Source organism: Sarcophilus harrisii, chromosome 4, assembly GCF_902635505.1.
Source record: "Sarcophilus harrisii chromosome 4, mSarHar1.11, whole genome shotgun sequence".
In the NCBI taxonomy this organism is placed as follows: Eukaryota; Metazoa; Chordata; class Mammalia; order Dasyuromorphia; family Dasyuridae; genus Sarcophilus; species Sarcophilus harrisii.
The window spans coordinates 38,693,857-38,744,479 of record NC_045429.1 but is presented as its reverse complement, the minus strand read 5'-3'; the positions used below and the strand labels follow the sequence as shown (position 1 = coordinate 38,744,479).

Below are 50,623 nucleotides of genomic sequence, written 5' to 3'. Positions count from 1 at the left end.
CTAAAAATATATCACTCCTTGTGCCTTAGTCTCCTCATCTGTAAAATGGGATTATGTTATGGCCCAGAACTCTGAACTTGAAACAAAGGATTCTTACAAGGCACTAAGTCATGGAATTGATAGAGACAATAGTTATCTAATTTAGCATGATTCAGTATGATTGATTTGATGCTACAAGGAGATGTTACGGGCCAGAACTTGAAACAAGGTACTAAGTGGAATTGAGGAGACAATGGTTAAATCTAGTTTAGCATTGATTTAATCCTCCAACAAATAATGATTTCCTAGTGATATAATGATTGGTTTGTACTCAGTGTGGGGCATATAAGCTAGGAGCCTCAGCCAGGAGACAGTTGGGGAGATTCAGAAGCCAGAGAAGTCAAGCAGGAGCGCAAGCTCTTAGAACCAAGGAGAGAGGAAGACCTCCAGAAAACTAGCCGAGCCCCAAGTGAAGGAGATAAGACTTTGAAGGAGACAATAAAGGATTTGGACTTTAACCCCTGACTACTCATGTAGTGATTACTGAACTGAAATGAAGGCTGCTCCCAGAGACCCCAAGAAAATCTCAACAGAGAACATTACATTTTAGAGAGGATATTATAGGATTACAGGACTTGTACCATCTGTCTTCCCCAGGGACATCATAGCATTTTGCAAACTTGAAAACATTATGTAATAATAATAATAATATCTAATATGTATATATTTGTGTGTATATATATATGTGTGTGTGTGTGTGTGTGTGTGTGTGTGTGTGTGTGGATGTATATGTAGATGGATGTATACTGTTTACTATGTGCCAGAAAATTTCTGTGCTGAAATTTCATTTTTTTTGTTGTTATTTTGCTTTGTTTTGTTTTCATATGTTGACTTTATAGCTTTAATGCCAAATTACATTTATAGAAGCTTGAAGCTGTATTTTGCTAAAAAGTTCCAAGGAAATTAGGAAAGAGAGTTTAGCAAAGAGGCAGAAGCAAGAAGAAATTATGCTACTTGAAAGTGGGTGAATTTCAGGGCAACCTAGCAAACAAAGAGGCAGAATTAAGGAGATAATTTTGTAGGAAAGAGAAACAAAGATTAAGTTGATGTGCTAATATTGAATCAATATTGATTTACTGATATTGGCCAACATCTCCTGTGGCACCCCCAAGACCAGGTACCCTTAGGATTTGATGGGGGTAGTTCCCATCTTTGAGTTCTACTGCTTACTCATCAACAGAATCAATATTGAAATACTGCTATTGACCTGCACTGTTTGTGTTACTCTCAAGTCTTGGTTCTCAGGGAGAGCGTTAAGAGTTTCTCAGGAAGAGCCTTAGGGTTTCTCAGGAATTGCTACTTTTCTCACATCTCTTCTAGGGCACTGGCCAGTTTTCTGAGAGTATGAGTTACTGATAAACTGTCAATAAACAAAGGTAATTCAGAACCCAAAACAGCAGTCTTAACATAACTATGGGAAAGTGTATTTGAAGTTGCATCTTGGGGAAGACTTTACTGTTGGCTGCTAATGATGGTGATGATAACTGCCTGATAAATTAATGACCTCCAGAAGCATCTACTACCTGTGAGAAATGACCTTCAATGAAATTTTCTGATCGTTGTCTCAGACTCTGGACTTTTGATTCTGATACTCATTGTCCCACACATACCTTATAGTAAATCTATTTAAAATCAAGTCAACAAGCACTTATTATATGCCAGATATTATGTGATTAGCATTGATTAGCATACAAAGAAAGACAAAGACAGTTCCTGCCCTTGTGGAGTTTATGACCTAATTCGGAGACAACCTAATTTGGAGATGTATTCAGGACAGATGGGAGTTAGTCTTGGAGAGAATGTGTGAGAAATGGATTTATTTGTGTGTGGAATTAACTGAGTGAAGACCTCTCTTGGGAATATAGCCTTAAACTATACTTTAAATGTGACTGGAGACTATAGTAACTAGTAGAGTTATCGTTAAAAAGTTGCAGATATTTGATCGTTTCGAATGAATATTACCCTCCTGTTTCCCACCACCTCTTAATTACATTTAAGTACTTCTTTTAAAGATGATGGCTTTGAATTCTTTTATCTGAGGATATCTGCTTGTATAGCAAGCAGTTCTCTGGTGAAATTTAAATTGAGTTTATTATTATTATTGACTTGTACTTTTTTCTTTCTGGGATAGAGTTCTGGGTTTAAGTTATAAGCCTGGAGTCCCCCAAACAATTTAAGAAAAGGTCAAGGCTGGGGGAGCCCTTGTGTTCCATTCAAGCTGATGTTTTGCAGTTTATGCTTTGCACTCCTTGTCAGATGGGAGATGCTTTTTCTCACTAGATTGTAATAAAGCTCTCTTTGCTTTTTTTTCTTACCCCGAGAGTCTCTGGTTGTTTTTGTGGTTGATACCATCCCACACAGTTTGGGAACTTGTTCTGGGATATTTCCTGTTCATGAGGAGGAGTCTCTCCTGTTATTAAATTCTTGGGCAGGCATTCTCCAGAGAGTTCTGTAATGGTCCTTGGACTTGGCTCAGGAATTCCCATTCTGATTCGGTGAACTCCCGAAGTGAGACACTCGGAAATAGCAAAAACAGAAGTAGGCTAACAAAAATAGAGGATTAATTTGGCTCAGAAGATAAACCAGCTGAGAAAAATTTGAAATCAGTCAGGTAAGTTGTTCAGCGCAGCGCAGCAGGCAAGGAGTGGTGACGAGAGGACACTCTATCTGTATTGAGAACTCTCCTTTGCCAAGTAACTGGTGAACCATCTGGATAACAGGAAAATTCTAGGAGTTTGAGTCTGTAAGGATTCTTCTATTTTCCTTTGGTAAGATCTGGTGATACTCCATTAAAAGAGGATAAGATACCATGAAACTTAGGAAAGGAAAGTAGCTGGCTCTAAACCTATCTGGTATCCCAGGAAGATAGCTCTTTAGGAAGAATTGGGATGAAGTACCAAAATATATAAGGACTAAATAATCTTGTTTTGTTTGGGCAAGGGTGCTGCTCACTCTGAGAAACTGTCTATCCTCTGAATATTGGATATAAATTCAAAGGAGTCTTCAATATAAGTTCACCCCGGTTCCTAAGGCTTCAACTCCAGAATTTCCTTCTTCAATTCCACTCCAAGATGGGGCTGATTAATTTAGAAAAGCAGTTTGTGTTGTGTGTATAGCCCATGTTTGTCTTCTGTGTTTCTCTCAGTCCGCCAAATTACAGAGGAAAAGATCTGGTTATTTGGAATTTTTAAAGTTCTTGTTTTGTACATAATTGGACTTATGCAAATAGTTTTTAGCTAGAAAGACTAATTCTGAAATAGGGAACATTTTTAACAGCTACACAAAAAAGAAAAAAAACACTGATACTACTATGAACCTAGAACTTTGGATTTGCAGAAATATTTACAAAACTGTTAAACATTTTAGCAGATTCTGGGTTTCTGAGACTATGTCTTAAGTTGCTCAGAACTATCAGCTAAGTTGAGTTGATCTATTGTATTTTTAATTAAGGCCTAATTTACATGATTAAAAACATTCTGAGAGCCAGAATTTATAGGAAAAAAAAAACTACTTTTTCTGGGATTTTCCAAGCTTCTCAGGTTTATGGAATCTTATCTTGGCTAGGGTGGTGTCCCTGGCTGGCCTGAATTCTTCTGGAGTTTGCACTGGTGCCCCAACATCTTTGACGTGGGCCCCCACCCTCCCCTGGCATTTCTGGCAGAGAGGGTGGTGTAGTCACTGGTATATAGACTTGCAGCTGGACATCTGGGTGCAAATTTTCCAAACCTCAGGGTCCTAAAGTCTACCAAGGCTTTAAGAAGCCCCGACAGACTTAAAAGGGAAGATTTCTGCCACCTTAAATTTTGAGGCTATGTATGTTTAAATTGGAATTCTGATTCTGAAATTGTATGACATAATTATTATTAGCTAGTACATGGTAAAATTGTAAATTTGTTTATTCTGGTATAAGATTTTAGAAATATGTGTGGATTGATATTGAAGTATTGTTACTAGAAATTTAAATCTGTATTTGATTTGATTTGAAGTTAAAAATTTTGGTTCTCTGGTAACTAACCTAAAGAGGTCACATATTTGTATCTCTTAATTAGATGAAATATATTTAAGCTACTATGTTGCTTGCTAAATTATATACTGAGCAATTTGTGAAATTTCATGTTCTGAGATTTAACATTTTGTCGATCCAGCTGGACATGTGGTATAAATTTTGTGAAATTTTCCAAAGCTATTTAGAATATTAATCTTAAGGTTTGTCTTGCTTTCTCCCTTTAACGAAGAAGTAAAAACACGAAAATCGGAAGTATGGGGATGTGTGTAATTGCAGAGCAAATTGTGTCTGAAGGGTGTTTAATATGTCTAGCAAAAGATGGGAAGGTATTGAGGAAGTGTCCCTCCAGAGGGAGAGAGTCTGGCTCCAGAATATTTAGATTAGGTTTTGGTGAAATGGAACCAGTGGGAAAACAGATGTAGGGGATGGATGGAAGCTTTCCCCTTAAAGCAGACTGCTTCAAATATAAAGGGTTAGTGGAATGACATTGGAACAAATTGTATCTAAATGTGGATTGGTAGAGGCTATTGATTCTGATAATGGAACAGACTTAACTTCTAAAGTCTTATAAGAAATAATGCCAAAGGGATTGCAAATTAGGTGGCAATTCCATATACCTGGGCATCTGCCCTCATCTGGGAAAGTGAAAAGAATGAGTAAGATTCTTAAGAAACAGATTATTAAATTGATGTTAGAGACTAAATTGTCTTGGACCAAATGTTTGCCTATTACTCTATTAAGGAATTAGAACTGTTCCCAGAAATGATCTGGGACTTTCCTCATATGAGATGTTGTTTGGCTTATTTTTATTTTGGGGGGAAAAAAAGGAAATATCCTCTTTTGAAACAAAGGATAAGTTTTTAAGGAATTATATACAGACCGTATCCTCATCCCTTTTTAGCCCCAAGGAAGCAAGGATTACTTGTTATGTTACAGTCACCTTGAGGTCCCCCCAACTCAGTCCCAGAACCCCAGGCTATAATCATTCCCTCTTAAGCATGTGAAGAGATGAGGGTCTTATACCTTTACAAGACAAAGGTCTGTTATTAGAATATCAGCAACCTCTCCAGCACCTCCCTTCATCACGGGTCTGTTATTAGAATATCAGTAACTTCTGGAGCATCTTCCTTCATCACGCTATTCTAGGCACCTCCCCAATTAGAGTATCCCCATCCAGGTACCTCCTCCCACTATGTGATTGCTATAAAAGATCTTCATGGAAGGGCACTGGAGGGGAAGAATACTTAAGATGAGAATCCTACTTAATTGATTGATTTGCTCTCCAATAAATTAATAATCAAATTGTACTCCAATCTCTATTCTGTCTCAGTTTCTTTTGACATTACATACTGACCCAGACAACATCTTTGAAGTTTGCAGTTGCAGGAGTCCTGGAAGAAGCAGAGTGGGAAGGACATCACATATGAATAAGACTGCAGTCCAGAGGCTGAGAACATCAGGCTTCAAGGACCTGTAGAGGAACCACAAGAATGGACTATTAAGAACAATTTATAACCCCTAAAATTGACTTTGCAATTAGGAATATTTTGATGGGAGATTGGAAACGAGAAACAAAATGGTTGAGGAAATGTATCAAGAATGGTGTGAGAGGTCTTCAAATGATAATAAATAAAAAAAGAGGGAATGTAAGGGATAAATTGAGTGAAGACTCTCTCATGGGAATATAGCCTTAAAGTATACCTTAATTGTGATGTGAGACTTTATAATTACAAGTAGAGCAATAGCTTAAAAAAAAAGTTGCAAGTGTTCCTCCCACCTGTCTTCCACCATCTCTTAATTAGCTTTTAAGTACCTCTTTTAAAAGCAATTTATTCTTTTGTTTCTGAGTCAGATTTCTGATTAGAATATAAACTCAGCTCCCACAAACCATGGGGGAGAAGGTCAGCCTCTGCATTCAGGCTATTTAATCATGTGTTTTGTAATTTACTTTGCACTCTTTTTACTGACAAACACCTTGTCAGATAGGATATGCCCTTTCTCTGAGATTGTAAAAAATCCCTTTTTGCTTTTTTTTACTCTGAGAATCTCTGTTTTTGTGGTCAGACCTTTCCCAGACTAAGGAACAATTTAGCTGTTACTCTGAGGATCCCACTAGATATTTTGAGGGCTTTAAACCCATCTCCCTCCAATTCGATTTCATCTGGGGAAATGTTAACATCATTATCTCCTTTTGCTGTATCACAGAGAAGAAAAAGATAATCTGGGATCTAGCCCAAAAATTTGGGGAATGACATCTTTTTTTCCTCTGGTAGATATCGCCCAGGGTATTGCTGTCTCAATTTGAGACTCTGGGTGGAACTATCAGGAGGGAAGTAGATTCAGAGAGAAGAAGAGATCGTTTTCAAATCTGTCTTATTGAAGTCAAGAAGAAAGGAATGAAGAAGCAAGTTAATTATGAAAAACTTAATGAAGTTATCCAAAGAAGCTGAGGAAAATACTGCTCACTTTCAGAGGCTCCTTGTAGAAACTCTAAAGAAATACACTAACCTGGACCCCATTTCTTCAAAGGGGACACTGTCCTCAGCATGCATTTCATTAGTCAATTTGCCCCAGACAGCCAATGGAAGCTGCAGACTCCAGACCATGAACTTCCCAATCTGAATACTAGCGGCTACCTAATCCTATGACTCAACACCCCCTGGATGCTGCTGCTGCCATCTTCAAGTCTCTCCTCTCAGTCTGGACTCAGCGAGGCAGGGCCAGCTGTATGCCCCTTGTCAGCCTGAAGCTACCCCAGAGGAGACCTTCGCCCCTTTGCCCCAAATGAATTTGGGTTTTGATTGCTTGAGGGGGGAATGACTGAGGGGTGAGAAAGTTGCAATCTCTGATAAACTAAGGCTGCTTAGCCTTGGGAGTGCCACAAACAATGCTGGCCAATCCGTTGGTCAATAAACTGTAGAACTCAATGATGGGAACTACCCCAGGCCTACTACTCCTCAGTGGAACCTCTAATCTGTATTAGCAAATCAACCTAATCTTTGTTTCTTTTTCCTATGAAATTATCTCCTTGATTCTCATTCTCTGCTAAATTCCCTTGGAAGTTTGCCTGCTGTCAAGCAGCATGATATCTTCATGTTTCTGACTCTTTGCTAGATTCCCTTGGAATTAGCCCACTGTCAAGAAGTATAATAAATCTTTGCCCATTAACTTGGAGACTGTGTAAATTCTTTTGCCAAATCCATGACACTAATATTGTTGGGGTACCTTGTGCCTCAACCTAGTGAGAGATGGCCCACTAATTAGTGAGTCCTGGTACTGGAGTCAGGAAAACCGAGTTTAAAAATAGCTTCAGACATTTACTAGCTGTGTGACCCTGGACAAATCACTTAATTTCTGCTTGCCTCAGTTTCTTCCTTCATCTGTAAAATGAGGATGCTAGAAGCTCCTCCCTCCCAGGGTGGTTTTGGGCATTAAGTGAGATCACTGATTAGCACAGTTGCTGGCACATAGTAAGTGTTATGTAAATGTTAGCTCTCTCCTTTGTACCTTATCACCGATGGCTTCACACCCAGCTGTCTTTGAATGCCCAAAGCACATTGATCAATAATGCAATCATTGGTTCCTTCTTTTTTAAATCTTATATCAACCAGTCTTAAAATAGAAAAACAGACTATAAAAGAAACACATATCAGGGATGGAGGCTGAATCTTCAGCTGGGAGAGCATAAGAGTATGATTCAAGGACCCAGAAGTAGTAATTGGTTCTGTTCCCAACAGGAAGAGTGGCTCTGGTCACTCTGTCTCCTTATTCTATATTGCTCACATATACCTGGACTCTAGGTTTGGTTCCAGCATTCTCTGTTCTGCCAGATTGTGGTGGGAGTGGTAGCAATGGCAGCAGGATGAAACAACAGAGCAGAGATATCCATCTAATATCCTTGGAATCTCTCTTGATTTTTCCTCACCTCAAAAGGATACCAGTAGGACATTCAAGACAACCACCTGTTTTATCCCTTCTCACCATTTGACCACCAATCTTTTATGAACATATGTTAATGACTGATAGTTTTTACACATTCTTTTTTGAACTTTCTTATTTGTTATGTGACTTGAAGCCCAGAAGGATCCTTAAAATATTCATAGAGTACATATGCATTTTGGGAACAGTCTGAATTTAGAAAGAAAGCATCAAGCTACTACTCTCCTTTTCTTGCCTCATTATACATCCTCTCAGCTCCACATATATACAAGATAGTTCTCTGGGGAAAAACTCTAAACGAAGTTTAAATATTGTTTTTGTCTAGGGATTTCCTCCATAACTCAAAGAAATGCTCCTTAAGAACAAGGATTTTCTTTTGTATTTCTCCGTATTCTCAATACAGACTCCTCTTAGAACAGTGTCTGGCACATATAAATATTAAATAAATATTTGTTGACTTCATTACCAATTTTTCATCATCCATAATTTGTATAAATAGGTAAGGATTCTGTAGTCTTCATCGCATGCCACATATCTTTCTCATTATTAGTCTTCTATCTTTATACTAATTTGGATCTTTCCTTTAACAAAGTGATGATCAAGTAGAGACAAGCTGATTCAAGACTGACTCTTGGATCAATAAATCGTCTCTTTCTGTTTGTTTGTTTTTGTTTATTTGTTTTTGGAGAGGCAATTAGGTTTAAGTGACTTGCTCAGGATCACACAGCTAGTGACTGTTAAGTGTCTGAGGTTGGATTTGAACTCCTGACTTCAGGGCCAGTGATCTATGCACTAGGTGATCCATTGTCCCTTCTCTTTCTATCTGTAAAAATACATTATGTTCATTTTTTGTAACATGTTCTATCTTTGCTATATCCAGTGCCTACCAATTCTTTTCCCATGATATATAGTAATAAAACTCTCATGTCATATCTTTGATTTCTTTCATTGCTTATTTCTGTCCTATGTTGTCTAGTAGACTTTCTAACACCATCAACTACTTCCACCTTCATATTGAAGTTTCTGAGTATCAAAGTCTCATTTAATTTGGAGGATCTTATTACGTTCTTGGAAAAATTATTCTCCTTATGATATTGGTATAGACCTATTTAAGCCACAAAAAATCTTCTGGCAGTCTTTTTGTAAATATTTATCATGAGCATCACAACATAAGATTACCAAATAGCCCATGAAATTATATTTCTTGTTGCCTTCAGGCATATGGTGTTTGTCCATGCTTAAAGAGGACCATGACATCAGGGATGTAATCAATGACATGTAAGTGAATTGGAGTAAGGAAAAGCTCTGCCAAGTCACCAGCCTCACTTTCTCCTCCAGAACCGCCTGGGTCCAGAGGCAAGAATACAGACCAGTATGACCAGAAATGGACCTGGATACAATGGGAGACCTTGGCCTTTTTTAGCTAAAGTCTTTAACAAGACTCAATTTGGCTGAAACAACTACCCATTCAGTAATTAAGGCTGGGCAAGAAATGAGTCAGAGAATGGCCTTTTTACTTAGTCAAAAAAAAAAATCAACCTGGGTGGAGAGTATGGTAAAAAACCAACAAAACCAACTCCTTTCCTCACCTCTCCAAGGAAGTCTCCAATGAGACTTCTTAATATTTAACTGAAACTTTCCCAGAGAAAATAAAATAAGATCTCTCTGTTGACAATTATCATCCCACATGTTCTAAGGATAGGTCCTTTTCATTTCTTTTTCAAAATATAGCAAAATAAATCCTTTTTTGTTGCCCTTATATCTCTACTCTAGCCTCAATCATTACCCATAAAGCAGTACTCCAAGTGTTTGTCTTCATATTCTATTACCTGTTCTTATTGATAGTGAAGTTCTTCAAAAGCCCATATGCACATGAACAAATTATATTCTGTTAATTACATCAACTCTCAAAATACTATAAAGATTTCTCAGCACATGAAAGAGATCTATAATAGACAAAGTGGATGAAAACTTCTTATGTCCCAGACATACAGCTAGATTGACTGAAATTCCATTAGTGGAATTACTCCACCAACATATATATCTAAGGTAAGTTTGAGGTCTTTCCAGAATTGAGGAATAGAAGACCAAGCTGAAGCTCATTTGGAAAACTGTTCAATTTTTAGTGATCACCAATTGTTTGCTATAGCAAAAAGTCACTTATTTAAATACTAACTTCTCTTAGTTACTATAAGTCATAAAGCACAATGATATCAGGATATTTAAGAATAGAAATGTCCCAAATGGCACATAATAATAATAATAATCAACATTTATAGGGCATCTATTATGTTTCAGGCACTGTACTATGACCCTTATAATATCACTTTATTTCATCTTCACAAGAATCCTGGGAGGTAGGTGCTATTACTATCTCCATTTTACAGATGAAGAAACTTTGGAAAATACAATTAAATGACTCCAGGTTTGCCACTTTATATCCAGTGTGCCATATAAACATGTAATAAGAATACATACACAGAAGCATATTTTCAACATTGACTTCCAATCAAGAAAAGCTCTAAAAGACATTATGGAAAACTTGGGTGACTAGAACCAAATATAGCTTCATTATGTTACAAGAATGATTAACAAAAGACAAGCAGTTCAAGTGGTCCAGTGGTACCTCTGAGGGAGAGGAACCCAACACTAAATCTGTCATTTCATTGGTATGAAGAACTCCCAGATGAGGAAACTCTTTCAACCTATGCAGGTGGGGAACCACAACTTAAAGTTTTAGAGAATTGCCTAGAGCTAGAGCCTAGAGGCAATGATTTAGCCAGTGTCCCATAATCAGGATGTGTCAGAGGCAGGATTGTAATTTAGGTCTCTTTGGTTCTAAAACCAGTTTTCTTTCATCTACACCATTTTGCATGTTGTAAGATGTGAATTAATTAAAAGGAAGTTTCTAATATGTTGACTAGACATTTATTGGGAATTTATGGAAGAACTAGGAAAAGAGCAACATAAAACAGGGAGATATTAAGATTATATCTACATCAAAAGGAATACTCACATACAACCAGCTCTCCAATCCCCAAATTCTAAACTAATAATAATTTTAAAAAATAATTGCCCATATAGTAAATCATATACCTTCATGTGTCAATTAAACTGTGGTTTTACCTTTCCTTGGATGACCAATATCGCTTATATTCTTTGCTCTTTGTTGGCACTTTAATTTTTATACTTTGGACTCATTTATTCTATGTCTTCCAATCCTAAGAGATCTTTAGCTCCCGAAAACAGATAAATCATCCTTGATAAATCTACCTCACTACATGCACAAACCATCCTTACATGTTGACCTTGACAACTCTTCCATTAAATATCTTACCATGATCCTCTATTTGGGGTTGTATAACATTGTTCTGAATAAAAAATCATCAAGTGCTTTTTGAGTCCATCCATGCCATGAAAGGTCCTATAGAAACCGTGCATAGGAAACAATATGGTGGGGAGGGAAGGAGCAATTAACTTGCACCTTGATAGATATTTGTTATGGCCCTGTATCAGGTTGGATCGTTGTTTATCAGGCAAAATCCAGGAAGCAAATATTAGAACTAGTCACTATAACACCTAAGAAGTAAATGTTTTGAATATGCCCATAAATTATTAATTACTATTACTTTCAGGATCTTTGCTCAAAACATTCTAACCCATGAGCTGTATCATTATCATCATCATCACCATTAGCATTTATGAAGCACTTTAAGGTTTGCAAAGACAGTTTACTTGTATTATCTCACTTCATTTGTTGGTAATGTTGCAAAGGCCACTAGATTTGGAGTCTTTTTGTCACTGTGGCTTCCTTCAGTTCACTTCATCTGGGTAAGCAAGACTGCTGAGCTTCAGAGTATAGTTTCCAACTTCTATCAGATAGAGCCTCCAAGACTGTTGACAATTAGACAATAAAATGCCAAGACTAAACTAATCCCCCAAATAAAACATTTGTTGGTTTCCTTATGAGGAAAAAGTTTTTGAGCAATGAGACAGAAAAAGAAAGTTTATGTTTGGGACCATAGTTTCTTCATCTATGTAATGAGGGGATTGAGATAGACAGCATCTGAAAGAAGTCTAGGGGCAACATGCAATACGGATAAGAGAAGGGATAGAATTGTACATTTTGGGGGGAACAAAAAAGAGTAATAACAAGGAAGGGATGGTAAATAGAAGTTTGGAATGTTCTAATCAAATAGAATTGCCAGATCAAAGAACGTTAGGATTTAGAACTTAACTGGCCAGTAGAGATCCCAGGTACCATTAAGCACTTTACTTTGCAGATGTGGAAACAGAGGCATGCAGTGATAGATTAAACAGATAACAACAACAATAATAGCTAGTATATCTATACATCCCCAGCATAACTTTTAAAGTTTACATAGTATTTTGCTGATGTTAGCGCATTTGATCTTTACAAGAGTGGGAGGTAAGTGCAATTATTATCCCCACTTTACAGTTGAGAAAACTGAGGAAGACAGAGGTTAGGATCCCACACAGACTAAGTGTCTTTGGTAAGATATGAATTCAGATTTCCTTGTACTCTATTCACTGTGTCACTAAGTGCCTAATTTGATGATAGATAAATATATATATAGATAGATAGATAGATAGACAGACAGAAGAATCAGTGTCCCAGACAGGGCAGACAACTGTAAGCATAATATCAACCTTGGCTAACCAGCTGTTCTATAGTGTATAAGTGTGTGTCCATTCTGATGAACTGGGGTGTAGAACTCCCACACCCTCAATCTCAATAAATGGCTAGGTTGATTGCCCCACAATGCAAATATTTGAGTGCGCACAAAATTTGTGGCCACATTATTCTCTGGAATAAGGACAAGAATAATCATGATAAAAATGTAGAATAATAGCTGGAAGAGTGTTTAAAGAGCAATAATAAATCAACATTGATAACTTGAAAAATTTTGTGCTTTCTATATATATATATATATATATATAAAGACAGAGTGAGAGAAGAACACAGAAAGAGAGAGACCTTCAAGACCAACATTCTGACATGCAATGATGGGGTCCTTTAAGAATTTTATCTTCACCTTGACCCTGTACCTACTACGGGGGGCAACTGCTTCCCTCATTCAGCTGAATAACAATGGCTATGAAAATATTATCATTGCAATTGACCAAAATCTGCCAGAGGATGATAAACTTATTCAACACATAAAGGTAAGAAAGCTTCTCTCAGTGGGGGAGGTTTTGTTCAATTAAAGAATGGTTGGGGAGAGGTAGTTGAGCATAAAAGAAGAGGCAGAAAATCTGGATTTTCCCTCTACTGTTTATTAACTTCTCAAGGCATCATCAGTTGTCTCATCTAGAAATTGGGGATCATATTGCTTGGTGTGCCTTTGGACAGAGATACAACTTCCTTGGTTGGAAATGGCAAAGCTTCAGGATCTCCACAGAAAAATTTGTGCCTATTTAGGAGCTCTATAGGAATCAATATATTTAAAAACAAAAACAAATTTGCAGATCCTAAGAGAAGAACCCCTGATGAACCACTACAGATTAACAACTGCTTTCTAATGGACTTAAAAAGTTGCTAGGGACATTTACAGGTGCAATGATTTGTCAAAGGTCACACAGGCAAGTGTCATTTCCTCCATGAATCCCCTTAACTGGAAGAGAGCAGGGCTCATATTGTTCAAAATACATTGAGTATCTTCTTACATTTATCATATTTCCCTTTGTATTATAACTATTTGCATATATGGCTCTCCCCCACCCCACTTCCCATTAAGTTATAAATTCCTAAATAGCAAGATCTTCCTCATAGCCATCTTTCTATCTATTTTGCAAATGTTAGGTACTTAAAAGCTGTTTGTTAAACTGAGTTTAGGATAGTAGGCTCAACCCTCAAACACAGAATACCTTCTTCCTACTCTAATATAAGCTCATCCACATTTTTCTATTTTCTATTTTCACTTGATTAAAATGCTGTAGTCGTTTAATATTAGCTATCTACATTGTAAAGTTAAATAATTTGTTGCTTATCCCTCTGTCAGCAGTCAGGTTTCCTTATTATTTCTTCTTTCCACATAGGACATGGTGTCAGAGGCTTCAAATTACCTGTATGAGGCCACAGAAAAAAGATTTTATTTCAAAGGAGTCTCCATCTTAATTCCTAAGACGTGGCAGACAAAACCAGACTATGAGAAACCAAAACTTGAGACATACAATAATGTAAGATCATCTAGCTCTTATCTTTATTAAATATTAATTTGATTTGTATTAAACATTAGGTTTAAATTTTTTTAATTTTAAAATTTTTAAAATATAATTTTCTAATAACTAATTATTTTTTCAGAATCTTTGAATCTAAATTTTATTTATCATGTTCTTTGTAATTAAAAAAATAATACATTTCTAGGCAGATATCTTCATTGAAGTCCCTAATCCTCCAGGCAATGACGGTCCACGAACTCAGCAAAATGGGCTGTGTGGAGAGATGGGAGAGAGAATTTATTTAACTCCTGACGTCATATTGGGGAAAAAGTTGAATGAATATGGACCACCAGGTACAGTTACTGATGAAAGTCTAAGATTACATCATGTATGCAACATATTTCATAACTTGGGTTTCACTATATATAGACTATGATTCTCTTGATATGAAAATGCAAATTAGTAAAAAAGATTGGCAGAGCATTCCTTCTTTTCATATAGTATTTTACTTCTCCTTTAGATATGTAATTGTTTTAAATCAGTGCCCTCTAAAGCTTTTTTGATTGCTCTCCTCAACAGTTAAAAAACTCAGGACAATCACTTTAGTGACTGAATGGAGGTTGGATTGGACTAGGGAGAGATTTAAGGCAGACAGATCTACCAAGAGGCTATTGCAACAATCTAGATATGAGGTGATGAGGGCCTGCACCTTGAGTGCTGACAGCATCAAAGGAGAGAAGGAGCCATATTCAAGAGATGCTGAAAAGGCAAAATCAATGGGTCTTGGAAACAGATGGGATGTTGGGAGTGAGATAAAATGAAGAATCCTAGAGGATTTCTAAATTCTGAGCATGAGGAACTAGGATTATGGTGTTGCCCTCTATACTAGGAGAGGAAAGGTGAGGAGGGGATTAAGATAAAAGAATAAATTCAGTTTTGAACATACTGAGTTTAAGATCTCTACTGGAAATGAGTTTAAGATGTCTGAAAGGCAGGTGGAGATGAGAGACTAGAGGTCAACAAAGTCAGTGGAAGTAGATCGATGTGAGAATCGGCACCAAAAAGATGATAATTAAATCTAGGGGATCTGATGGATTATGAGTAAAATAGTATAATAGGAGAAGAGGATCCACCTTAGAAACCTCTGGGACACTTCTTATGTTATTATTATCATTATTATTATTATATTAATGCCTTGGCTTCCCAGGGGTCTGGGGCACTATTTTAGAGACTACTTTTCTAGGGTACATATTCACTTCAAATATTTATCTTATCAAAAACTTTATGAATTGATATAATATCCAATAGGAACATAAAAATCTATATTTTCTCCATAAGAATTCAGGCATCTAAATATAATAGGTTATCAAAATGATAGGCATCAAATAGAACTAATTTTAACGAATTTGACAAACATTACTAAGTATTTATTATATATAAAGTACTATGTAAAGTGCAGAAGATACAGAAATAAAAATGAAACATTCTTTACCTTCGTATATCCCACAACCTACTGGAAAAATATAAAATGGATATAGAGAATTAGAAAACAGAGCAAGGAGTAAAGAGAAGAGAAGATCACCCAATAAGTTCTAGGAATGTTTAAAAAGAGACTGGGTATGGCTAGTAGGTAGTGGGATCGAGGATGACTTCACAGAAGAGGTGGTATGAAAATTTAATTCTGAATGAAGATAAGGATTTTGAAAAACACATGATAAGAAGGGAGGGCATACTAGGAATGGGAAATATAAAGAGGAGAATGAAGTTGAACTCTGTGAACAGTAAATTATTTAATTCAAGTGGACCATGAAGAAGAATAAGTTGAAGTCAGAATCTGAAGGACCTAAAGATCAGATTCAGGGGTCTGTATTATATCCTAGTGTAATAGGGAGTTAACAAAGTTTTTCAGCAGGGGAGTAACATGGTCAGATGGAAGATCATTAGGCTCACAAGTTTTAAACTAGAAGGGTTTGGTCCATGATGAAAATGAAGCCCAGTGGTATGTCCAAGATTCCATAAACAGCTGGGCTTGAGTCAATATCCATTCTACTACAACACATGGCCAGTCAGTATGTTCCTATAAAAGAGTAATACATAATAATGTGAGGGGGAAAGGATTGGCAACCAGGGAGAGAGAATAGAGAAGACATCATGGTAGAGACAGTGCTTGAGCTGAACCTTAAAGGAAGACAAAGATTTTGAAAAGCAGAGATAAGGAAGAAGTACATTCTAGGTATAGACGATTGCTAATGTTAAATGGATAAATGTACCAAGAGCCAATACAAAATACCCACGGGATAGAAAATGAGACATCATGTACACATACTGAGTGCAGGAAAACTGAAGGTTAGTCCATTATTATCTATACGAAGTCAAGAAATCTGTACAAAGATTTACTTATCCCCAGAATGCTGGTTAGATGCTCTCTGATAGATTCGCGTTGGGGGGGTCAGGGAGGGAAGAGGGTATGGAGTAGGATCACATGAGATAGGCTGATATGGATGATCTGTATTACTGATGACTATAATTAAATCAGTGAGATCACAGATCTATCCCATTACCCGAGAGCAAAAGATAATAAGGAAGGGAGGAAGGGAGGAAGGGAAAGAAGAAGGGAGGGAAGGAGGGAGGGAGGAATAATTTCATAAGAGAAGAAAGTATAACCAGGATACGATCTGCAGGGATCAGTGAAATACTCACATAGATCTGAGGGAATATCAACAACTCTGCTGAATTGTAAAAGTAATTGTATTTTTGCATTTCAAATATATTTCTACAGGAAAAATCTTAGTTCATGAATGGGCCCATTTGCGGTGGGGAGTGTTTGAGGAATACAATGAAGCGGAACCTTTCTACAAGCTTAATGGAAAAAATGTACCAGTAAAGTATGACAATCTTCTTTTAACTTTTTGAAATCCACATTAGACTGAAAGCATCTTCTCAAGATAATTTTTAAAATATTTCAGTTATCAGGATTGTTTTTCTTTTTATCTATAAACTACACCAATAGTGTGCAAATCATCAATTTCATTATTATCTTCTTTAGATAATATTTGGCAGGCTCCTATCCCAACATCCTTCAAAGCAGAGGTAGTTATATCAAAGCATAGAAATTTTCCTGAATCTGAGGCACAAAATTATCACAGACCAACTCTTTGGTGTTGCTACATATGTCTGGAACACAGAGACGTGCAAACATGGCCTCAGGGACAAGCCAGCTCTAGAGAGATAAGACAGTACATGTCCTTTGCCTCCTCTGGATATCAGCAGTACACTCTGACAGGCAAAGACAGAAAAATTCTTCCAAATGTGGAATGCTACACTCTCACTATACCAAAGGACCTACCTGGTCCTTTTCCTCTTTCTCCTCATATACAATAATTCCATTCCTCAGGGTATTGTATGATTTGGGGAAGAAGCACAAGGAACATTTTATTACTTCTCAGTGCTTAAATACAGTGGGTAATTACAACTCTCAAGGAGAGAAAATGCTGGCACCCTTGCTAGTGTAGGTTATACCTGCTCTCCAGTTCTTGCAGGAAATCTACCTTGTTCTTCCTGTTGGATTAACTAAAGGTCTAACATCAATCAATCCACAACTTTTGCAGAAACACCTGCTCACTCTGGGTGCTGTCCTAGGTGCTAGGGACATAAAGAAAAAAATGAAACAATCTTGGCTCTCAAGGACCTTAGGGGAAACAACAAGCACTCGTGTAAATATAAACACAAGTATTTGTGAAGTAAATGCCAGGTAATTGGGAGGGACATGAGAGTTCATGGTGCCCTTATTTCTTCCATATACATAATTGGGCCAGAAATCCCTGAGGCAGGGTGCTCTTTTGAACACTTTTCCTCTAATGAATGAATAAAACCTTATGAAAAAGGTCAATAGAAAATTAGATTTTTAGGAATACAGATAAGGAACTTCAATTGCCCCACATATTAGTGATGATAACAACACTGAGTACTTAATAATTGTTGAGAACGAGGAATTATTTTAAAATAGCATTTTATTTTTCCAAATACATATAAAGATAGTTTTCAATACACACCTTTGCAAAACCTTGTGTTCCAAACTTTTCTCCCTTTCTTCTACCCTCCCCCACCCCCAAAAGCAGGCAATTTAATATAGGTTATTTATGTATAATCCTTATAAATATATTTCCATATTTGTCATGCTGTCAAAAAATTAGCTCAAAATGAAAAAAAAATGCATAAGGAGAAAATCGAGCAAACGAACAACAAAAAAGAGGTGAAAATATTATGCTTTTATCCACATTCAGTCTCCATAGTTCTCTCTTTAGATGTGGGTGGCACTCTCCACCACAAATTTATTGGAGTTGCCTTGGGTCAGGATGAGTACTTCTTCATTCCCATGAAGATGATAATAAGGAGCCTGGAACTCATTCCTGTGATGTCAGGGACATCAATTAATCAGACATGGTACCAATTCCCTACAGCCCACCCGAAATTCCTTGTAGGATTTTTCTGCCAAATACCCGAGACTTTACTACCCAAATGGGATTCTTGATACACACTTTTGGTGATGAAGAAATAAATGTTATAACATTGGAGATACACATGGGTTAGAGTGGTTTTAAGTGAATTGATGTTCTTAAAATCTAATTCTAATATGTTTTCAGATGTTCTGAAGCCATCACTGGTACAAATAAGGTAACCTTGTGTTCTGGAGGGAGCTGTTCCACCAGATCATGCAGGACAGATCCAAAAACAGGAAAGTTTCAAACAGGCTGTGTATTCATACCTGACAGAATTCAGACTGAGAAATCCTCCATCATGTTCATGCAAAGCATTGATTCTGTAAGTATTTGGATCATTGGTTCTTAAGTTTGTAAACAGAAGACAAAGGGTTCATTCTAACCCAAGAGCAGCATTTATTCAGAGTGAAGGTTTACAAGATGCTTTACCCCTACCTTCTTAGCTGATGCTTACAATGACTTCATTTACCACAACCTTAATTCCTATTTCACACATGAGGATATGGAGAGTAGGAGAAATGAAATGGGTAGTGTATAGTCCCACTCTTTCCTCACTTCAGTCTCTTTCTAGCAGAACATCTGTTCAGATAATGTGATGTAGACTGCCTGGGCTAGGCAGTCTCTCAATGAGCCATTATCTCTTTAAAATGGAAGGTTTAGGATACAAAATTAGGGTTACAAAAGGGAACTTTACCATCATCACTCCAGTCCTCTTATTTTCCCCTCCCCTTCTCTGCAAGTCTACCACCAGACTAGCAATTGCTAGAGATTGTCCATATGCAATCTTGCAAAACACATTTTCATATTAGTCATGTTCAGATGTGATTTGACTAGGCCAGTAGACAAGGGAACTGTCATTCTCCTTTGAGTTTGGAAGCTCTATATCCAGAGCTTAATGCAGACTAAGATGCATCTAATATGGGGGCTGACATCAAACTATGCATAAGATCATAGATTTAGGGTTGGCATTATTTCAGAAGCCTTGTAGTCTAACCCCTTCACTTTGCAAATGAGATAAGTGAGAGTCACTAAAGTAAGTAACCCAAGTCACATAAGATCAAGTGGCAGAACCAGAATTCAAACTCAGCACTCTCTCTACTGCAGAGGGCTGCTTCTCTTCTCGACTTCTCATGCTGAGTATGCAGTTTACTCTAAAAAAAACTGGGTTTTTTTTTTTTTTCCACTGAGGCAACAAGGTTGTATAATAGATAAAGTACTGGACCCAAAAAATGTGAGTTCCTATCAAGCATCAGATACTTATTATCTCTGTGCCTTACATATGTAAAATGGGGATAATGATTAAAAAATTCCTATCTCCCAGGAATTTGATTGTGAAGATCAAATGAGATAATAATTGTAAAAATACTTAGTATTATGTCTGAAACCTAATAGATGTCTCATAAAAATGACTTTCCCCCTTATTCTCTTTGTGAACTTCTTTCTAGACACATCTTCCCATTTAATACTTGTGGGTATTGAACCCAAGGGAAGGACTCCATTTCTTGGCACATTATATGCTTTACCTCACCCTTGTTCCAGACTTTTGAGGTTTTGGGGGATCTTGATACAACCACCCAATATATTACCTATCCAATCCAGTTTTGAGATATCTGAATATCAGACACAGATATTCTTTATGTTTTCATTTGAGTCATTTATTTTAGAAAAAGAACAAAACAGGATCACAGAAATATCTCTGTGGCATTTCACTAAACATAGCCTACCATACTGATAGCTTTGTATTATTATATTAATCACCACATATAGAATCAGTCAACCAGAGATGAACCCAATTGCTTATGTGATTATTCTTTCTTCATTTCTTCAACATGCTCACAAAGAAATTTAGTCAGAGATTTTTCTGAAAACAAATTGCCTGAGATGTTTCCATGATCTGTCTAGTGAGATGGTAACAAATGGAACTAAACACAATCTGAGATGACTGAATTGGGAAATCACCTAGTCCAGTACTCAAACCATGAACTAGGAAACAATGTAGACAAGAATATTCTGGTAAATGTTTAACAATTGGCACACTAAGGAAAACACATTTTTAAGTGTTAACTACATTGTTAAAATTGTCTCCATCACTTTGGGAAGCCTAGGTCAGTGGTATCAAACTGAAACAGAAATGAACCAATGATCCACACAGAAGGATCAAGAAGCTGAATACAATTTAGTTTGAAAATGTGATTTTATCTATATTTTATTGGTTTTTTATTTATTCATTAAATATTTCACAATCTGGTTTCCAAGCACATAGGCTATCTATTTGTTGCCCCTAGGGTTTCACTGAAACAATAAACCTAGCTCTGACTTGTAGTATTTGTTGATTGTAAATTATCATGATGAAAATTCAACAATTGGCTCTTGACAGGCCCTTAGAATTGATTCCAGCACATTTGACCTGCAGTCCTAGAGACCTTTCTGGGGGTTCCTCCAAGTCAAAACTATTTCATAATAATACTAAGGCATTTTGATTTTTAATATAGTAATTATAAAAGGGGAAAACTGTTATAAACAAAAGCCCTAAGGGAGAAGTGTCCTCAATTTTTATGTGTAAATGAATCACAAGACCTACTTATCTATTCCAACTTTTTCACTTTGCCAGTAAGAACATTCAGGTTAAATGCCTTGATCAAGACAGTGAAAGGGGAAGGACTAGAATCCCAGGAATCATAAAAAGTTTTTCAAATGAGTTAGTTTTCCTCCCTAAATCATTATTGAGTTGTTAGTTGGATTTATCATATATATGGTTTAAAGAAAGGATTCTTCCCCCTTTTTGTGTTATGGATCCTTTAGTACTCTGGTAAAGTTTTTGGAATCCTTCCAATAATCAAGTTTTAAATGTACAAAATGAAATGCCCAGGATGACAAGCAAAACAAATCACAATTAAAATTATATAAAATATCTTTTCAAATCTAGTTCACAGACCCAGCTTAAGAATCCCTTGTTTATAATTTCTTTATTTATCATGAAATTGGTTTTTTTCAGGTGGTTGAATTTTGTAGAAAAGAGAACCATAACAAAGATGCTCCAAATGCTCAAAACCAAAAGTGCAACCTCCGGAGCACATGGGAAGTAATCCAAGATTCAGAAGACTACAAGACATCCACTCCTATGACAGCAGCACAACCACCAAAACCCAGCTTCTCATTAAAGCAGATCAGAGAAAGAATCTTGTGCTTAGTTCTGGATAAATCTGGAAGCATGGCGGTAAGCCAAAAGGACTCCATTCTCCTGGAGGTTGGAGGGCTAAGTTTACAACATATAAGGGACCCATAGAATCTTGGGCTTATTGGAAATCCCACTGATCTCATGGTTTTAAAAGGAACTAGGAAGCAGGGAATCATTTGTCCTTCACCAAGTTTCCCTTTAAGCCCTCATACTCTTACTCCCTCCACTCCTCTTTCTCCATAGATCTTTATTTATAGTGAATTATGCCCTGAATCAACATGACATTTTAATTGCCAGAGTAACTAAATGAAGAATTTGTTCTATGGTTAGTTTCTCATCCATGAACATCTGTAGACCCTGTTAATCAAACTGTCCAATCAACTTTGTATGACTTCACATTTTCCTCCTTTGTTGATGATTGTACACAGACATCAAACATCCTACCTAAAAATGTAGCTCAGATTACATACTTTAAAATAGTTGCAACTTCATTAATATGGGCATTCGCTATTCTACTCCACCATTCCCCACTCAACAAAATAGCCTAGTAGTCCTAGCAAAAATTCCATTAGTTTCCTTACTGAACAATGATTCATTAAGAGAAAATATGGTAAAGTGGATGGAAAATTGATCTCTGAGTCAGGAAGATCTGCTCTTAGTTCCCATATCTGGCATGTACTGCATAGACAATTCTTTAAAAGTATAAGTTGCAGAGAACATGTCAGTCTGCCTTATAGAAAGAGTTAATTCATTTGGGATTACCCTGTACCAATAAAATTGCAGATCTAGGTCCTCTTTTACATGGTAGCCCATTTCTGGTGATGTGGCTCAAAGTGAAAGGCAAAAAAATATACAAAGAAGTTCTTTCATCTACTAAGCCAAACATTAATCCATTTACAACCATGATCCCACTCAAAATCCCATGTTTCAAAGAATTGAGAATCTGCTAGTTTGTTAATGAGAGCCCATCAATGCAGAGACAAACACTTCCACCACTTAAGCTTTGAGCATTATGGGGACTGAAACTGGCCCCATTATCACCTTGTGCTGTGCTTCTCCAAATAAAGGTGGCCTTGTTCTCATATAGGAAATATGGCCTCTCCTGAAGTACATCCCCAACTTCTTTCTAGCCTAGAAGAATAATCTAGAGCTTGTGTTCTACTGGTCTAGCTCTTGAGAATTCAGAGTTTTCACCCAGAGTCTCTAGAGTTCCATATGTGGGCTGAGTCCATTCTATTATAGCTTGCTTGGAGATAACCACTTGTCAATTTGATTTGTGTTTTCATTCAGAGTGGGGACCGGCTAAACCGATTGAAACAAGCCTCAAAACTCTTCTTGCTTCAAATTGTTGAAAAAGGATCCTGGGTTGGAATGATCACATTTGACAGTGCAGCCACTATTCAAAGTGACCTGGTTCAGATAGAGACCGATGCTCAGAGGAACACACTCATTACAAAGTTACCTGGTGTTGCTTCCGGAGGAACATCCATCTGTTCTGGACTCAGAGCAGCATTTACGGTGAAATAATCTCCCCTCTCCTGTCTCTATTGTAGTGGATATTTTAAAAGTGAATTTCTATTTTGAATGGCCCTTACATGCCTACTGTCTGGTATACAATTGATGTCTCTAAAAAAGTGAAGGTATGTCCAGGGACAGGGAAAGAATATCAACAAATGATGATATGAAAAAATCTTAATTAAATTCAGCCCAACACATATTAAGCAGTTAATGAGAAGGAAGAAAGTCAGCCTCACAGGCAGGAAGACCTGAATTCAAGTGACTCATACAAGGTAACAAAGTAGAGTGAATAAAACAAGCAATTTGGAATGAGAGTCAAGTTCAAATTCTTCTTCAGGAACTTTCTAAATGTATGACTCTGGGCAGAACACAATTTTTGTAGACTTCAGCTTCCTCAGAATCAGAGGAGTGGAATTGATGACATTTGAAGTTTCTTTTAGTTCTAAACTAATAATACTCTAAGCTATATTGGCTGTGCACTTCTAAAACCAATGACAAAATTACTGGGTATGATATAGAATGAGGTACATTGAATACATCAAAAACATCTAAAACAACCAGGAGCAATGATGTTCAATCTTGGCTCCATTCTGGTTCTGTTGATTAGGAAACACATTGAGACAAAGAGCTGTCAGTCATCCTTTGGGAGCCAAAGAGTGATGAATTAGTTTTACTATGGAAGGATACTATCCACATTTTGATGCCCTAATGCTGTCTAAAGACTGATTGTCTTGATAAGAAATAAAATCATACAACTATCCTAATGATCCATGTAATCCAACTTCCTTATTTTATGAATGAGGAAGCTAAAAAATAAATGATAAGTTAGTTGGAGTTGGGGATTGTATAAGTATTTGTGTGACTAATTTTGATATAAAAAGAATGAGATAAAGGTCAACAAGCATGAGGACTAAGAGGACATGGATAATTTTGTAGCTACATGCTTCAATAGAGAACATATAGAACTCAGTAAGGACTTAAATGGTATATAAGTGAAAGGCATGAAGTTTAAGAGAAAAGAGGAAAAAGAGAGAGTTTGAGCCTGTACTCAGGGTTAAGTTTATTTACATGGTATAGGATACCTAATTATGTTTATAGGAATGGAGGAAGAAATTTGTAGAGAGGGAGACTAAGGATATGGAAGAGGGAAACCAAGGAAGGTCAATGGAACAAGGTCTTGGAGTAAAGGAAAAGGAAGGGTCAATGTGAAGAAGCTGACTTTGACATGACAGCACTGCTGTTTCCTTTCATATAGGAGGAAGGAAATGGATGAAAAACCAGAGGATGCATCAGATAGTTTCAGTTTTTCAGCGAAGTAAAAGATGATGTCATGTGTTAGGATCTAAGAGATATGGAAGAGAATCTGGCATCGGAAAGAGTTAAGAAAATTGTTGGAATAGATATTGTGAGGGACATGCTAGAAAATTAAGAAAAAAATAAATGCAAGCAGCATAGCAAAGGACGGGTTGGAGTGCATGTGATAGATATTCTTAGAGGAATTATAAGGAAACCATTGCCTCTGGGCTTCTTGTATCAGTTCTCCATTGCTCAGGAGCATGGGCACTAATGTTGAGATTTAGTGAGTGTTGGAAAGGAACAGAAAGGCAAAAGTGGAAGGGCAAGGAGGCCAGAGATTGCTGAGCACTGGACAGGGACATCTGAGAGGCCTTAAGACTAAGAGGGCACAGTACCAAAAAACCAGGGTCAGGAAGAGTCACTCTTCCTGAGTGACCTATATGAAGTTGTGGAAGTATATAAGACTGTGGTCAGACAAAAATCATCAAGTCTGAGGTGTTTGCTTTTTTTTTTTTTTTTAACAATTTCAAAAACTGTCAATGTATAGAGTAGCGCTCCTTTTGCAGAAAATATATGTCTTTGAGCAATTAATATATTGCTTTCTATTGCATAACATTCCTCATTAGAGACAATGAGGCATAATGAATAGATCTTAGTATGGAAAAAACAGATGGTTACATCCTGCTTCTGACACCATAGGAGTCTAGCCAAGTCATTCAACCACAATCTGCTTCAGTTTCCTAACTTATAAATGGAAATAATAGTTCCTACTGTAAAAGTTCTTACTTTGTGGTATTAATGGGAAGTTCAAATTAGATCTTAAACATAAAGTGCTTTGAAAACTTGAAAATACTATCTAAATGCCATTCATCATTATGATCAAATACCCTGGTCACACAATCACAGAAAGGTATAGAGCCCTTGTGCTCCACTGATATCATGCCAGTGTTCCAAGAACTCAAGAAAGATCTCTAGTTCATTGAATGTGTACTTGTGGTAAACAAGGAGAACAACATAAAGTTGATAACAGAAGGTAAGGTAATAAGTGTTTCTTAAGTGCCTTCTACATGCTAGGTTCTGTGCTAAATATTTTGCATACATTATTTCATTTGAACCTCATAATAACTCCGAGAAGTAGGTAATATTATTATCCACATCACTCAGTTTCCCCAGAACAGCTCTGGTTCCAAATGACAGTGGCAGCTGTGATAAATTATCCTGCATTAAAGAAAGAGAAAAATGGCTTGGGCTGAGTTTCTGAAAGTTGACCTTTTCATATTTGAAAATTTCAAGAGGGGATGATGTTCCTGGGTTCTTGGATTTTGTCCCTTATTCCTTCTTTCTGTCCTGGTCAGTTACATGCATTTGAGGTTATCTGGCAACACTGAATCTGTTTATCAATGTCTGGCATGAATTTCTGCTTTCAGTCAATCAGAAAGAAATTCTCAACTGATGGTGCAGAGATTGTCCTTCTGACTGATGGGGAAGACAATACTATCAGAACATGTTTTGATGAAGTAAGACAAAGTGGAGCCATTATCCACACGGTTGCTTTGGGACCTTCTGCAGACAAAGCCCTGGAGGAGCTGTCAAAGATGACAGGTAAAAGATAACCTGCAGGAATTGTTTCTTTAGTAGGCAGAACAGATTATTTCTATGGGAACTTCCCCTTGAGTTCTCCTCTAAGGCTATAGGTGACTGGGGGTTTCTGAAGACTATAGATGTGGGGAATAAGCTCTGGAAGATAAGTCCATAAACATTCAAGTGTCTACCTGGGTTCTGAGCTAAGTGCTGGAGACACAAAGAAAGGCAGAAGAAAGTATGCCTTCAAGTAACTCACATCTAATGGAGAGGGGGGAAATACCCAAAAAGAAGCTGAAATGGGGAAGGGGAGAGATAGATGCTCAGAACAAGGATGATGAAGTTCAGAAGAATGAACGTTGGTGGGAAATGAATAGATGACTGGCTTGAGCATCTTGTTGAAATGGAAGCTTGCAAAGGAGCTCTCTGCTCTCCACCTTCTGCCCTCCATTCTCCACTCGCTCCAATCAGATAGTGGGAGGAGTGACTGGGGCCAGTAAGACTGATGAAATATGAGGTCCAGGACTGAAGTGAATTGGAGGAAGATGAAGTTCCTGGGGATAGGATGGAGACATTCCGAAAAGGGTAACTCAGTGGGAAATTAAACAAATGACTGGTCTTCCCAAATTGGAGAGACTTTAAATAAAATCCAACAACAGCCTTACTGTATGTCATCTGAGATCATGCTGAGCTGCACATTCAGAGAAAGAGATTTGTCCTTATGTTAGTTCTGTGATGATTTTTCCCCTAAAATAAGTCTCAAAGGCTATCTATCCAATGATAGAATTACAGCATCTCAAAACTGATCTTTGACATCCATCAATGATAATCAAGTCCAACCCACATCCATACAAATGGTCATTCATGCCTTTACAATCTCCCAGATTTTTCAAAGACCATGATAGAGTTAATTCAAGTGAACAAAGTCAGCAACCACTTTTTCAGAGCCCATTCCATTTAAGGCATTGTGCTAGGTGAAAAATGGCACAGTCACTGTCAACAATAACTTAACAGTTTACTTGGGGGTGAGGAAGAAAATGAAACAGGAGCACAAAGATGTCAACAAGATCTGATGAGTTATTCCTAAACTAAGGGCCAAATCATAGCCCTGATGAGGAGAAATAAGCAATGGATACCAAATAAAGTAGGATTTGATTCTCTTGGGTCAATCAATGCCTGTCACCATCCCTGGGGAATGAGTGAACTTTCCAGACAGAATGAAATATGTGAACTGGTTTAAATCATGGATTCTGTGACACTCATGTGGCTCCTCATTGGTCTTTCTTATCTCTTCCCAAAGTTGTGGTTGTTTTCCAGATAAATGAGATATTAATTATTGTATAATATACAGTTTATACAACACAAAACTGAAAATTTTACACTGCTCTCCTAGAATGAGGCTGTATACTAACTAGCTGTAGGCTGCCTGAAGTTTATAAAGCAATATAAAACTTTATGAAAAAAAATAACATTTTAATTAAGACTGTTAAATTCTCTTTAATGATGGCTGGTTATTTAACTTCTGATGATGTAATGCTGCTTCAGGTGGTTTACAGACTGCTGCTACGGACAATGCCCAAAACAATGGGCTCATTGATGCCTTCAGTGCCCTCTCATCAGGAAATGGAATGATCACCCAAAGATCCATCCAGGTAAGTTTCAATTTCTCATTTCCCATGATTATGTTTTATAGAAGAGCACAGCATTCTACTATGAGAGATTTAGAGCTTAGAAGAACTTTAAGGTTCATAACATCAAACATCATAGATATTTAATAGGAAGGGACCCCAGAATCATCCAGCCCAAACCACACATTTTATAGGTGGGGAAACTGAGGTAAATGGACCTGCCCAAGGTCAAGCATGTCATGGGGGCCATGATGAGATATGAACTTTTGTTCTCTGACTCAACATCCAGCATTCTTCCACTGTACCATACTCATTGGAACATTATAATCAACAGGAAATGATGTATAAATAAAAGGTGTTCTTTATATACATATGTATGTGTGTATACATACTTACATATATATACATGTGTACATACATATATATAGTTCAAGTTTCATTAAGTATCTACTATGTGCCAGGCACAATTTTGCAAATATTGTCTCATTTAATCTTTACAACAACCTTATGAAGTAGGTACTATTATTACCTCCATTTTATAGATTAGGAAACTGAGGCAGGCAGAGGATCACATAGCTAATAAGTGCTGGAGAGCAAATTTGAATTCAGGTCTCTCTTTCTGACTTCAAGACTAGGATTATATTGACTATGACACCCAGCTGCCTCTAGATAGTGAGCATTTCCACTGGCTATCCACTCTTATTTAAGTTTTTGAAAGGAAAAAGAACGCAGCAATCATCACATTGCCGATTCACCCGATGCTCTAACTGCCCTACTGATATATGAAACAAGCTCTTCACCCAGCCTGCTTTGAGAAAGTTGTCTAGTCCTCATGAACCTTTCTAGAGGATACAGACATTGATTTTATGTATCTTATTATCAGTAGTGGCCTCTCTTTGCATATTTCCATGTGGTACTCCCCTCACCATGCTCTGACCATTAAAGACTACCTCATTGGTTCCCTCTATGGATCTCCAGTGATCTCATGATTTCTCTACAAATCCATAATGTTTTAATACCTTGAGGGTCATCTGAATCTAAGCCTGAGGCTTTTTCAAAGATCCCTAACAGGGTACTAGGTGGCACAGTGACTGAAATGCCAGCTCTGAAGTCAAAAAGATTCTTCTTTGTGGGTTCCAATCAGATATTAGCTGTGTGATCTTGAGCAAGTCTCCTGATCATGTTTGCTTTAGTTCCTCATCTGTAAAATGAGCTGGAGCCTACCATGAGCCAAAGATGTTATAAAAGAAAACCGATAAAAGATTGGCTATGAAAGATGAAAGAGAATAAGGAATTGAGAATGACACTAAAGGTGCAAGCCTGGGTGACTGGGAGGATGGTGTAATCCTCTACAGTAATATGGAAGTTACAAAGTAGGGAGACTGGGGGAAAAGATAATGAGTTCAATTTTAGATATATTTGAATTTAAGCTCTCAATGGCATGTCCAACTTGAAATATCAAATAAGCAGCCAACAATACAAGTCTGGAGGCCTGCAGAGAGATTAGGGATGGACAAATTGAGTTGAAAATCATTAGCTTAGAGATAATAGTTGAATTCATGGAATCCAATGAGATCATTAAGTTAAATGGTATAAAGAGAAGAGAAGATGACCCAGGATATAACCTTATAAATGCACAATTAGCAGGTAACACCTGTATGAAAATTCAGCAAAGACGGCTAGGAAGAATCAGTCAGACATGTAGGAGGTGATCAGGAAGAAATCATTATCATGAAATATCAAATATGATGGATCAACAGTGTCAATGGCTATAAAGAGACCTTGAAGGCTGTGGATTGAGAGGTCATTAGATGTGGCAGCAAGAGAGCATCAGGATCATGATGGCCACTTTGGAGAGAGAAGTTTCAGTTGAATGCTGTTGTTGATTTGGAGAGTTTTAAGAAGAGAATGAGACGAAAGGAAGCAGAAGCAGCTCTTGTAGCCAGCCTTCTCAAGGAGCTTAGCTGAAAAAATGAGCGGTATGGAGTGATAGTTACTGGAGAGAGCAAATCAAATGAAAGGTGTCTTGAGGCTAGTGAGGACCTGGATATTTTTATAATATAGAAACAGGCAGTTAACAAGACAAAGAGCTCAGCAGACAAGGGGACTGAAGATAAATGAGACTGTGAAAATGATGGAGAAGATAAACTGCTCGAGAAGGCATAATGGAATTGCATTTCTTGTCCATAGAGCGGGCTTTGCCCAGGCAAGAAGAAAGGCCACCTCTTCATGTGGGGCATGGGTGAAGGAGACAATGGTAGAAAGCATATGGGAGACATGAAATGAAGGGGGAATCAAAGGGAGCTCTCAACAAATGGCCTTAATTTTTTTCAGTGAAATATGAGGCAAGATTTTCAAATAAGTGAGGGAGGGAGAGGGAGTCATGTGAGGCTTAAGGAAAGATGGAAAGACTTCAACGAGTGGAATCTCTGTGGTGAGTATGAGAGTGATTCAGTCAGGAGGAATAAAAGTATGACAGAATCAGGGCATACAAGGCTATGCCCATGAGGCAGGGTGGTTCAGTAGAAAGAAATCTGAATTTGGAAGCTGCTGATTCCTTTCTTCTGAGGCTATCTTCCACTTATACTGTGTATATCTTATATGTACAGGTTTTTTCAATTTGAATGTTATTCCTACTCAATCAGAATGTGAGCTCTTTCTAGTAAAAGAGTGCTCTAAATCTTTGTCCTTTTTGTTCGGTTTTCCTTCTACCCACCCAAACACTGACTGTTTTCACTGCTGAGAAGCTGACTCAAAATCAATGAGTTGTACTAAAGATCCTACTTTAGATGACAGTTTTATTCTCTCCCTACTCATAATGAAAGGAATTTGGTTTAGAAGAGAAGTTGAGTGGAAAAAAGAAGGGAGTAAGAGAGCATGAATGAGTGAAACTTGCATATTACCTTAAAATAAAAATAAAGAATCTCATTCTAGCTCTCCTTTTTCATGTCCTTTTGGGCTAGAAATATTATTCTTGCACATTTATATAATCATGACACTTATCTCCTTTCCCAACTATCCTATGTTCTAAGGGATGGTAACTACAGGGATAGGGAAGACACTTCTCATTTTATTATTACAAGGAACTTTCAAGTAAAGAAACTCATTCTACAAATGCATATTTGTTCCTTCTCTGAAATTCATAATCTTTTGCTCTTTGGCATGTCCTCAGATTAACTATGATATGATTTGCTGATGAGTTATTCCTTTGCCCAGAAACTGAATGTTTTGTTCTATTTTCTTAACAGCTTGAGAGTAAGGGAGCCACTCTGAAGGATGGGGAGTGGATGAATGGCACAATTATTGTTGACAGCACAATAGGCAATGACACTCTATTTCTTGTCACATGGACAACAAAACAACCCCAAATGTTTGTCTCTGATCCCAGTGGGAAAGCATACACCACTTTTTCAGTGGATACAAACTCCAAAATGGCACACCTACAAATACCAGACACTGCCAAGGTAAGAAATCAACCTTTTCTCTTTTGTTTTCTTAAAATATTTAGAAAATGGAGTCAATAATTTAATATCTGTATTATAATTTTGTAACTTATTCCTATTCCAGCTGTTCTCTTAGAAATGTGATGAATTGGCCATGAAAAACAAAAAAAAAATAAATGTAATTACACTGTAGCAAGAAATATGTCTTATAAGAATTATCAAAAGGGTAGAAACTGGGCTAGAACACAAGGAAGATCAGGAGAGCAGGCCAGGAAATTAGAATCATATTTCCCCATTCAGAGTTTTAGAACCCATGTGTTTGGATGGCCAAAATCTTTGCCGGAAGAGAAAGGACTATGGCAGGGGCAAACCATTCAGGTCACATTTTTCATAGCAAAGTTTTCAGTAGTAATTAGCATTATGTATACTCCAGGGAAAGTCCTATTCTAGATGCTATATTCTAAGGGAAGAATGGTTTGAAAAGACTGTCACAGTTAACAGAGAAATAGCCATACAAATGTTCTAACAAATAGTTTTCTTAAAGTTCAGTTATATAAATCATATAAGGGATTAACATAGATAATGGATAACAGAGCAAGGAAGTAAAGTAGGTCTTAACACTATTTTACTTTAATGAATTTTTATTGATATTTTTAGGTTGGAATTTGGACTTACAATCTTAAGTCAAGTGCACAGACACTAACTCTGACAGTCACATCTCGTGCTGCAAATCCTACTATACCCCCCATTACAGTGGATTCTAAAATGAATAAAGACACCAGTAACTTCCCTAATCCAATGGTTGTTTATGCAGAAGTGCGCCAAGGATCCCTGCCTATTATAGGAGCCACTGTAACAGCTCTCATTGAATCAGCTGATGGGACAACAGTGACTCTGGAGCTTCTGGATAATGGTGCAGGTAACTTCTTCCCCAGAAAAACCTCAAGGTTCTTTCTCTTTTAAGAAATGTTTCGGGGAGAAGGGGCTCCTTTTTTAATAGTATTTTATTTTTTCCAACTATTTGTAAAAATAATTTTTAACATTTTTTATAAAATGTTGCGTTCCAAACTTCCTTTCTCCTGCCTTCAACTTTCCAATGATAATAAATTATTTAATATAAATTATATGTATGTAATTATGTAAAACCTATTTCCATATTAGTCATGTTGTGAAAGAAGAAACAGTTTGCAAAAAAAATGTATATTGCAAACGGAGAAAAAACACATATACAAAAAAATGTGAAATTGTGTACTTTGATCTACATTCAGACTCCATCAGTTCTTCATTTCCATGTGGCCAGCATTAAGGAACTTTTGAAATTGTCTTGGAACATTGTATTGCTGAGAAGAGCTATATCTTCCATAATTGATCATCATACAATGTTGCTTCACACATGTTCTCCTGTTTCTGCTCATTTTACTTTGTATCAGTTCATATAACTCTTTCCAGGTTTTTCTGAAATCTGCCCCTCATGATTTTTTTAATAGCACAATAGTATTGCATTACATTCATACATCAGGACTTGCTTTGTCTTCCCCAATTAATGGACATCCCCTCAATGTTCAATTGTTTGTCACCACAAAAAAGAGCTGTTCCAAATATTTTGTACATATAAGTCATTTCCCTCTTTTTTAATGATCTGTTTGGGATTCAGATCCTCATTTGAAATCCAACACTCCTAGTAGTATTGTTGGATCAAAGCATATACAGTTTGAGTATTCTTTGATCATAATTCCAAAGTGCTCTCCAGAATGGTTCATCAGTTCATTACTTCATCAACAATGCATTAATGTTCCAACTTTCCCATATCTCTTTCAACACGTATCATGTTACTTTTCTATCATATTAGCCAATCTGATCAGTGTGACATGATATCTCAAAGTTGTTTTAATTTGCATTTGTCTAATGAATAGTGATTTAGAACATTTTCATATAACTGGAGATAACTTAAATTTCTTCATCTGAAAACTGCCTATTCATCTTTGGACCACTGATCATTGGAAGAATAACTTTAATTTTATACATTTGACTTGGTTCTCTATATATCTGAGAAGTGAGATCTTTATCAGAGATATTTGGCATGAAGAAATTTTTTCCCCAATTTTCTATTTTTCTTCTAATTTAAACTGCATTTTTATGCAAAAACTTTTAAATTTTATTTTTAATCAAAATTATTCATTTTAATTCTCTTGATCCTCTCTATTCATTGTTTAACCATTAATTCTTCCCTTATCTATACATCTGACAGGTAACATTTTCCATGCCTCCCTTAATTTGTTTATGATATCACCATTTATGTGTAAATCATGAACCCATTTTGAACTTATCTTGGTATATGTTATAAGATGCTTTCCAATTTTCCCTGGCAATTTTTGTCAAATATTGAGTTCTTGCCCCAGAAACTGGGGTCTTTGAATTAATGAAACATTGACTAGATTTCTCTAGTCATTTACCATTTTGTCTTGTGTACCTAATCTATTCCACTGGTCTTTCACTTTATTTCTTACTTAGTACCACATTGTTTTGATGATAACCATTTCATAATATGGTTGGAGATCTAATAGAGTAAAGTCATCTTCCTTCACATTTTTTATGGAATTCCTTGATATTCTTGTCCTTTTGTTCTTTCAGATAAATTCTGTTATTATTTTTTCTAAGTTTCTACAATAGTTTTTGGTAGTTTGATTGATATAAATTGGTTTAGGTAGAATTGTCATTTATTATATTGACTTAATGTATCCATAAACAATTAATATTTTTCTAAAAGTTTAGATCTGACTTTATTTAATTGTGTAAAAAGCATTTTGTAATTGTATTCATATAGTTCCTGGGACTGTCTTGACAAACTACCAACTACTTTATATTATCTATAGTTATTTTAAATGGAATTTCTCTTTCTATCTTTTGCTGCTTTGGATAATATATAGAAATACATAGAAAAATTGATGATTTCTTTGGGTTTATTTAATATCCTGAAACTTGCTGCATTTGTTAATTATTTCAACAAGTTTTTAATTAATTTTCTAGGATTCTTTATCATATCAATTATAAAGTATGATTATGTTTTTTCTTCACTTGCTATTCTCATTTCTTTTTCTTTTCTTATTGCTTCAGCTAGCATTTCTAGTACAATATTGAATAATAGTGTTCTTGAGGGTTATTCTTTCTTCACCCCTTACCTTATTGGGAAGGCTACTAGCTTATCCCTATTATAGATAATTACTTACTTTGGATTTTATACCAATATTACTTATAATTTTAAATAAAGTTCCATTTATTCCTTTCTTTTTCAGCATTTTTATTAGGAATAAGTGTTTTTTTTTCTAAAATCCTTCCTGCATCTATTGAGAAAGTCATATGATTTTTATTTGGTTTTTTCCTTCTGATATGATCAGTTATATTCACAGCCTTTCTAATATTGAACCAGCCCTATGTTCCTATAAATTCCAGCTGATCATAGCATATTGTCTTTGTGATACAATTCTGCAATCTCCTTACTAATATTTCCTTGAAAATGTTTCCATCCATGTTCATTAACCTTCTTGGCAGGAAGTCACTAACACCTTTACATGCTGAAAGGGAAGACTCAGGCTCACAACTTTTATATTTGAGAAACCTTAACAAAATAAAATGAAAAATAGCATGATATAGTGCAAAGAACCTGGGTACTCACTTTCAAACATATTTTCTGTGTGATCTGGGGAAGTCACAGTTTGGCTGAATGGAAACCTTGGATGGAAACCAAAGAAATGGACTCGATATCAAAGATCCCTTCCAGCTCATGATCCCTGGAATTCTGGGCCTGTACAAAAGTTTTCCTCCCTAATCCCTTTTATGAATAAGTAACCTATTCCTTACTCACCTCTGATTGGTGAAATCCTTAGCTCCCTTTAAAACACAAATCTGGTCCCATATCTTACATAAGATTTCCCCTGATTTCCCCTAATAGCTATTTTCTTCTATAATCTCCTCCCTACTCACCTGCTTAGCATTTGCCTTGCACACACTTTCTATTGGCCTTTTCACGACTTAGTTCTTTTGAGTCGAGTCTGCCAAATTAGATGCAATCTCTTTGAGGGCAAGGTCTATTTTCTTCTTGTTAACTTCTCTCTAGCTTATAGAATTCAATTGACTGAATGTTAGCATCGGGCTTAATGAATGGAGAAAAGCAGACTGATGCAAGAGATGATATAGAGGTGAAATTGACAAATTGGCAAATGATTAGATATGGAGATTGAGAGAGAGGGAAGAGGCATGGGTTCAAACCCTGCCTCTTACGCTTACTTGTCACTTAATTGATCTAAGTTTCAGTATTCTCATTTGTATGGGCACAATAATATCTTTCATCTGCAATGTGCTGGTAAATTTTTAAGAATTGACTCTGGAGAAAAAGAGAATATGTAATACTGCTAAATTTAATCTCTATTGTGTTCTTGAATATAGGTATTCAAAAAAATGCATCAAGCCCCAATTTGTACATATTTCCACATTGAAAATGGTCACATTGAAAAATTTGAACAAAAAGCTATCTCTAGTACAATTTGACTCTAGCTCACAAACTGAGCTTACCTTATAAGAATTCTTGGGAGATTCTAGAGATCATGTTTGTTATACTTGGAGAATCTGTGTGTAGAAGTGAAATGTATGTTTGAATTTACTATCTTCATAATATTCCAATATTTTTGAGAATTTACATATTCATTTAACATGGCAATGTTTATTAATTTTTTTATTTCTATACAAAGGTGCTGATGCTTCCAAGAATGATGGTGTCTACTCAAGGTATTTCACAGCCTATAAAACAAATGGTCGATACAGCTTAAAAGTGAGAGCCTTGGGAGGAACAAACACCCAAAGGTCAAGACCTCAAGTGAATGGAGCATTATATATACCAGGATGGGTAGAGAATGGTAAGGAATCATAACAAAACTGTGGTGCAGTCTTAAATAAGGGCAAGAGAGAATCTAACTTAACTTGGATCTCAAAGTAAAGATTATTCATACATTATGGAATTGGTTGAGGGAGTCATGACTATTTAGCTCAGAGCAGAGAAGACTGATCTGTTAAGTAGCTGAAAGAAGAGAGAGTGGATTTATTAACTTCAGAGGGCAGAGCCAAGCTCAATGGGTGCAAGTTTCAAAAAGAAAGGCTTGATAGAAGGAAAAAAAGCTCCTAACACTTAGAGTTCTCCCCTCAGTGAAATGAGCTGCCTCAGCAAGGATAGTTTCCTCTCATCAGATGGGCTTCCCATCATTAAAGAGCTTCAAGTCCAGTCTGGTTGACTACTCAGATTTGTTGTGGAGGGAAACTCTTTTTCACATAATATGGACTAAATGGCCATTCGATTGCAACTCTGAGCTTCTGCAAGTGTATCTTATCAAGTGTATCTTATTGTAAGTTCATTTTATCTGTCCTACATAGAAAATTCAATAGGCCAGTATAATAGAAGAAAGCAGTCCCAGCGTATATGCAATTGGCAGGAAAATTGGGTTTTAAGTCAGAATTATTCCAGTACTGCCTATAGATGCAAATATTTAGATAAAAATAGAAAGGTTATGCTAAGTGTTACAGCATTTCAGAACTAGAAAGGCTCTCTACCATCTTTTGGTACCCATTCCTAGAGCAAGACTCTCTTTTAAAATATACTGTTTCCATTCTCCATTTTAAGCTTTCTGTGATGGAGCTGAAGAAATCTTTTTTAATGTCAGAATAGCTCTAATTGCTATGTTTGCCCCTTTCAGGTGTCTAACAATGGCTCCTGGCTCTCTCCACTAAGGAAAAGCTATAGAAATCAACTCTCTCCAATTTCTCAGTGAGTCAGGCAGTATGTTTGATGCTTCTGGCATAGGCAGTAAATACTACAGGCCTTAGAGGCAAGAGAAATTAGTTCACTTGTACCTGAGACAATCAGAGAAAACTACTAGGTGGAGGGTAGACTATGAAATAGGATGTGAAAGATGCAGAGGATTTAATTAGATGGGCAGAGGATGTTGTATAGATTTTCCAAATGAATGATTTTCACACACCTTTTAAGAAGTGTCTGTGGGAAAAAAACAGCTAAGATATTTCTTTTCTTTAATTTCCTCTTTGCCAATTTGACTCATGGTCTCTAAATTTGTCAAAAGATGACACTATTAATGAGAAGAGAAAAAAATGAAAGAGGAGAGTATATTGGGGGCATTATTATCATAAATAATGAAAATATGCAGCAAGCATGTGATATCATACCTAAAGACCTGAGGGACTTCTTCCATGCAGGAGAAGTAAAAATGAATCCACCCAGACCAGAATTTAATGTCAATGATCTTCAAGGCAAGCAAGTGTGTTTCAGCAGAACATCCTCAGGAGGTTCATTTGTAGCAACCAATATTCCAAGTGGATCCATTCAAGATGTCTTCCCACCATGTCAAATCACTGACCTCAAGGCCCAGATGGAAGGAGATCGCATTAATCTGACATGGACAGCTCCTGGAGATGACTATGATTATGGACGAGGTAAGTCTGAAGTTTGATTATGATTTAGAAGAAAAGGGAGAAGTCATTTCCAAAGTGCCTGCTCTGTGCATGGCAATCTAGTAGGCACTGGGGAAAGACAGAGAATCTGCCCTCAAAAAGTTTGTTTTTTGGTAGGGAGGTGGAACATGAACACAATTAAGTAAACATAATTAATACACAAAAGAATTCAAAAGAAAATCAAGAGGGAGAGAACGCTCACAAGAACCATAGACTATTAGCGTGGGAAGAGAACTCCAAGTACATCTAATCCAACTCATATCTAACCAAACATCCTCCCTGCAACCTACCCAACAAGTGGTCATCTAGCTATTCTAGAACACTTTCTATTTAAGAGGAATTTAAACCTATTTCCTCCCATGGACTCTGTTGAGAGTGCAGTTGAAAAAAGGTGATTTTTAAAAGAAAATCACTTCTTAGAATTCATGCTTTTATATTATGAGATATTTTACTAAAGTATCTGTAATAAACTTCATAGAAAGCCTTCTTGGGGTTTGTCTCAGAGAAGATAGAAGACTGAAAGGTAGTTGGAGGGGCAGGTTTAGGAATAATAGAAGTGTTCTATAGAACTAAGTTGCTCCCTTTGCAAATAACTTCAAAACCTCGCTAGAACTCAGTTCTAAGGAATTTAGAAGTATCATTTCCCTTTCTAAGGCAGAATTGTCTCTGTGGAAATCTACTATGTAGGTACCTGCTTGACATTTACCATTTTATCAAGGTTGCACATACAAGACCTTAAATGGGAAATGAGACAGGACTATAAATATGGCGTGATCTCTCAGATGGGGAAAACACATTTTTCTGATCTCTGATTTTTAATTTTTCTGCTTTATTAAATCTATTCAAATATTCTAAGTAGTTTCATGTCCTTTTAGCTCAACAGTATATCATACGAATAAGTGAAAGTATCCTTGATCTACGTGATAAATTTGATGATGCTCTCCAAGTGAACACTACTGACCTGATACCCGAGGAAGCCAACTCCCAGGAATTCTTTATGTTTGAGCCAAAAGACATCAATCTGGTAAATGGTACCAACATCTATATTGCCATTCAGGCTGTTGATAAAGCAAATCTGAAGTCCAAATTATCCAATATTGCACAAGTATCTGTATTTATACCTCCAGAGGAGACCCCTTGTACTGGCAGTCATATCTTTAAAATAGTGTTGAAGTGGCTGGGTGAGCTGCAGTTGACAATACCCAAGTAAAAGGCTTTATTTATCAAGATCTGAAGCTCAATTTTATGCAATAAACACAAAATACAGGGTGTTTTTTTCTCAATTTGTCTCACCTCATTCATTTTATTCTTTATTATAAATGTTTATCAGATTTTTCATGATTTCTGAATAAGAAGGATACACTGATGTGTGGATAATAAAACACAAAACATCTGGCTATGCATGTGAAAGAACTATTTAACCAAGTGGATAATTATCATTTTTAAATTCACTATTCCATATATTGACAAATAAAGGCAACTGATTTAATATTTTTAAAAAAAATTTTGTTTTGATTATTTGGATGAGAACTAAGATACTGTTGAATGGAAGTCAACATTTTCCCTAAAGAAGAGATGGGAAAGCATTCTTCCCTACTGTATGGCAGAGGATACTATGGGAATAGAATATTGCATCTCTAATAAATAAGATGTAGTCCATTTGTTGATTAGTTTTGCTGAATTTCTTTTACCTCTAAAAAAAAAAAAACTTCATCAAAAAGAATGGATTGCGGGTTAGGGGCAGAGGGAGAGATACTTTCAAGCACAAACACTATAAAAACCAAAAGACTACAATAAAAATAAAATAAGCAATTAAAATGTAGAAAGAGCAAAAAATATTAATTGGTCACTGTTGGCAGAAAGATTAAACTTTTAACTTCTCACTTTGTTTACCCAACAACAGTTGTGCTCAGAAATTAGTCTACCCCTACAGGACAGAATCTCAGAGTAGGAAGGGAAGCAATACTTACTTGAGCAGAAATATCCTCAATATAACATGAGTTATTCATTAATTCAGTGAATGCCAAAAAACTTATATGACATGGAAGACTCAGTGGTTGGAAAAGAGCCTCCACTTGAAAAGCTCTAGATTTGGAAAACCCGAGCTCCCAAAGTGGGCCATGTCACTTTTGGACAGTTCTGATTAATAGAAAAGTTCTCTTTCTGTAGAGCTGAAGCCTCTCACCTGTTATTTCTAGAACTGCCCTCTTGGGCAAAATGAACCAAGTTTGATTCTCCTTCCATGATAGATCCTCACAGACTTGAAGGTCATGCATGGCTCAGTGGGAGAAGTGTTGGGTCTAGAGTCAGAGAACTGTGTGTCCTTTAACCTATCATTCTAATCTTTCTGTTCCCATTTCCTCATCTACAAAATAAAGTTGTATTCTAAGGTCCCTCTCAGTCCTAGGCCTATAGTCTTGTAGACCCCCAAAAGTTTTCTTCTCCATGCTAAATATTACCATTTCTTTCAAATGAGCTTTAAATAGCAGAGTTTCAGTCCTCAAACCTTTCTCCAATATACCAGTGTTCTTCCTTATGTAGTCTTAAGACCTGAGGACAATTTAATACATATATTTGAAAGAAACATATAGAACCAGAAATAACAGTAACTATAAAACAATTGCCAGTTTTGATGGCATCAAACACTTACAGAAACTCCTACATGTTTTGAGCCAATGACACTATGACCAGGGCCAAACGTAATTTAGTCATTTATTTTTCAGAATCCAAAGTCTGAAGCAAATTATTTCACTAATCATGAACTGTGTTGAGGGTTTTTTGGGGTTTTTCGAAGGATAAATTTGTGAGTTAACTTTTATTAGCTCAGTAAATTCACCCAGGAGGATATTTACCCCTCTAAGCAGATGCCTCCTGAATTTCTATGGGATTCTACACTTTCATTTCCATCTGCCTAGTCAACATATATCCATCTGTGTGTTCTATCTGCATATCAAGTTCAAATTATGTCTAAAATTGAATTCTTCTCCCACCATTCCCCCACTCTTCACCTACATGATACTTCTTCAGATTTTATTGTTTCTGTGTATGGTATCCCTAATCTTCTAGTTACCCGTGCTTATAACTTATCATCTGGCCCCAGGTCCTGTCCATTTGATCTCTGCCATGTTCTTGGCATTAATTAGTTCTCATTTACCTGGACTATTGCAAAAGCATCCTATTTTTTTCCCACCTCTAGTCTTTCCCTCTTTCAACATATTGTAGGCAGAAGAAGCAACAAGAACACTCTCAAAGTCTCTCTTAAAAACTTTGAAAATCCAGCAGCAAGAGATAGAAAGAGAAATCCCATTTAAAATTACTATAGGTAATATAAAATATTTGAGTCTCCACCTGTCAAAACAAAGTCAAGAACTATAGGAACAAGATTACAAAACACTTTTCACACAAATAAAGTTAGATCTAAACAATTGGAAGAATATCAAGTGCTCTTGTAGGCCAAGCTAATATAAAAAATAGCAATTCTACTTAAACTAATCTATTTAATTCAGAACCTTACCAGTCAAACTACCAAGAAATCATAGAGCTAGGAAAAAATAATAACAGTTCATCTGGAAGAGCAAAAAGATAAGAGTTTCAAGGAAATGAATGAAAAAATGCAAAGGAAGGTGGCCTAGCTATACCAGACCTAAAACTATATTATAAAGAAGTGGTCATCAAAACCATTTGGTACAGGCTAAGAAATAGAATAATGGATCAGTGAATTATGTTATGTTCACAAGATACAATAGTCAACAACTATAGTAATCTAGTGCTTGATAAACCCTAAAACTCCAGCTTCTGGGATAACTCACTATGTGACAAAAATTGCTGGGAAAAATGGAATATCATATGGCAGAAACTAGGTATTGACCAACACCTAACCTCCTATACTAAGATAAAGTCAAAATGAGTTCATGATTTAGACATAAATAGTGGTACTATAAACAAATCAGGAGAACAAGAGATAATCCACCTCTTAGATCTATGAAGAAGGAAGGAATTCATGACCAAAGAAGTACTAATATTATGAAATGCAAAATGGATTTTGATTATATTAAACATAAAAGTTTAAAAGTACAAATAAAACTAATGCAACCAGATTAGAAAAGTACTAGAAAACTGGGGGAGCGGGGAGTTATACACCCAGTGTTTCTAATAAAAGTCTCATTTCTAAAATATATAAAGAATTGACTCAAATTTATAATACAAGCCAAAGGATATTAACAATTTTCAGGTGATGAAATCAAAACCATTTCTAGTTTATATTTAAATCACTCTAACTTGACTGTAAAGCACACCAGGCCAAAACTTTATGCTGGCCTAGGCATCTGGGGAACGAGGGATGAGAGAACAAGAATCCATAGCTCAGATTGGTTAGGTCTTACCTTACCCTGACAGTATGGTAGGTCACAAATCTGGAGGCCTAAAAGCAAATGGTGTTTCACAAATCCCCCAGAGACTTAAAACTAGTCATGAGATACATCTTGTCAAACACATTCAGGCTCACAGACATATACAGCCCTTATTGTCCCCTCTACCTGCACAAAAGAGGCAAAATAAAATTCACTGAAGTTTAAAAAATAAATAAATAACAATGCTCTTTAGTTTTCCAGTTTTTCTAAATTCCACATTACTCATGAAAACTAGTAAAGATGAGAAGCAGCTGGAAAAATAATTCTGTGATGATTTCACAGGGGAATTTGGGAGGAGCACCTGTCCTAGAGGTGGTTTATAGTAAGAATGATATGATAGGAATCACACTTTCTCAAAGATTCAAGCTAATGGTTCAAACAAAGAAGCTTTGTTCTACCTCATGTCTAGACTACTAAAGAAATTTAAGGATTTATAAATGTTCTGTGTTGAAGATTGGTAGCAATTTAGTCTTTTCTATCTCCCTATCATGCTTTTCCTTGCCTGCTGATGGGGCAGAGTGAGCCATATGTACCCTGACTCACTGCTAACTCACTGCATCTTCACCATTTTCATGCCAAGTTACATCCTTCACCTGACTCTGAGTTTAGTTCCTGCTCACACTCTGGCCCGCTGAGAGTTCATCATAGTTCTCATCACCCAGACTTTCCACCCAGTTCTCTAGTTCAGGCTAGGTTATAATACCTTTTACTGTCATCCCATTTCATTTATAATTTTAGGAATAGTAAACAAATCAACATCAACATTTCTAGAAACAAAATATGACTAAGAACCTTGTGACATCATTCCTGTGTCTTCCCAGAAGGACAAATACACCTCTCTTGGCCACCATTCCCCTTTATTTGTTGTCTTTCCCTATTAGAAAGAAAGCCTCTAGCTTTTTGTACTGGCATCCTTAACTCTTAGAAAAGTATCTGACATGCAGTAAATTATTTATTTATTATTTATTTACTTATTAAATGATTTTTCATTCAGTCCAATGTGAGGTAAATGCTATCATCTTCATCTTCACCATTTTACAGATATAGAATAAAAGACTTGAATAATTAATCTCTTGGACATCTCCCAGCTCTAATGACTTCCTCAATTTTAGAATCTTGTAATCTGTGAATTTTTAAGTGTAATCTGAGTATTGATTGGTACCCTTTCTTCTTCTACCTCCAACCATATCCTTATTCAAATATAAAAAATAATCTCTGCTCCTTTTCTACCCTTCCTGGTGATGAATCATCTACTAATTTTGATACCACTTGACTTTAGTAGCAAACCAACTCCCCTCTCTTATCTGTGATAAATTACTTAGTCTAGAAGAGTCACTGTTCTTATGGTTTATTACACAGTACTGTTATAAGAATTTAGGAGATTGATGAGGTCCGGAGTAACTAGATGGGGTTGACAAGGAAAGAATGAAGTACTGATAAGATTACTCTCTGTGGGAAGCAGATCTATGATCCTATGAAAGCAGAGAACTCAAATTGTATATAAATGTATATATATATATATGTATATACATATATAATTTTATAATTTTGAACAAGCAATTAAATAGTTCAATAAATATGTTGACATTTCATATGCAGGTATTACTGTTGATGTGATTGTTATAGACACCAATTGATGTGGTTCTGGCACCAAATGATGTGCACTAAGTTTTGGGGTCTGATCATTCACAATGGCCTTTCTCTTTGAGAAAAGGTATATTTATTTAGGAGAAGAAGTTACAGACAAAATGGGAGAGATACAATAGACACCAGGAGAGGTAAACAAGAAAGAGAACATGAAAGAGAATATATAGTTAGTTAGCTATAAGGAGAAAGACATCATGAAACATAGTAGGGAGATCAGAGAGGAGAGACACCAGGTGCTATGGGGAAGGATGAAAGGAAAGTCACCGGGAGGCAGAGTGCCATGGTGGGCTATACCCCCAAGAGGAATTCAGCAAAGATGGCATGAACCATGAATGGATTTATAGGGGAAATTTAACCTTAGGGTTTTGGCATAGCTTGGATTTCTTGGCTGGACACAGTAAAGTGGCATTATAAGATTAAACTGATCCCAATCAGTGCCCTTCCTGTTTGCCTCAGGGAACAATTCCATAAATATTTTATTCTCTCTCTGCCAACGAACCAATGACCTCATCATTTTCCTAATCTTTTGACTTCTTAAAGAAATCTTTGAAAAGTGAGTTCTATGTTAGCTTTAGTAATAAGAGGAGAAAAAAAAATAAAGGAAGTAGAATAAGTGAAAGGAAACAATATTATCACTCTTGTCAGATGATAAGATGGTATACTTAGAGAATCAACTAAAAAGCTACTAGAAGCAATTAACAACTTTAGCAAGGTTTCAGGATACAAAATAAATCCACAAAATCATTACCATTTCTATATATTAGCAACAAAGTACAGCAACAAGAGATACAGAGAAATTCCATTTAAAATCACTGTAGATAATATAAAATATTTGGGTCTCTACCTGTCAAGACAAAGCTAGGAACTATATGAATACAACTACAAAATACTTTCCACACAAATAAAGTCAGATTTAAACAATTTGAAGATTAAGTTCCTCATTAGGCCTAGCTAATATAATAAAAATGACAATTCTACCTAAATTAATCTACTTTATTCAGTGCTATACCAATCAAACTGCCAAAAAATTACTTTACAGAGCTAGAAAAGATAATAACAAATCTATTTGGAAGAACAAAAGGTCAAGAATTTCAAGGGAATTAATGAAAATAAAAGTAAATGAACGTGGCCTAGCTGTACCAGACCTAAAACTATATTATAAAGCAGTGATCATCAAAATCATCTGGTACTGGCTAAGAAATAGAGTAATGGATCAATGGAATAGGTTAGATTCACAAGATATAATAGTCAATGCTTATAGTAATCTAGTGTTTGATAAACCCACAGACCACAGGATAAGAACTCACTATTTGACAAAAATTGCTGGGAAAATTGGAAAATAGAATGGCAGAAACTAGAAATTGACCAACACCTAACACTCTATACCAAGATAAGATCAAAATGGATTCATGATTTAGACATGATACTATAAACAAATTAGAAGAACATAGGATAGTCTACCTCTTAGATCTGTGGAGAAACAAGGAATTTCTGCCCAAAGAAGAACTAGAGTACATTATGGAATGCCAAATGGATAATTGTGATTATATTAAGTTAAAAAGTTTTTTGTAAAAACAAAACCAATGCAGACAAGATTAGAATGGAAGCAGTAAATTGGGAGGAAATTTTTCAACCAAGGGTTCTGATAAAGGCCTCATTTCTAAAATATATAGAGAATTGACTCAAATTTATAAGAATACAAGCCATTCTCCAATTGATATATGGACAAAGGATATGAACAAAGAATTTTCAGATGAAAAAATTAAAACCATTTCTAGTCATATAAAAAATGTTCTGAATCACTATTGATCAGAGAAATGCAAATTAAAACAACTCTGAGATACCACTATATATCTCTCAAATTGGGTAAGATGACAGGAAAAGATAATGATAAATGTTGGATGTTATATGGGAAGACTAGGACACTAATACATTTTTGGTGGAGTTGTGAACTGATTCAACCATTCTGAAGAGCAATTTGGAACTATGCCCAAAGGGCTATCAAACTGTGTATACCCTTTGATTCAGCAGTATTTCTCCTATGCCTATATTCTAAGGAGATCATAAAGAAAAAAGAACTCATGTGTGTAAAAATTTTTGTGGCAGCCCTTTTTGTAATGTCAAAAAAATGGAAACTGAATGTATACCCATCAGCTAGGGAGTGGCTGAAAAAGTCATGGTACATGAATATTATGGAATATTATTGTTCTACAAGTAATGACCAGCAGGATGATTGCAGAGAGAGACTTACATGAACTGATGCTAAGTGAAATGAACAGAACCAGGAGATCATTATACATGGCAACAAGAAGATTATATGACGATCAATTCTGATGGATGTGGTTCTTTTCAACATTGAAGTGATATTGGCCAATTCCAGTGGATTTGTGATCGAGAGAACCATCTGCATCCGGAGAGAGCACTGTGGGATCTGAATGTGGATCACAGCATAGTTTTTTTCATCTTTTTTTGTTGCAGCTTGCTTGCTTTTTGTTTTCTTACTCATTTTTTCCCATTTTGATCTGATTTTTCTTGCGCAACATGATAATTGTGGAAATATATATAGAAGGCTTGCACATGTTTAACATATTGGATTACTTGCTGTCTAAGAGAGGGAGTGGGGGGAAGGAAGGGAGAAAAAATTTGAAACACAAGGTTTTGCAAGGATTAATGTTGAAAAATATAGATATATTTTGAAAATAAAAAGCTAAAAAAAAAAGAAAGAAGAAAGAAAAGTGGGTTTGGGGTCCCTAAACAGACCAATGTTGACATTTTAGGGGCCAAATACAGGGACCCTTGTTAGGTAGTGTCCCAAAGCTGACTTGTGGTGTGGGAGTGTACCAGGGCACAATAGCAGAGATCAGCATTGGCCAGTTTTCACTTTACTGGGGGTCCACTCAAACACTAGGGTAGTATTTTGATGGGGTCCATTTGCCTCAACAGTTTCCTTCTAAGCAAATGGGGCTCAAAGTTCTTTGATATATGGGGTGATGATTTCATCTTCTGAAACTACTTCCTGCTGGGAATAGGCATAAATCTGAGTCATTCTACAGGGTCCCAATCTGGTAGAATAAACCATGATAGCAGAGTAAAGGCAGGAACACATCCAACTTCTTCCCCAAATAACTCTAAATTCCTTTAAATAATAATAATATGTGTTTTGACATTTTACTTTTAGGAGCAGCTAGTTGATGCAGTAGATAGAGCATCAGTCCTGAAGTCAGGAGGACCTGAGTTCAAATTTGGTCTCAGACACTTAATATTTCCTACCTGTGTGACCCTGGGCAAGTCACTTAATCCCAATTGCCTCAGCAAAAATATAAATAAAAATTTTCTCTCCCTTCCTTTCCTCCTCCTCCTTGAAAAGATAAGCAATTTAATATAAATTATACTATGTGCAAAGACATGTAACAAAAGAAAACAGAGACTAAAAAACAAATGAGAATAATGAACTTTTATTTAAAAGTATGCTTCAATTGACATTCAGACTCTATCAGTTATGGAGGTACATAAAATCAATTTTTCCCCCTTTTCCATCAAACAGTCAATTCTTCCATCTTAATTATGCCACAATGATTGCAGTAGCTAGTATTTACATAGCAATTTAATGTTTGCAAAATGCTTTATCTCATTTGATCTTCACAACAACCCCATCAGATAGAATGTTCTCCTTTGGGCCACCTGGCTACCTCTCTAGACTGAAGGTTGAATATGCTTGGCAGGGCTTTATTGAGGAGAGTAGAAAAGAGGATGTGATTCTATAGAACTCTGTCAGCAAAGTCTCCCCATTTTCTTTCCTTTTCCATTTCCCTGCTTCTTTTCATGCTGCTTTTTTGGCTTTAGGAGCTGTCGGTGCAATCCGGCAGTCCTATAGGGTTAAGGGAATGGACTGCTCCAGTGCCATTTTCTTCACTAGGATGTGTGTATGTATGAGTGTGTGAGTGTGTGTGTGTGTGTGTGTGTGTGTGTGTGTGTGTAGGGGGCTGTTGTTGTTTGTCCTTTGTTTTTCCAAGAGGAACAATGACATAAGGGTGATGTCTTGACTTGCTTGTGAATCGAATTCGAGTGAGATAGAGTTGCACAAAGTTGTCAGGCTCACTCTTCCAGAGTCTTGGAAGTTCAGGGGGAGGACAAAAGTTGAAATGATTGGTGATGGCTCCAGATGCAGCAGATAACTTTGGAACCTTCAGGGTCTGATGGAATTCTAGATGCCTGCCTCAGTCATCTTCTTGGCCACTTGAACAAACTGTTGTCATCTGCCTCTTCTGCTGAGGGAAATCTTCCCATGCTTGCCGGAGACATCCCTCTCTGTCACAGATGGGTTTGAGGCCTGTTGGCTACCCCCAACCCACTTTATCCTGTCTGCCAAGATAGTTTGACCAGAGTGTGGCTGGTACAACTTCTTGGAGCCATAGGTAAAAACTGGTTGACCAATTGGACACCAGATGTAGATGATCAGCCCTGAAAAGACCTTGACAAGCCCTCACACCAGAGGTACTAGTCCTGCCTTAACCCTTCATACACTCCTCAAGCAGGGGCTAGGAGCAGCTAAATGGCTCAATGAATGGGAGCTGCCCTTAGGTCAAGAAGACCTGCTCAAATCCTGCCTCAGACACATTAGCAGCCAAGTCACATATCTCTATTTGCTTCAGTTTCCCCATCTGTCAAGTGAGCCAGAGAAGGAAAGGGCAATCATTCCAGTATCTCTTTCAGACAGACAAACAAAAAAACTAGTGGGATCACCAGAAGTCAGACATGACTGAAAATGGCTGAACAATAACAGGGTGAACCTGGAGAATCTGTTCTCAACTCCTCTGTCCTGTTCTTCAATGGATTTCCATATTTGTGTTCCGGTTCTATGTGGTTTATAAATAGCCTTAATAAAGAAATAAATGTATGCTTCCTTTGATGATTTGGGCCATTCTAAGAATCTTACTGGCCAATTGCCAAAAGTTAACCACAGAAGCTGAACAGGACCCTGCACCCTATCTATTGGAATGAGCAAAGGTGAATAGTGAGTCAGTGACTGATTCAAGGTTGGAGGTCAGTGCTAAGGACTCCATTTCCCGGGCCCTGACTGTCCTAGTGGGCAGAGGTCAGCAATGGAAGCAGCTGTGGGACAAAGCTGGGCTGGCACAAGGAATGACGGGTCAGAACGCATGCTTGGACATCAAATCTAAGTTCAGTGTCCCTCACCAGCTCCTGACCAGTGAGGCCGATTGATTCCTAGGACTCTCTTTCCTCCTCTCCCTCTTTCTGGGTTCATGATTCTTTTTTATGATCCTGCTTTGATGCATAGATGAGCCTTTTGTGACTTCTTAGCCACACCTTCCACCTAAGCCAGGGGAAAGGAGAGAGTCAGTGCTTAATGATTCATGAATGTCTGTGGAATGACTGACAGCACCTACCTATGAACTTGTGATTAGAAACCAATAGAATAAGAGGAATAAAAGGTATGGCAGAAGTGAAATCTTCTTTTTTTTTTCTCTCATAATCAAGCATAATTCATTTTTTTTATTTAATAGCCTTTTATTTACAGGATATATGCATGGGTAACTTTACAGCATTAACAATTGCCAAACCTCTTGTTCCAATTTTTCACCTCTTACCCCCCCCACCCCCTCCCCTAGATGGCAGGATGACCAGTAGATGTTAAATATATTAAAATATAAATTAGATACACAATAAGTATACATGACCAAAATGTTATTTTGCTGTACAAAAAGAATCAGACTCTGAAATATTGTACAATTAGCTTGTGAAGGAAATCAAAAATGCAGGTGTGCATAAATATAGGGATTGGGAATTCAATGTAATGGTTTTTAGTCATCTCCCAGAGTTCTTTCTCTGGGAGTAGCTGGTTCAGTTCATTACTGCTCCATTGGAAATGATTTGGTTGATCTCGTTGCTGAGGATGGCCAGGTCCATCAGAACTGGTCATCATATAGTATTGTTGTTGAAGTATATAATGATCTCCTGGTCCTGCTCAAGAAGTGAAATCTTCTTAATAGAGATTCTAAACTACTTTGGCAATCTGGTAAAAAACAAACAAAAAAAAGTGGTCTCCTCAGATCCATGGTCTTAAACAATTGAAGGAAATGCAAAATTTCCTAGGGGTAGAGTAGTGAAAATAAAGATGCAATTTGTTTTTTATTTATTTGTTATATATTTTATTTTATCTAAGGTTATGGACTCCCCCAAATCCATCCATGGACAAGTTAAGAACTTCTGTACTATACAGATGAGAGTTATTGTTATTTTTATAATTATTATTGTTGCTTTTATTATTAGTTCTCTTTCCCACTTTATCAAAATTATTTAATACTGTATTATTATAAGCATTTTGCACTATAATTTAATTTCCCAAATTATCTCCCACATTAGAGGTATATTAAAAGTCATCAGTATTTTAATGAATAGAAATACTGTTCTATTACCAGACTTGTAAAGTGATAGATTTACAATAAACTCTTGGGACCTTAAAAAATAAACTTATCATTATCCTTATTATTAAGAACAATAAAAAACCTCCCTCAAAATCTCATTTGGATTTATCATCCATGTTCATGATGATGCTGAGTTCTTAGAGTACTTTGCCAGTACAGTTAAAGCTATGGCAGGTTCTACCAAAGCTTCAAGGAAGGGTCCATTGGTGAAATGGATATCTTGTTTGCCGAGAAGCAGCTTCAGGTTCATTTATTAGCTGACTCCAAGCTGATAAAATTTTTGACCACTTGCAATTCA

At 36.5% G+C, this 50,623-nt stretch overlaps 1 protein-coding gene across 1 annotated transcript; it reads left to right on the top strand.

Moving 5' to 3' along the window:
* The first annotated feature begins 13,009 nt into the window (after positions 1–13,009).
* On the top strand, positions 13,010–39,476 carry CLCA1 (chloride channel accessory 1). The gene is made up of 14 exons (XM_003767336.3): positions 13,010–13,171; positions 14,045–14,185; positions 14,373–14,520; positions 16,947–17,052; positions 18,811–18,988; positions 21,662–21,883; positions 23,135–23,362; positions 26,086–26,260; positions 27,785–27,891; positions 31,116–31,331; positions 31,968–32,229; positions 36,056–36,220; positions 37,569–37,805; positions 38,699–39,476. Exons 1-14 carry the CDS (start codon positions 13,010–13,012, stop codon positions 39,031–39,033), a joined length of 2,682 nt encoding a protein of 893 aa, XP_003767384.3. The 3' UTR covers positions 39,034–39,476.
* Positions 39,477–50,623: the final 11,147 nt, after the last annotated feature.

Excerpts from the sequence above, each read along its gene's own strand:
- CLCA1 (XM_003767336.3), top strand. The coding sequence starts at position 13,010 with ATGATGGGGTCCTTTAAGAATTTTATCTTCACCTTGACCCTGTACCTA. Across the intron at positions 31,332-31,967 it reads AAATACCAGACACTGCCAAG|GTTGGAATTTGGACTTACAA; the intron begins GTAAGAAATCAA and ends TGATATTTTTAG. Across the intron at positions 32,230-36,055 it reads GCTTCTGGATAATGGTGCAG|GTGCTGATGCTTCCAAGAAT; the intron begins GTAACTTCTTCC and ends TTCTATACAAAG.